This window comes from Hemitrygon akajei, chromosome 1 (assembly GCF_048418815.1).
Source record: "Hemitrygon akajei chromosome 1, sHemAka1.3, whole genome shotgun sequence".
Lineage (NCBI taxonomy): Eukaryota > Metazoa > Chordata > Chondrichthyes > Myliobatiformes > Dasyatidae > Hemitrygon > Hemitrygon akajei.
The window spans coordinates 198,956,522-199,017,469 of NC_133124.1; the positions used below are offsets into that span (position 1 = coordinate 198,956,522).

Genomic DNA, 60,948 nt, shown 5'->3' on the forward strand with positions numbered 1-60,948 from the left:
TGCGACACTATTACAGGCTGGAGCATCGGAGTTCAATCTCACCGTCCTCTGTAAGGAGTCTCTCTGCGTCCTACCTGTGGAAGGCGTGGGTCTTCTCCAGGTCCTCTGGTCTCCTCCCACAGTCCGAAGACGTACTGGGTAGGTTAACTGGTCAGTGTAAATTGTCTCATGATTAGGTTAGTGTTAAATCACGATTGCCAGGGATTGCAGGACAGTACTACTCAAAACCCCATGGAATGTGCGGGTTATCTCTGTGTTCTCTGGTTTTCTCCCACAGTCCAAAGACGTACCAAGTAAGATAATTGGTCATTGTAAATTGCCCAGTGATTAGGTTATGATTAAAACAGGGTTGTCAAGGATTGTGACTCAAGGGCCACAAGAGCCTATACCACACTGTATCTCTAAGTAATAAGAAGTAAATGAGAAACAAAAATTGCAGATGACAAAGAGCAGTTGTCACCTGCAGGAAGAGTAATAGCGATATACAGTACTGTACGAAAGTCTTAGGCACTTAAAAAATGGGTAGAGCAAAGATACCTTCAAAAATAATGAAATGGAACATTTCTAAATTTCAAAAGAATAACTATAAAGAGCAATAAACAGTAAAAAACCAAATCAAATCAGTACTTGGAGCAATGACCGTTTGCCTTTAAAACTGCATTAATTCTCTTAGATACGCTGTTGAGCAGTTTTATAAGAAAATTGGTTCTTTAGTTGTTCTAAACATCTTGGAGAACTTGCCACAGTTCTTCTGCAGACTTTGGCTGTCTTTCCAGTAATCCCAATTCTGACATGACTTCTCAAGACTGTAGGGGGTGCATTTGCTTCCTAAGCTTTCTGTGAGTTCAGAGCTGATAGCAGTGCTAGACTTCTTCTGATTTCAAAGTACCATCAGTTTGATGTATCTCTCAACTGCTGCATCCTATTTCCATGGCCAGCCACTGCGTTCTGATCCCCAACCTTGTCCATCACCTTGTGCTTCTTCAGAAGAGCTTCGACTGCACACCTTGAAACTTCTGCCTGCCACAAAATTTCTGCTTGAGAGAGACATTGCTGATGCAGGAGGAACACCTTGTGTCTTGTTGCTATGGTGTAAAAATTGATGATTTGAAGGTTAAATTGTCACATCTGCCCCACCGTCACCTTCGTTGTCCTTCACCTAGTTTGATTCCTTCCACACCCACTTCGGTTTCTGTTAATCAGTTTAATTCATTCAGTTCTTTATGCCATTGGATTATCAGCAACTGTCTGCTATCTTAGTTTAATCATGCACTGGGGCTATATACCTACAAAGTAATCAAGTTTGTATTTGAAAAGTGGCCTATTACTTAATATGTTACTTCCTTTAATGAAATACAAAAATGCTTCTGTATCATTTAATTTTTTTGGAAAATATGTGTTTGGAAATCTAAAATTTGCTTTCTTTGACTGACACACTAATGCAGAAGGCAGAAAATAAATATCTCAAACAAAATTTATATAGAAAATCTCGGGTGCCTAAGATTTTTGCACAGCGTTGTAGATTACAAGCTGAAGAGTTGAAAAAGACAAACAAATTTTAAATTGCAGAGGAAGTGGGGGTGGAATAGATAGGACATAAAGTGGATATCTCTGACAGCGTGAGGCAAGGGTTCCTGTGGGCATAAGGTGGCAAGATCACCTGGTTGATAGGTTAATGTTGACATAGAGAGAAAGAGAGAGAGAGAGAAATCCTGAACAAAAGCTGTGGGAAGAGGGCAGATGGAGAATGAGAATAAAATCAAAAGAAATAGAAGTTGTGAAATGTGTGGCTTGTAGGACATAACGTAGTGGGTCAGTTATGCCAACAGAGAAAAAGACGCTGAGCCAAAATCCAGATGGATGACATACAATCAATGGTTTTAGAACAGTTAATTGAAAGGCACTTGCAGACCAGATCACCAGAGAGAGCATGAAAGAGTGGCATGGCATCTTTTACATGGACACTTAGGGCCTCTTGTTTAACATCCAATCTAAGAGCTAAATGGGGGCTATTTGGCCTCTCTAGACTAAGGTAGTCTCGACTTACACTCAGTGGCCATTTTATTGTGTGTATCTGTACACATGCTTGTTAATGCAAATATCTAATCAACCAATCATGCGGCAGCAACTCAATGACTAACAGCATGCAGACACGGTGAAGAGGTTGTTGTTATTCAGTCCAAACCTCAGAATGGGGAAGAAATGTGATCCAAGTGTATTTGACTATGGAACGATTATTGGTGCCAGATGGGATGATTGAGTACCTCAGAAACAGCTGACCTTTTATGCACAACAGTCTCTATAGTTTACAGAGAATGGTGTGAAAAATAAAAACCATCCCATGAGTGGCAGTTCTGTGGGTGACAACAACTTGTCCATAAGAGAGCTCAGAGGAGAGAGGCCAGTCTGGTTCAAGCTGACAGGAAGGTGAAAATAACTCAAATAACTGTCTGTTACAACAGTGGTGTCTCTGAATGCACAACACATTGAACCTTGAAGTGGATGGGCCACTTCACGGCAATAGAAGGCCAAAATATACAGAAATGCACTCAGTGGACAATTTGCTAGGTATGCCTTGGAACCTGGTGTGTCTTATGCTGCTGTAGCCCATCCACTTCAATAACCAACGCGCTGTGTGGTTAGAGAAGTGGCCACTCATTATCTGGATCTTAACTTGCAGGCATCTTCAGAACTTGAGTTGACACTCTGTGACCAGTCTAGACTAAATGGGGTTGTGGGGCCGTATTTCACTTAAAGAAGGGTATCCCATCAAAACCTGTTGTCAAGATGTGCGCTGCCTTTAAGGGAGCCACGCAGTTAACTGTGGTGGCAATGTTCCTTTAAGTGGAGAAGCTGACATCATCCCACTTCATGAAACAATTGCTCTCTGATATATTACCAAGGTGCCTGTGCCAGCCTTTGAAAAATTAACTCGAGTCTGGACACATTTGAACTTTTCCATTCATTACTCCTGCAGTTGCAAATAAGGGCCATAAGCAACATCTGGTGACCATCAGTATGCCCGAGGAATTTATTTACCTGTGTGTTATGCTGCCTGCATCTGGCCAAGTCATTTTGGATGCAATTATAAAATTGCACAATGCACATCTTGCAATGAGAAAGTCCAACACCAAGAAGCAAAGTGAATTTGAGGTTCTGTCAGTGTGTGTGCGCAGTCTAGAGGTCAGTGCTGATGAAAGGGCAGGTCTCTTTCTCTACAAATCCTGAGGCACAAATTCCATTTGGCTATTTTACCATAAAAGCGCAGCATCAACAGATGCTGGGGGGGGTGGGGGGTGGGGGGAGGCTGCCTTTCAAAAAAGACTATAAAATTAGGCTACTTCTGCTCTGACAGCTGTCCACAAAGATTTCAGAACATGAGAGGAATGAGCTGAACCCATGGTTACAGATATAACCTCCACTGAATATCACTAACAGATTAAAGTTCAAAGTGAATTTATTATCATGTACATATATTCATCTACATTGTACTCTGCAAATTTTTAGAATAGTAGCTATAACAGGATCAAGGAAAGATCAACCACAGTGCAAAAGACAACAAACTGTGCAAATGCAAATATAAATAAATAGCAATAAATAATGAGAACATGAGATATTGAGATAAAAAGTCCTTAAAGTGAGATCATCGGTTGTGGGAACATTTCAATGAATGGGCAAGTGAGTGTAGTTATTTAAGTTATTCCCTTTTATTCAAGAGCCTGATGGTTGAAAGGTAGAAATTGTTCTTGAAACTGGTTGTGCGAGTCCTGAGGCTCTTGTACCTTCTACCTGATGGTATCAGTAAAAAAGAGCATGACCTGGGTGGTGGGGATCTCTAATGATGGATGCTATTTTCCTACAACAAAGTTTCATATAGATGCATTCAATGGTCAGGAGGGCTTTACCATGCTGTGCAGGGGCTGAATCCACCAACTTTTGTAGGATTTTCCATTCAAAGGCATTGGTGCTTCCATACCAGGCCATGATGCAACCAGTCAACACACTCTCCACTGCACATTTATAGGAATTTAGAAACATAGAAAACCTACAGCACAATACAGGACCTTCCGCCCACAAAGTTGTGCCTAATATGTCCCTACCTTAGAAATTACTAGGGTTACCCATAGCCCTCTATTTTTCTAAGTTGAATGTACCTATCCAAAAGGCTCTTAAAAGACCCTCTCGTATCCGCCACCACCACCATTGCCGGCAGCCCATTCCACGCACTCACCACACTCTGCGTAAAAAATTTGTCAAAGTTGTAGATGTCATGATTCCTGAGGAAGTAGAGGTGCTGCCGTTCATTCTTTGCATTTACATGCTAGTTCCAGGACGGGTCCTCAGAAATAATAACAACCAGAATTTAAAGTTGCTAATCCTTTCCTCCTCTGATGCTCCAATGAGGACTGGCTCATGGACCTCTGGTTTCCTTCTCCTGAAGTCTATAAATCAGTTCCTTGGTCTTGTTGACTTTGAGTAAAAGGTTGTTATGATACTGCTCAGCCAAATTTCATATCTCCCTCCTGTATGCTGATTCATTGGTGGTGTTGAGGTCATCTGGAAGTGAAGCCCTGCTGTCTCCCTTGTTGCCTGATTTGACTTTGTTGGAGGTGATAGCACTCAAGCCCTGCCACAACTGTCGAGCATCACTTGTTGATTCAAGTTTGGTCCGGAATTTCCATTTTGCACATGAGATGGCTTTCCGGAGATCATACCTGCATCGCTTGTAGATCTCTTGGTCTCCAGACTTTAATGCCTCCGATGTGGCGCACAGCAGGTTTCGTAACTCATGTTTCATCTGATTGGAGAAGACTCTGAATGATTTAGTGGGGACACACTCATCTACAGCTGTTTTTATAAAGCCCATTACAACCATGGTGTATACATTCAGATCTATAGCTGAGTGCTTGAACGCAGCCCAGTCTACTGACTTGAACGCAATCCCATAATCGCTCCTCTGCCTCCCGCAACCACCTCTTAGTTACGCTAATCTCTGGAGCCTTGCTCTGACTGTCTGCAGGTAGGAGGAGGTCAGCCAAGTTCCTCGTGGTCTGGGCAAGGAATAATAGGCATTACTTGACAACCTTTGCTGGTCAATATTACCTTGCTGTTGTGCAATCTTGCTGTGCTTCTTTTTGAACAAAACAGTAAATAACAGTAAATTGCAAACACTAGAGACTTTGCAGATGCTGTAAATCCAGACCAACACAGACAAGCTGCTGGAGGAACTCGGCAGGTCAAGCAGCATCAATGGGGAGAAATAAAGAGTTGACAATTCAGCCGGAACCCTTTATCAGGACTGGAAAGGAAAGGGAAGAAGCCAGAATAAGAAGGTGAGGGGGAGGGGAAGGTGTACAAGCTCGAAGGTGATAGGTGAAGCCAATTAATGGTAAAGGTAGGTGGGTGGGCGAGGGGTGAATGAAGTAGGAAGCTGGGAGGTGATAGGTTGAAAAGGCAAAGGGTTAAGAAGAAGGAATCTGATAGGAGTGGAGAGTGGACTATGAGAGGAAGGGAAAGTGCCTTTTTGCAAAGTGATTACAACGGTATGATATTCTGGAAGTGCTCAGAACCCCATAGATGGGATTCCAGTCTTTGTGTTTCTCTTGCTGTCCTTGCATTTGCCATTATCTTCCTTCAGCTACAATGGCTGCAAAACACTTTAGCTGTGACAGGTGCAACAGAAATGCAAGTCTATTTTCCTTGCCTTAGCTCCACATCCCTATCACTGGAGCCAGCTATTCCCAAGGGAACCATTTCCTTTCCACAGTATCACCGAATCATTTAATACGCCCAGGACCTTGACCATAATTCTGTCCATGTCCCCAGCTCTTCCCTCAAAGCGGACCACAACCTTGTTTTAGAGTTTTGAGGCTTGTGTGCCTCAGTGATCCAGAGGGCTATGTCAGCTGGAGTCAGGGTCTTGTGTTTTAACCATACCAAACAAGTCAAAGGGTAGAGGCCAGACTAAGAGTGGTCCACCAGGTTCAACTCAGGGCTATCAACCCAGACTGGTCAACAAAAGTTGTTATGGAAACAGTAATGAAGAATCCCTTATCTGTGTGCAACAGTATTCCTGAGTCCCTGCCCAGTACTGTCAGTTTCACTGACAGTAATGAAAACTAAGAGGAAGCCTCTGACTTGATGAAGGAAGCCCTGAACACTGCCCAAGGTCAAGACCAGAACTGGTTTTGGCCAAGCACAGAGAGAGGTGGAGGACCTTCATAGCTGTCCCAAATGCCAGTGGCGTAACAGACAATAACTACTCCCAGCCCTGCTTAAGCTGATGCTGGTGAGGCTGCCATTGCGCTGATCTTCACCTTCACACATGCAGGGTAGAACTGGTTATCACTCAGCGAGTCGGGAATGGGGGTGGAAGTGTGGGAGTGATCTCCTGAAATGCCAGTTTTGTTGCTGCTGGGAATTGCAAACAGGGCCTCAGTACTGATCAGAATCTTGTGGACGGAAAGGGAAGTCTACTAAATTATGGTGCATTTTTGTGAAGCGATTTCAATGGTGTGATAAAGCCTGTTGCTTTCTGGACGTGGTCAAATCCCTACAGGTTGCATCCACGATAACAAAACTAAACAGGAATTATTCTGCTTTTCAGTCATTACCGCACCGCCAGGAAAATAGACATAAAAAGAGGTTTCTTAACATATTTACTTCATTCTCTGTGGAGTACTTACAAAATGTAAATGATTGGAGGAAACGATGTGGAGTGTCAGAGGTGGTTCTTTTGCACAGAGAATACTGGGTATGTGGAATGTACTGCGAGCGGTGGTGCCAATCGCAGATATATTAGGGACATTTAACGACTCAGATAAGAAGACGGATGAACGAAAAATAGAGGGCTATGTGGGAGGAAAGGAATCCACCTACCTTCCCACTCACTCAGTTTCACCTATCACTTGTCTGCTTGTATTCCTTCCCCTCCCCCCACCTTATTCTGGCTTCTTCCCTCTTCATTTCCAGCCCCGATGAAAGGTCTCAGCCCAAATTGTCGACTGTAAATTCCCTCCCACAGCTGCTCACTGAGCTGCTAAATTCCTCTGGCTTTTTGTGTTTGTTACGCAGGGTTAGGCTGATCGTGGAGGAGGTTAGTAGGTTTGGCGTAACACTGTGGGCTGAAGGGCCTGTACTGTGCTATTTTCTGGTTCTATGTACGTCAAATGCAAACACAGCCGTCCTTGTCCAGGAGGCACTCCAGGCCGTGCCACATCTATCACTCCTCCAAGGTGTCCACTGAGCTGGTGTTCTCTCTCCAGGAGAACCAGAGCATGGATGTATCTTCAGCAGAGAGGGCAAACAGTCAGACTGAACCCTGACATCCCAGCAGCATGGAGCTGAGAACGATCCTTCAGTGCAGTGTACACAGTGCAAAAGCTGTTTTCCTGACCTACATGTTTCGGCCCTCCAGGGCCAGGGTCAACCATAACTGTTGTGTCCTAGCTGTCTACCTGGTACGTGAACCGGTATGCAAGCTCAGGCAGTACAAAATGGAGAGCAAGCTGTTGCCCATGTAGCAAACTCTCCCTCTCCACGCCTTGAAACGGAAAGACTGATACAGTTTGGCACCAGTGGTGTTGCAAGAATTGCCAGTCAACGTTAGACTCAATATAGGATTCCCTTAGGGACTCCAGCTCAGGGTTTAATTTTGAGTGGGCAAAGCTGCGAGGCAGTGGAAGTTTGAGATCAGAGCTTTCCTTTTCCTTAATGAGCGGCCAGTCACACCTTATGAGCTCCATCTGCCCGAAGCGACTGGTTTTAAGTTGCCAATAACTTGCCTTTACCCCTCTCCTGTCAGTAGAAATGGTTCTGTCATGCTAAGTAGCTAAGCCACACGTAAAGACTGGACTTGGTTGTCATAGGCTATTTGAGACGCACGCCATTTGGAGCATTTAATAGATTGTGGGAGTTTATCCCCACTACCCCCTCCCCCAGCTATAACAACCTTAAGGAATCTTATACCCAACATACACATGCCATATGTGCTGTGTGTGTTTTCTGACTGTGTCCAATTGTGCAGAAGATTCGTGAGACTAACACCTCTATGTCAAAATAAATACTGAGTGTGGCACTGGCAATCTGTTTTACCCAAGAGAGATCGTGCAGAGACATTCTGGAATTAATAATCCAGAGGAGGCAAGTGTTGGAATTGTAACAATTAAGTTCCATTTTAATGTACACAGACTCAGTCAAAGTAACTAGGGAAGTGGTGAAATTGACTTTATACAAATACACTGCTTTCACATTTAGGAACGGGCAATAAATGATATATCTTCATAGAAAATTGTAAAAGCAAACACCTGCATCACATCCGGCTGGCAGTTGTGTCAGTGACAGCTGGAAGCTGCTGCTTCACTCTATTTCCTAATGTAGCCTTTACTACAAAGGAGAGACCAGACCCTATTCTGTGTGTAGCTGAGTGCCTGCATATGTCCAGGACCAGAGCCACGGTGCGCACATTGTCCTATGTGCTGTGAGTATCTACGCCCTCAACCACATGCTTTCATCGAGAACTCTGGGCTTTTGAATTAGGTAATAGAATCACAAGGCACAGAAACAGGCTCTTCAGCCCATCGATCCGTGCTGACCATCAACCACACATTTGCGCTAATCCAGAGGTTCCTAACCTGGGGACCACAAACTCCTTGCTTAATGGTATTGGTCCATGGCATTAAAAAGGTTTCAAAGGGACGTTTAATGTCAGAGAAACGTGTACTATATACATCCTGAAATGCTTTTTCTTCGCAACCATCCACAAAAAATGGAGGAATGCCCCCAAAGAATGAATGACAGTTAAATGTTAGAACCCCAAAGACCCCCCCAGCTCCCCACCCTCCCGTACATAAGCAACAAATCCTCCCCCCACTAGCACGCACCACCAAGCGCTCAACATACAGCAAAAAACACAGATTTGTAGTACTCCAAAGATGACTCGTTCACCCAGTATACGACATGTCACAGGCTCTCTCTCTCTCTCCCTAATAAGGGAGAAAGAAGTACTTCCATTTCAGAGCGAGAGGGGAGACCTAACAAACCACTCAGTGGTTTATAATGTTAAAAGTCCATTGCATCGCTTTTTCCGAGCTCTGTGCCCAAAGATCTCAGGTCTCCAGGCACACAGCATTAGATCTTCTGACTTCCACTGCCCGGACACCGACCTTCGATCCCCCCATCTCCAGAGCCATGAAATCTCGGACCTCTGAAGGCGAGCGAAGCTCTTAGGCCATGCCCTTGGCGTGCCGAATAACGGACAGTCGCGAAACCCCGAGAGCAGGTCTCATTCCCACAAGGAACCATAATCAGCGTGTAACTCCAGCTCAGGGTTTTCAAAAGAACCCTGAAAGGGAAAAATAGAGATATTAAAGATAGAAATAGAGCTGTTTCCAAAGATGCAAGCAAAGGAGTTACTATTAGGTGCCATTGATTCTCCTAAGGTTGGGAACACTTGCACTAATCCCTTTCTATCCTTCCCCACATTCCCATCAGTTTCTAACCCCTACCTACAATTTACTGTAGCCACTTATCCTACCAACCCACTTGTCCGTGCGATGTGGGAGGAAATTGAGAGCTTAGAGAAAGCTCGTACAGCCAAAGGAAGAAGGTGCAACTCCACAACGACCGCACAGGAGACTAGGATTGACACCTGGATCACTGGAGTTGTGACCGCCAGCTGGTCCTCTGCCAGCAAATTCAGGCACCACTTTAGACTCATTGAGCAGGATGATCTAATGCTGATGGCCTGTGCTGCATGGTGTGGGTAGACGTTTCAAGACTAAGATATTAAACTGACATTTTCTCTCCTGCCTCAGGGAGGAGTAAGGTGGAAGTTGAGAGATCTCCTTGCTTTCCCACCTGCCTCAAGGCCTCGGCCCCTGACACTGTGCAGGGCCTCCTGGCTCTTCCACCAGTCTCATTGTTCTCACCAGCCACTTCGAGCTCACATCCCACCCCAAGCTCAAACACCACTCTCAATACTTCTCTTCCCCCTTGCTACCCTGCCCTCTCTTCCTACCATGTTACACCTCCCCCAGACCTTCTCTCCTTTCACCCTCTTCTGACCCAGTGACCTGCCTCAGCTCCAGCCTTCTGTCAGGTCATTATGATCCCCCCACGATCATCCCGCCACTGCACAGCTTGTTCTCAGCAGAAACCCTACCTTGACTTCCTACCTAGCTCTTTATCAAAGAACCCTCAGCTGATTCCCCTTTGGGCCTTACACCCTCTCTTGTCCTTTTCATTTTCAGATTGCTGATGTCAATGCCTCTGCTTCTTCATTTCCTTAGGTCACCTCCCATCTTGTAGCTTGCCACTCACTTCCCACCATAAACCTGCGGACAAGGGTGGTCCTGTTGTAGTCTGGCCGACTGACATCGACCTTGCAGTGGCTGAAACCACCAGTGAGCACCAGGCCACTGTCTCCCACATCATCGTATTAGCAGATCTCCCCTTCGCAGTCTCCAACCTGATAATGCTCCATCCCCTTGTCCAAGATTCGCATGCAGGACTGTGGTAGGCCCATCATCTCTTCCTTCTCCTGCCACACTGAACCTTTCTCTTCACACCTCATGTCTATCCTATCTCCCCTTTTCCTGTCCCTTCCCAACTACATCCTGGACACCACATACACCCTGCACCAGCTTGAGAAGTTCAATTCCCTGGCCCCGCAACCCATCTTCATCATGGGCATCCAATCTTTGAATATCTCTATCACACACCAAGGCAATCTTTAAATCTTCTTTCTGTATCGATGCACATTAGGTCTCCTATACCCTCCCCCAAATGGTTCCATCTGCCCTTCATCCTTCCATCATTTGGATCCACTTATCACCTAACTTCCTTAACATATTTTAGCATCTGCAGGCTCTTATGTTTCCCCTTATCAGCCTCCAGCCTCCCCTCCCCCTACCTGTCTCTACTTCATTCATCTCCTTCCTTATCTGTCTCTACATTCCAACCCGCCTCCCATCTCACCCTTCTCCCTGACTCACCCGACCCACTCACCTCTTTATGTTGCCTATCTGCCCTTTACACCTCTCAGCCCTGATGCAGAGTGTTGATACAAAACATTAACCAAGTCTTTGCCTCCACCAGCTGGCCTGTTGGGTTCCTCCAGCAGTTTGTGTTTTGCTTCAGGTAGGGCGAAAGTTATCCTACAGAGCCAGATTGCAAACTTCTACTCAGTATCTCTCAGATAACGTCACCAACTTTGCTCCTCTGACTGCTGCTGTCGGTATGAGCTAGAGTTTGTGCGTTCCGACAGCAGACGCACTTTACTCTTTGCAGTGTGTTTGGGACATCCTTAGGTTGTGAAAGAAATTATCCAACAGCAAGCCTTCTTCCTAGGATGGGAGCTTGCAACAGAAACTTGTCGAGAAACTGGTGGTTGCTCAGTTATTTAGAAATCAGTGGTTGCAGAATGATTACTCAACCCGTGAACACTACCTCACTATTTTTTTTTGCTCTTTTTGCACTACTTGTGTATCATATATAATATATACGAATCCTTCCAGCCCTTCGTGCCCTGCCACTCCAGCAACCTTGACAAACACTATTAACCCCAACATAATCATAGGGCAATTTACAATGACCGATTAACCTATTTGGTATGTCTTTGGACTGTGGGAGGAAACCGGAGCACTAGGAGAAAACCCACACAGTCAGAGGGAGAGTGTACAAACACCTCACAGATGATGCCAGAATTGACCTCCGAACTCCAGAACACAATGAGCTATAATAGTGTTGTGTTAACCCCTACGCGACCATGGCATGTATGGCAATGCAGTCCGGCCACGAGACAACAAATTTCTTGGCCTATGCCGGTGATATTAAATCTGATTCTGAGTCTGCTGCTGTAACTTTATTAACCCTTTCTGTACCAGTCTACAACTAAAGCAGCAGTACTTCATGAAGGGTTAATACAGCACGACCAGTGACAGCTCCTCTTTGCTGGTAGCTTCACAAATGCAAATAATTTGCAAACTGCTTAGAGAGCTGTGGATCAGTCTTCCCTCCCCACGGATTAATGTGATGCATCTGACAGTTGCAAGACTGTTCAACATCTGATGCACAAACCAGATCATCAATATCATAAGCAATGTGAAGATGGAGCTCCATCTGCTGGCCTTGCCTCTTCCACATGCCTACAGTGGAGTTGCACTCACAAATGCTGGAGGAACTCAGCAGATCAGGCAGCATCTAAGGAGAGGAACATTTCACTGAGACTATTCATAGGGACTGGAAAGGAAGCAGGAAGAAGCCAGAATATTTTCCCCCCTTCCTTTCTAGTACTGATGAAAGATCTTGGCCCAGAATTGCCACTGAATCGATGCTGCCTGACATGCTGAGTTCCTCCAGCATTTTGTACGTGTTAATCTGCATTTCCAACATCTGCAGAATTTATTCTGCTTATAAATCATGACTATGATGGATTCATTTGGATGTTTCCATTTTCTGGAATTGCTCAGAGAGCTTAAGGTAATAGAATCCTTAGGGGATATTATCATAATATGTTTGAATTCACCTTGAAATTTGAGGAGAAGCTAAATTCAGATATATCAATATTACAGTGGAGTAAAGGGAATTACAAAGGCATGAGAGAGGAAGTGATCAGAATTGATTGGTAAAGTACACTGGCAGGGATGATGACCGAGCAGCAATGGCTGGAATTTCTGGAAGCAATTCAGAAGGTACAGGATATATACATCCCAAAGAGGAAGAAGTATTCGAAAGGAAAGATGACACAACCATGGCTAGCAGAAGAAGTCAAAGCCAACATAAAAGGCAAAGAGAGGGTATATAACAGAGCAAAGATTAATGGAAAGTTAGAGGATTGGGAACTTTTAAAAACCAGATAGAGGCAACTAAAAAAGTCATTAAGAAGGTGACGATTGAATACAGAAATAAGCAAACCAATAATATTAAAGAGGATATCAAAAGCTTCTTCAGATGCATAAAGTGTAAAAGAGAGGTAAGAGTGGCTATTGGGCTGCTAGAGAATGATGCTGAAGAGGTAGAGATGGGGGACAACGAAATAGTAGACAAAGTGAATAAGTATTTTATGTCCGTCTTTGCTGCGAAAGACACGAGCAGTATGGTGGAAGAACCAGGTGTCGGGGGCATGAGTGCCAGGAAGGAAAGAGTGGGAATGAAGGGAGCCTTTTCTGATTGGCTGCAGTGACTAGTAGTCAAGAGTCACTAGTAGACCAGAGTCTGTGCTAGGACAAAATTTTTTTACGTTATGTGTCAATGATTTGGATAATGCAATTGATGGCTTTGTTGCAAAGTTTGCAGATGATATGAAGATAGGTGGAGGGACAAATAGTCTTGAGGAAGTAGAGAGACTACAGAAGGATTTAGACTAGGAGAATAGGAGATCAGCCATGCTCTTATTGAATGGCGGGGCAGGCTCGCTGGGCCGGATGGCCTACTTCTGCTCCTATTTCTTATGTTCTTATGAGAATAGGAAAAGAAGAGGCAGATTAAAAACAGTGTAAGAAGGTGTATAGTAATGCACTTTGGTAGAAGAAATAAAAGGTTACACTATTTTCTAAATAGAGAGAAAATACAAAGATCAGAGACAGAACGGAATTTGGGAGTCCTTGTGTAGATTGAATTTGTGGTGAGGAAAGCAAATACAATGTTCACTATTCATTTCACGAGGACTAGAACATAAAAGCAATGATATAGTGATGAGACTTCAAATATCACTGGTGAGGCCTCATTGTGAGCAGCTTGCGACCCTTATTTTAGAAAGGATGTGCTGAAACTGGAGAAGATTCAAAGGAGGTTCATGAATATGATCCCAGATTTGAATGGCTTGTCAGATGAAGAGTATTTGAATGCTTTGGGCCAGTATTCACTAGAATTCAGAAGAATAAGTGGAAACCTCATTGAAACCTATCAAATGGTGGATGTGGAGAGGATATTTCTCCACATGGTGGGAGAGTCTAATACCAGAGGACACAGCCTCAGAATAGAGGGGCATCTTTTTAGAACAGAGGGGAGGAGGAATTTCTATAGTCAAAGGGTGGTGAATCTATGGAATTCTTTGCCATAGGCCAAGTCTTTAGGTATATTTAAGGCAGAGGTTGATAGATTCTTGATTGGTCAGAGTACGAAGGGTTATGGGGAGAAGGCAGGAAATTGGGGCAGTGAGGAGAAATGGATCAGCCATGATGATATGGTGGAACAGACTCCATAGGCTGAATAGCCTAATTCTACTCTTATATCTTATGGTCTTATTACCTGTGCTTCAGAGAGAAGTTTCTGTAGGAATGCAAGTCCATCTAACTTTAGTCAGCACAGAATGTCCCACACATCCTGCGATGGATTCTGTGGGATGGTTCCACAAGCCATTTGGCAGAATGTCTTGTTGCCAAAACTCACTTGCTTGGCTGGCATTGAGAGGGGCCCTCTCCATCAGATCCTTCCTACATGGTTGGAGCCTCACACCCAACAGACACAGTCCTCCAAACAGCTAGGATGAGAATAAGATGATTGCCCACTTCTTTGTAGTCTGTGCGTTTGCCAAGAAGATATGGGAAATGAGGCAGGGATCCCGTTCGGGGTTTGTCCTGAGCATATGTGTAATAGTGGACTCTCTGATCTACAGGCTGTTCCCAGTGAAGTATAGTGATACCAACATATAACCATATAACAAATACAGCATGGAAACAGGCCATCTCGGCCCTTCGAGTCCGTGCTGAACGCTTATTCTCACCTAGTCCCACCGACCTGCACTCAGCCCATAACCCTCCATTCCTTTCCTGTCCATATACCTATCTAATTTTACTTTAAATGACAATATCAAACCTACCTCTACAACTTCTACTGGAAGCTCGTTCCACACAGCTACCACTCTCTGAGTAAAGAAATTCCCCCTCATGTTACCCCTAAACTTTTGCCCCCTAACTCTCAACTCATGTCCTCTTGTTTGAATCCCCCCTACTCTCAATGGAAACAGCCTATCCACGTCAACTCTATCTATACCCCTCATAATTTTAAATACCTCTATCAAGTCCCCCCCTCAACCTTCTACACTCCAAAGAATAAAGACCTAACTTGTTCAATGTTTCTCTGTAACTTAGGTGCTGAAACCCAGGTAACATTCTAGTAAATCTCCTCTGTACTCTCTCTATTTTGTTGACATCTTACCTATAATTCGGTGACCAGAACTGTACACAATACTCCAAATTTGGCCTTACCAATGCCTTGTACAATTTTAACATTACATCCCAACTCCTATACTCAATGCTCTGATTTATAAAGGCCAGCATAACAAAAGCTTTCTTCACCACCCTATCCCATGAGATTCCACCTTCTGGGATCTATGCACCATTATTCCTAGATCACTCTGTTCTACTGCATTCTTCAATGCCCTACCATTTATCCTGTATGTCCTATTTTGATTATTCCTACCAAAATGTAGCACCTCACACTTATCAGCATTAAACTCCATCTGCCATCTTTCAGCCCACTCTTCTAACTGGCCTAAATCTCTCTGCAAGATTTGAAAATCTATTTCATTATCCACAATGCCACCTTTTTTAGTATCATCTGCATACTTACTAATCCAATTTACCACCCCATCATCCAGATCATTAATGTATATGACAAACAACATTGGACCCAGTACAGATCCTTGAGGCACACCACTAGTCACCGGCCTCCAACCTGACAAATTGTTATCCACCACTGCTGTCTGGCATCTCCCACCCAGCCACTGTTGAATCCATTTTACTTCTTCAATATTAACACCTTAAGATTGAACCTTCCTAACTAACCTTCCATACGGAACCTTACTGAAGTCCATATAGACAACATCCACCGCTTTACCCTCGTCAACTTTCCTCGTAACCTCTTCAAAAACTTCAATAAGATTTGTCAAACATGACCTTCCACACACAAATCCATGCTGACTATTCCTAATCAGACCCTGTCTATCCAGATAATTATATATACCATCTCTAAGAATACTTTCCATGAACTTACCCACCACTGACGTCAAACTGACAGGGCTATAATTGCTAGGTTTATTCTTAGAACCCTTTTTAAACAATGGAACCACATGAGAAATACGCCAATCCTCTGGCACCATCCCCGTTTCTAATGACATTTGAAATATTTCTGTCAGAGACCCGGCTATTTCTACACCAACTTCCCTCAAGGTCCTGGGGTATATCCTGTCAGGACCCAGAGATTTATCCACTTTTATATTCCTTAAAAGCGCCAAACTGCTGAATGACAATCTACTTGGTGAAAGATTCTGTGTGGCTGCCTGAAGTTTGTCAGATTTCGACTACAAATGCTGCTGACCAGCACATTCCAGGATGCAGGAGTATCTGTGAAGGGACATGCTAACAAGGTTCCACAGTCGCTGGACAGTGAGAGTCTGGGTTCTGCGAAGCAAACCTGCAAACATTTACAGGATGCATTGTTCAAAGAGGCCACATGAATAGCTTTCATATATATAATGTTAGGCAGCTCGACAAATATATCAATTTGATGATGCAATTATTGTACTTTCTGTATGTATTTTTATGAATGAAGTCCATTTTCAAAATAAAAGAGTTCAACACTATCCTGAATGAAACAACCCCTTTAATGGCAACCAATCCACCCTCTTGAAATATTCATACCATTCATAATTGGTACCCAAGGGATATAGCACCTACTATCCACAAGATAGACCACGATTGCTTGCCTAGGCTTTCTGCACCTCCTGGATCTGTGACCACAAAAGAACAAGGGCAGTGAGAGCATACAAACTCTACAGAGATTCTCCAAATCACATCTCGTCCTGACTTCAATAATCAAGATTCAAGATTGCTTAATGTCATTTCCAGTACACTAGTGTAAATGAAAACAAAATAATTGTTACTCCAAATCCAATGCAGCATAAAAAACACAAAAGAGAAAGAACACAATAATAATTTTAAAAACGCAATAAACATAAATACGTAAGATAGCTTACATACATCGATTGATTGTATGTCAATGAAGCGACACTAGGCACATGAGGTGACTGACAGGAAATAACAAATTAGTGGTGGTTGGTTGTGCAGAAGGGTGGGTTAGTGGGTGGAGGTCTTGATTAGTGTTGCTTCTTGGAGTTGAGTCTAGTGGTCCTGCCATGGATACTACATAGCCTCCTCCCTAATGGGAGTGAGACAAACCTCCATGAGCAGTGTGGATGGGATCCTTCATGACTTGGGAATATATTGCCATTCCATCACTCCCACTAGATTTAAATCCTGGGATTCTCTACTCAACCATCCCTTCACCGCTTGAGCTGTAGAGCCGAGAAGAGATCAGCACCTCCTTCCCAACAGTAACTATGGATGTGTAAAAAATGCTGGCTTTGCCACTTTGTATGCCACAGGTTAGGGAGAGATGCAGGATCGTTACAGGATTTATGTTTAAACTTGAGGGATATTGCAAAGAGCATACAGAAGGAGAGCGGGTTAAAACAGATATCCAGTGGTTGAGCCACAAACAGGAGAAAATACCAAGGTTGAACCCACATCTGCAAAATGATGTGAAGCCAACCCTGTACCACATCAGTGATTAGCCATCCGAAAATGGGATCTTGCCCTGTCATGTGCCAACATCACCTCATCCGAAGCTAATTTGGACCTGGTTTGCAGGGACTCCTATGGGATTTTGATGAAAATTGCAAAAACTAATGATTAAGGAGAGAGAAAACTGTCACTAAATATAATTTATCTGATATCTCACTGATACTCTTTTATACAAGAATAATTTTAAACTCAGGTATAGGAATAGGAGCACGCCGTTCACTTCACAAACTGATCTGCCATCCTATAAGTTTACAGCTGAACCCCTCTGATCCCCTCAGAACCCAACAACAACAGCACACCCCTTTCTGATGAGCTCAACATATTCTCTGTGCAATCTGAACAGAAGAGGAATGAATTGTCACTGCTGGCCCCAACATCCTCCAATGCACCTGTACCCATGTCCGCCATTGCAGATGTCCAAAGAGTCTTCTAGAAAGCGAACTTGTGGATAGCATCTAGCCCAGATAGTATTCCTGGCCATGCCCATGGACACTGTGCAGATCTCACTGTGCAAGAGTGTTTGCAGAAATTTTACTCTCTCTCTCTCTCTACTTCAATCTGAGGTGCTTATCTGCTTTATGAAGACCACTATCATTCTGGTACCTAAGAAAGCCAAAGTAACATGCTTTAATTACTACCACCCAATGACTCTAACATCCACCATCAGGAGTGCTTCAAGGCTCACATCATCTCCAGCTTCCCAGACAACCTCAACCCACTGCAACTTGCCTACTGCCAAAACAGAAGATGCTATCTTCCTGGCCCTACACTCATCTCAGGAGCAGCTGAACAGTAAAGACATCTACATTTGACTATTGATTATACAGCTCTGCCTTCAGTATTATAATTCCTTGCAAACTCACCTCCTTACTCCTAGAGATTAGACTCAATGCCTCCCTTTGCAAAGGGAGTTTTGACTTTCAGATCAACAGAGCAGTCTGTAAGGACAGTCAACAACACTCCACTGTGATTATCCTCAATACTAGTGTCCCACAAGGCTGCATATTTAGACCCTTACAATTCTCCCTATGCACACATGACTGCATAGACAGATTGTGCTCTAACCCTGTCTACAGGTTTACAATGTAGTGAGGCAAATCACAAATAACGATGTTGGAATATATGAAGGGGATGAAGAGCCTACTGGCATGGTGTCATGACAACCATGTCAGCAAAAACAAGAGGGCTAGGCATTGACTAAAGGAAAGGAGGTGGTGCTCATGCTCCTGTTTATATTACAGTGCTGAGGTCAAGCAGGTTGAGGGTTTCAGGTTCCTCGGATTGAGCATCACCAATAGCCTGTCCTGGTCTGCCCACATTGATGCTATGGCCGAGAAAGCTCGTCGGCGCCTCTACTTCTGCAGGAAGCTAAAGAAACTGGGCATATCCCCTTTGACGCTCACCAAGTTTTATAGAAGCACTGTAGAGAACTTCTGCAGACGCATCGTGGCTTGGTACAGTAACTACTTGGTCTGAGACGACAAGAAAATGCGGAGTTGTGAACAAACTCAACACATCACAGAAAGCAGCCTCCCTCAAGGACCACAACTACATTCTTTCTGCTTCAGTAAAGCAAACCAAATGCAAAATCAAATCAAATTAAGGATAATTAAAGACTACACACACCCCAAGCATTCTCTCTTCTCCCCCACTGGGCAGAAGATACAAAAGCCTCAAAGTAAATAGCACAAGGCTCGAGTATAGCTTCTATCCTGGTGTTATAACAGTCCCCAATACAATACCTTACAGTCCCCAGAACAGACGTCACAATCTTTCTTGGTATGGACATGCATCCTACTGTCTGCCTACACTGTGCTTTCTATGTAAATGTAACACTTTATTCTGCATTGTTATTATATTCCTTTGCACTACTTCAATGTACCAATGTGATTAAACAACAGATTCATTATGACATGAAAAAACAAAGTTTTTTGATGTACTTCAATACTTGTGACAATGATAAAGAAATTTACTAATTTCTATCAGTCCCATTCTGCTCAATGATTGGGGACAGTCTACCAAACTTTCTCAATCCTCTCTGAAGAAATTTCCAAACAATGTAAACCAGCATTTTATTACAGAATGATCAAATCATTGACAGATTGAATGTCACCATTCTAGCCAGTGAGACTGCCAGGTAATTGAGGGCACATCTGCATCCACTCCCCACTCGTTCTCCTTAATCCTGCTTCCATCCCCTTCAAGTTTTGAATATCTAACCTCTTGTTGCTTGGCTGAGGACCATTGGGAACCTATATTCACTGTTGTTTAAGGTCCCAGGACATCCCAAGTTACTTTATTGTGTATTTTTTGGAGAGGTACGGTGATTCACGGGATCATGTTGTTGCTTCACTGATATAGGTACAAGGGTCTGCGTGGAATTCACATCTGACCACGTGGGTTTCCCCGACTTGCTCCCTCTCAGGATCTGAAGTGGGAGCAGAACATCAGCTCCATCCTGAAGAAGGCCCAGCAGCGGATGTATTTCCTGCGGCTCTTGAGGAAATACGGTCTGCCTCAGGAATTGCTGCTGCAGTTCTACACTGCAGTCATTGAGTCTGTCCTGTGCACCTCCATCATTGTGTGGTTTGGAGCCGCCACCAAGCAGGATAGAACCAGACTACAGCGCACAGTGAGGACTGCCGAGCGCATTATTGGAGCCTCCCTGCCCTCTATTGTGGACCTGTACTCTTCCAGGTTGAAGAAGAGGGCGGGGAACATCATAAAGGACTCCTCCCATCCTGCGTATGGACTGTTTGATCTGCTTCCGTCTGGTAGGTGCTTCAGATCCCTCCAGACTAAGACTAATAGGCACTGGAGAAGTTTTTTCCCTACTGCGGTCACTTTGCTGAACAGTTAACTGCCGGTTAACTGTCGGCTAACTATTACTTGGATTGCACTACCTGTATGTATAATCTATATTTTCATTTATATTTATCATTATTATTGTTATGAGCAGAGAGACAACATCTGCTGGAAGTAAATTCCTTCTATGTGCATAGGTATTTGGCAATTAAAGTCTGATTCTGATTTTCTCTGCCACAACCCATAGAACTTCAATTCTGAATGCTATTTGCATGATTTGTTTTTTTTGTTTGCACATTGGGAATTTGATGGTCTTTTTTAATGTTTCTTTGTAGCAGCCTGTAAGGAGACAGATCTCAAGGCTGTATAATGTATGCATATGTACTTTGAACTTTGAACATATTGGCGGGTTAATTAGCTGCTCTAAATTGGCCCTTCGTGGGTGTTGGGAGAACTGGTCATGGGGGAGAGAACAGGTCACAGGGAAACAAGTGGGATAATGGTTTTGAAGAGATTGCTCTAAGCGCCGTCATAAACTCGAAGGGCTGAATGCTGTACTTGCAAAGAGATATGAGTGTATTCGATTTTGCAATGCAAGAAGCGCAGCGGGCGCTCAGCAAGATCCCACAGCTGAACGGTCGAGTGATTTGATTCCACTGGCGTAGATAGATGTTTAACAGGAAATAATGCAATATGGTACAACATTAAAGTGTGGCAGGGCAGCTCAAACAAGACTGGGTCAGAGGGCTCAGTGACCTTCAGGAAGCACCGGACAATTAACAAACAGCGCGGCAGCAACTGCGACGAAAGGTCCTAGCGCTCATCGACTGGAAAAGTTGCCAGTCTGTCAAACGTTTGAACAGAGTTCGACTGAAATACTCGGGACGTCAGCAGGAAGAGATCGGTCAACGCCCCTAGCCCGTTCAGTCTCTCGTTGACACCCTATCCAGGAGGCCTACAGCTTTAAGAGCCACAGGGGCTACACCCTGTGGGTTGGACTTGGTATCATTCAACACACAGGAAGTTAACAATGGTGAAGTTTGGAGAGCTGAATCTGTTTTTTCTCGTCGTTTGGCTGGGCAAAGCCGGCACAGAGACCTCCAACTCAGACACACCACCTCCAGAGAGAATAGGTAAAGGCCTATCAGTTATTGCATGGGTAAAGCGCGCTGCTGAATCATTTCTCCGGTACAATCTGTTCTTTGGACTGATTACAGCGCAAAGACGTGAGCCGACTGGGACGTTGAATCTCTCTGTCTCTCATTCCTATTCACACTGGAATTGCATTGGAAACTAAAAATAGCGCTGGGATCTGTCGTCTGGTCGAGGCCCGTGTGGAGAGATGGACAAATATTTTAATTGTTCAGATTTTATTGTCTCTGACTGGACGCATATTGCAGACAGGGCAAAGATGAAGGAGCAATGAGAAAGGGCAATCAGAACCGCGGTGGTAATCACTGTACCAGGCACTGACCTCTTAACTAGAGGTTAAAGTTGGAAGGCTTTGTTAAAAGTCTATACGGCAGTTGCCCTCCAGCCGGATTATCGTTGAAAATAAATGCAAAAACATTAGATACAGGGGAAATCTACCACAAAAAAACACCAGGAGGAAGGATTTTGGACAAACCACCACTAATAAACCCCAGCAGTTTTGTCTGAAGTATTGTTGCTGGGCCCGATAATTTTTGTCTAACCACGGCAACTTTACACACGTTTGTTTAGTCGCCGGCTTGGCGCCTCTTTCTCTGGTATACAGTATCTAGTTTTGCTAACAGACTTTCCTTCCGTTCATTAAACCAGGTTCAATCCCGGCTTGATGCAAACCGCAGAGACTAACCAACTGGGCTGTGAGCTTGCCGGCTGTGACAGAAGCCGCCGTTCAGTGCGGTGGCAGAGGCAAACAGCGGGAGAGAATGTGTTCTGGGTGTGAGGAGTGTGATGATGGGGCTTTGCCCCTTCACGGATGATGTGGTGCTGGTTTTCTCCAAGGGGCATCCCTGGAGGGTGGGGAAATATACTGTCACTACAGATCCGGGGACTGTGTGTGTGTCAGTGTCAGTGCCACAGTCCAGGGAGCAAACGGAGTTCGATGAAGTGGGTGAGGGTGGCAGTTTGAAATCTAGCCTTTTATTTAGACTCAGAATCAGGTTTAAAATCACTGACATACTGTATATCTCAAAATGTGACAGCATTACAGTGCAATGCATTTTTAAAACTATACATTACAATAAAGATATGTAAAGTTTTAAATTCAACAGTAAGGTAGTGATTGAAACATATAAGATTATTAAGGGATTGGACACGCTGGAGGCAGGAAGCATGTTCCTGCTAATGGGTGAGTCTAGAACTAGAGGCCACAGTTTAAGAATAAGGGGTAGTTCCATTTAGAACAGAGATGCGGAAAAACTTTTTCACCCAGAGAGTGGTGGATATGTGGAATGCTCTGCCCCAGAAGGCAGTGGAGGCCAAGTCTCTGGATGCTTTTAAGAGAGAGATAGAGCTCTTATAGATAGCGGGGTCAAGGGATAAGGGGAGAGGGCAGGAACGGGGTACTGATTGTTTATGATCAGCCATGATCACAGTGAATGGCGGTGCTGGCTAGAAGGGGCAAATGGCCTACTCCTGCACCTACTGTCTATTGTAGTTTTCATGAGTTGGTTCATCGTTCATTTAGAAATCTGATGGTGGAGGACTAGAAGCAATTCCTCAAATGTTGAGAGTGTGTGTGTGTCAGCCCTTCCTAACGGTTGTAATAAGAAAACATGTCCTGAGATAGGTTGGGAAATAGTGCGCTCTGCCCACTATTATACTGGGATCCTTTGTGCTCCAGGCAAAGGGACTCTGCTCCCAGTGCTGAGACAGGTCCTGCTTTTCCATCATGAGTGGCCAGAGATTCCCACATGATGGAGATGTTATACTACCAGGAGGACACACAGAATACCCTTGAATGGTGTTCTCTGTCCACCTGGTAACTTCTGACAGTGTCTGCCCTAAGCATCAGTCCTGGGATGTTGACCGGTGCGATGACGCTGATATAGATTTGCCTAACTGACAAGTGGGCTTTGTGAAGATGGTGGCGGCCATATCTCTCCAGTGCTATTGAGGTGTCTGCAGTGGGTTTGTGCATCTGCTGCATGAAGCCCGTGACTCAGAAGTGTACAGGAAAACCTGGATCACTGCTGTGCAGTAGACCCTAAGCTTTGTGGGAAGGCTGAGGTATTTTCCTCAGATGGCCAATGGCTGTCTCACACACTGAAGATGAAAGTAAATTTTATCAGCGATGTCCACTTTTCTCGAGGTGAATCTAAAATATAGGTATATCCTCCTTCCACTGGTTCTCATTGTAGGCCTTTATTGTAAGGGATTGTGTGGTGTTGCTGGGATTGATAGAGGACCTTAGTTCTGGGATGTTAATTCTAATGCCTCTTCAGTCATTTGCTTCGGTGAACAAGTCAGAACTGACTTGAGACTCAGGTTTCTTAGGTAATTCATAGACAAGTGTTGTTCTGCAGCTCGATGACTAATGTAGGATTAGATTTAGTTCCGGAGTGGAGGAGATGGAGGCTGAAGCATTTTCCACTCGAACTGTCGATAGGCAGTAGGGGGCGAACTGGACATGGAGCAGAAAGACGACAAGGGGGACAAGCAAAGTACAGCAAGAAAAATTCAGAACATGGTGCTTGGTGCCGGTTGCACTGAGAGTGGAAATGTTGTATGACAATACAGTAAGGACTGTTTCATTCTCTGTGACAATCACTGGAGTGGAAGGTGGAAATCCTGTTTGCAGGATGCACCTTTTTACTTCTAGCAGGATGGCACTGGTCTGTTAAAACATGCCATTTGGATCGTTGTAGTGTATTTAATATTTCAATAATATTTCAGTAATATTGTAAATACATTGCTTAAGCATTCTTTGTTTATATAACTACAGGTTATATGTAAGAAGTATGTGAATGGCATATGTTATTATGCCACCACATCATATGTGCGCACCTCACTAAAGTAAAACTAAGTAGACCCGTATTGCTGGCCCCTGTATCTTGCATTCATTTTGTTTTTCAAGTTACTAAACACAAGTTGTTGTGCTGATTATGGACTTTGCAAGGATATGCAGAAAGAGCTGAGCCGATAAAGCTGACAGAACATGCACACCGTCGATGATCCAAAGCTACATTGCATCAAAATAAACCTGCTTGTTCCATAAAACTTTTAGTGAGAATTGAAGTCAGTTGCAAAAGGGCAAAACCAGGCTGTCCACTAATGGCTTATTGAGGAAGAAATCTGCCTTCCCTACAATATCTTGCTTGTATGTGACACCTGACCCAAAGCAATGAAAGTGGCTCTTAACCTCTGAAGTGGCTCAGTTCAATAATAATTAGGGACAGTCAGGAAACAAAGTCCAGATCCTGTGATTTCTGGAAGAAAATATCTCGGGTTTAGGATACAGTGAACAGAAATGGATTTTGTTGCCAGCACCAAATAATCTTTTTTTTTGGTGGAGTAAACAGAGACGCTATTTTCATTGGCAGGAAGGCTAACATTTGGAGGAGATCAGCATTTTTTAATGCAGCAAGTTACTGTAATGGAGAAGGGAGGTGGAGGCAGATTCAGTGGAACTTCCGAAAGAAAATAAAAATGAAAAGTTTTCCAGGCTGAAAGGAAACAGCAGGTAGAGGGAACCTGTAATTGTTCTCTGCACAGTAAAGAAGGGAAATTGTAAAGGATCTTGAAGAGGAAGTGAATAAATAGCAGAAGGGAAATAATTTTCAGGACTCTGTGGAAGTGAGATTAACAGAAGAGATTTTGTACAGACATCCTATACAAAATGAACTGAATAGACTCTCCGAAATTTTTAAGGTTCATATTTCCTTATGCTATGCAAGGTCATTTGGCCCATTGAGTTAATGCAGTCCCATTAATTCCCTTCCACATTTTCCCACAATTGATGTTCTCTCTCATATCCAACAGCCCCTTCTTCCTCCTGCCGCACACCTACACCAGTGGTAATTTACAACAGCCAATTGACCTACTAACCAACTTGTCTTTGGGATGTGGGAACAAAATGGAGCACCCTGGGAAAATGCAGGCAGTTACCGGGAGAGCGTGCAAACTCCACCGGAGGTCAGGGTTGAACCCAGAACGCTGAAGCTGTGAGGGAGCAAGGCTAATTGTTCAATAATCTTACAGCTGTACCATTTCTATCAAAGAGCTAGCTGTGTAAAATAGATTAGTTTGGTCTGTTCCTGTGATGTAAGGTCCTGCTGTTCATGCTGTTGGAGTGCACCTGTCAAACAGGTCTAGTGTGGTCTTTAATCCATTAGACATCTCTCTGCTTGAGTGACCAGACTCTCAAGTTTTCTTTCTCTTTCCTGCCTCCTTCAGCTGTGATCGGGGCTGGGATCGGCGGAGCGTCAGCTGCCCACTTCCTCAGGCAGTATTTTGGACAGAACGTACATATCGATGTTTACGAGAGCGGGACAGTGGGAGGGCGGTTGGCCAAGGCTTCTATCAGTGGCCAGGAACACGAGATAGGAGGGGCAACCATTCACCCTCTCAGCCTGCACATCAAGGAGTTCGTTCAGCTGCTGGGTAAGTTGCTGGAACTCTCACCCATAAAACAATTCTGAACTCCACAGCTTTTTAGAGTCATGCAGCACAGAAACAGGTCCGTTGGCCTTCAGATCTCTTTGCACTAAATCCATCTGACTGCATTTACTCCATTCCCTTCTATACCTTGTCTATTTAATAGTCTGTGTAGGTGCCTCTTAATAATTACTGTACATCTTATTCTACCATTATCTCCTCTGGAAGCACATTTCACATAATGACAATTCTCTGTGTAAAAATGTATCCCTCAGATCTCCTTTTAAAACTCCTTCTTTTCTACAATGGGAAACAAGATTTTGACTGCCAAACAAAATTTTGAAAACTATGGCTCCATTAACGTTAAGCACTTCTATCAAGTGATGCTGTGGCCGCCTTCACTCTAGGGTTTGCAAGTCTTACCTAATGTCCCTCCAGAATTAAAGTCCTCCAATCCAGGCAACATCCTGATGAACCTCCTCCCCCTCGAGATCGGATTTGTGTTTCCCTTATAATGTTGCTTTTTTTTTCTGCCGCATTGCTGTTCAGCTATTTTTGATCTTTACAAGACAGCCAGATCTTGTCTTGTCTGACTGAAGAAGATCTTCCTTTAATCCTGACACCTCTGCTCTTCCCTTTAGCCCTGAAAATTATTTCCACTTTTTAAAGTGGTTCTCCAAATCTAGAACATCTCTTTTAGATTTCTCCCTAGCCTTACGAAGAACAAACCTGGCCTTTAACAAATGATTTTAAACCAGTTCGGTGTACTACTTTTGATGTAGGAGGCATTTGACCTCTCGAGTCTATATCAACTTACAGACAACTTTCTACCATTCTTTCTTTCTCCAAACTGGGAAATTGCACATTTCCACATTATTGCCCACTCGCTTATCATGGCCAAACTTCAGTACAGACACCTTGGCACCCCTGTGAAGTCCCATTACCTGCCTGCCCTTCCTGACAGTTTGACTGCACGCTATCTTTACTTTTTTACTATCCGTCCTATCCTGAGCCCCATCACTCCAGTTCCCACCCCACTGCCAAATTAGTTTAAGCCCTCCCCAACAGCTCTAACAAACCTGCCCGTGAGAATATTGTTGCCCCTTGGGTTCAGTACAACCCATCACTTTTGAACAGGTCATACTTCCCCAGAAGAAATTAAGCCCTGCCCCCTGCACCAGTTTCTCAGCCACACATTTATCTGCCAGATCATCCTGTTTCTACCCTCACTGGCTTGTGGCACAGGCAGCAATCCAGAAATTACTACTCTGGAGGTCTGGCTTCTCAGCTTTCTATCCAGCTCTCTAGAATCTCTTTTCAGGACCTTTTTGCTTTTCCTTCCTATGTCATTGGTACCAATATGTACCAAGACATCTGGCTGCTCTCCCTCCCTCTCCAAAGTGTTGTGGATGCAATCTGAGACATCCCTGACCCTGGCATCTGGGAGGCAACATACCATCTGGGTGTCCCGTTCATGTCCACAGAATCTCCTGTCTGTTCCCTCATTGAGTCCCCTATCACTACCACTCCCTTCTTTCCTCTCTTCCCCTCTGCACCACATTTTTACCCTATGTTCTGACACTAATAACTCTTCACCATGAAGTCTGCATGTTGTTACCTCCATAACATCGCCTCTCCAGTTGCTGTTGAATCCTTTATTCTTAATTTTGAAGCTTCTGCACCAGACTCCAAGCTTCCATCTTCCATAAAAATGAGGCATTTATCCCAACTGTTAACATGCACTGAAACCCACAAAACTATCACCAGCTGAACTCTCTGGCTCCTGGTCTGAATTTAAAATTCTTCCTCGCATATTCAAATCTTTCTAGACACTAGATCCCAACCTGGACTCTGATCTGTTAGTTGTGTGATTGCCTGCATTTCTACTCAGTACTCTTCCAATTCTGACTGCTTGTCAAGAGATCGATTATAAAGTAGAATGTAGTAGTTGCAGGGAACAGTACAGAATGGCAACGAGAGAATAACTTTCTACCATTCTTTCTGCCAGCTGGACAATTGCTCATGCCACTTACAACTGCCCACTCACAAATCCTGCCCAAGCACTGCTTCACACGCTCTGTATACCCCTTACCTTTTCACCTCGCTTTATTATGCCAGCAAACATGGATATTGTAAGCACACACAAAATGCTAGCGGGGTTCCCGAACTTTTGTTTTAATGCCATGGAGCCTTACCATTAACCAAGGGGCCCCTGTAGTGAGAGGAACTCAGCAGGTCAGGCAACATCCATGGAGCTGAATAAACAGTCGACATTTGGTGCTGGGATACTTCATCAGGGTCCTAAGTAGCAAAGAAAGCTAGATAAACAACAGGAAGGAGAGAGGAGTAAACTTAAAGTTATAAAGAAAAACAGCATGGAAATAGGCTTTTCAACAATCTCATTAAAGGTGCCCATTAAAGCTGGACCTATTTGTCTATGTCCTGCCCATACCCTTTTAAACCTTGCCTATCCATATATTTACCCAAATTCCTTTTAAGTGTATTGTACCTGCTTTGACCAGCTCATTTTATATATGTGCCACTCTCTGGGCGAAAAAGCCTCTCCAGTCCCTTTTTAAATCTTGCCCTTCTCACCTTAAACTTATGACCTTTAGTGTTTTTCTTTCTGGCTTCCTTTCCCTGGGGAAAAAGACTTGGTGCATTCACCCTATCAAAGCCCCTCATGGTTTTGTACACCCCCTATAAGATCACCCCTCAGTCTCCTGTGCTTTGAGGAATGAAGTCCCCGTTGCCAAATCTCTCACTGAAACTCAGGCACTCAAGGCTTGGCAACATTATATAATGGAAGGATGGGGTGGGGGGGAAGAAGATAGGACAGCAGGAATGTGGGGGCCAAATGGCCTGCTTCTGCACAGTGAATTGGTTTCAGTCCCAGAATCTCAATGTTCCCTGTGTTTGCTGACACATAAGGCCTTAAGGAGCGCAAGCATCCTAACAACTTGCTGGCGGTGTACGATGGGGAGCAGTTTGTGTTCGAAGAGAGTGAGTGGTTCATCGTCAACTTCATCAAGCTGCTCTGGCGATACGGCTTTGACTTCCTGCGGGCGAAGATGTGGCTGGAAAGCTATCAACACAATTTCATGAGGTAAGGGTCATCAGTACCAAGAGCATGGAACTTTGTGTAGACAACTGCCACATTCACCCACTTCTGCTTTGGCCCCTATGCCAACACTAGATCTCTTCCCCTTCCTCCCGGTCTACGGGATTTGGAGGGGCTGCTCTTAACGCCGCCGGAACAATAGAACTGCTGAAAGGGTTAAATTCTGAAACTTGGATGCACAGAGTGGCCTTGAGCAGACTAATTAAAGACATTAATTAGAAGAGAACAGAAGGAAATGGTCTGGGGACATGTGGGGTATGGACCAAAGGCTCTAGCCCTACACTGGGCACTTGATCACTGAGAGCACACTGCACACAGAGAGTGTGGGAGCTGGAATCTATCGTCAGGGGGTCAGCGGTACATTTAAAATCTGGCATTGGGAGAGATTTGCAGGCTGGGAATAAGTGTCACGGAGCCAAAGGTAGTGTTAGGACAGACGATCCAATTCAGCCATGATCCAAGTCTGTTACGGTAAAGACCCAAAGGACCAAATAGTTTCTTCCTATTCTCATGGCTCTTGGAGCAGGGGTGGCTTGGCAATGTTTAGTTGATCACCATGCAAGAGATTGTGGTTTTAAATTCACACTGTAACCTGGCTGTTTGGAGTAAGAGTGTGAGAGGGACAAGGCATGTTCTCACAGAGAGTGGGGTTTCGCCGTAGAGTTATGGCTGAGACCTTATGGCCAGTGCCTCCGCACCCTGAAGGAGCTACGGTCTGCTAATTCATGGCAGCCCACGTGGCAAAGGCACCCCAACAGTAAGAACACCACATGGTCCCAACAACGCATAGAAGAGTAAAAGGCCAGGATTTCCTTGCCTGGTATTACCAGTTCTGAGAGGAATGTCCTTCCTCGGAAGCTACGGTGCTTGTAATTGCTGCCTCCCAGGATCATTGTAGTTGTGTGCTCCAGCCAGTCTACAGACGGCTCAAGGAGCAGGAGGACAGACAGAAGCCTACACTGGGGTCATCAGGAGCAGTATTATACCCCCATCTGGGTAAATCCAGCAGGTGGAATGGAGACACTCAGCATACCAGGCAGTGTCTGTGGGGAGAGAAACAGGGTTAGTGCTTCAGGTTAATGATCTTTCATCAGAACAGGGAATGTTTGGAGGAAGGGCATACCTGGGGCTGGGCCAGATTGAAATGTTCATTTGTGTTGGGACTGGAGGCGAGAGACGGGCCGGTTCAGCTTGCTGCATGGCTCTATGCTGAGCTAGACTAAGTTGTCTTAGTCTCTATGGACTTAGTTCAGAACACTATTTGCATGTGTTCATTGTATGCGTGATCTTTTTTCTCTGCACATCAGGTGTTTGAAGGTCTTTTTTTAAAATGGGTTCTTTTAGGATTCTTTGTTTTGTGGCTGCCTGTTGGAAGATTATTCTCAAGTATACATACTTTGATAATAAATGTACTTTGAACTTTGAAGGGCAGGAAAGTGAGAGAGATTAGTGATTACAGTCCATGATGCAAAAGGGTGATAATAGGCCAAAGGAAGTTGGGTCCAGAGGAAATGTAGCAGGAACTGGATCAATATAGGGAGTTGCTGAAATTGTGTGCTCGATAGGGTGGATAGACCTTCTCCGAAGTGAAGAAGGTTTGAAACAAGAGGCCTAAGTTTACTGAGAGAGGGGAGAAGTTCAAAGGAGATCTGAGTGTCAAGCTTTTTACACAGAGGGTGGTGAGTCTACAGATGTGGTGTAAGCAGGTAAAATTACAGCATTTAGAAGGTGTTTGGACAGGAAAGGAGTTGAGTATGGACAGATGGGATTACTAGAGATTGACATCATGATTGGCATGGATGAATTGGGCTGAAGGGTCTGTTTCTCTCTGTACAGTTTCGTGACACTGTTGTCCAGAAAGCTGCCGCATGTCTAATCTGGTGAGGCATCAATCCTCAAATTTGCGTCAGGCTTCATGGGAGGAATGCAAGAAACTGAGCACAAAGTGTTCAGAGAAGGATGAGTAATAGGTCACCTGAGCAGATGGAAGTCTTAAAATATTCACCCAAACTAGAGGGGATCACATTGATAGGTAAAGATAAGAGATTAATTTTATTTGTCACATGTGCGTCGATCAAAACATGCAGCAAAATGCATTGTTTGCGATGTTCTGGGGGCAGCTCACAAGTGTGGCCAGGCTTGAGGCATCAACATAGCATGCCCCCGCCAACTCACCCTAACTGTATGTCTTTGACATGTGGAAAGAATCTGGTCAACAGGAGGAAACCCACAGGGACACAGGGACGTTGTTCAAACCTCTTAAAGACAGAGTGGGAATCAATCCCTGATCAGTAACTGCTGGTGTTGGAAAGTAATTGCTGTAACCACTACACTACTGTGCTGCCCAGATTTAAGAGCCACAAATGAAGGAAGTGGACTGAAAGAAGCAAAAGAAAATTGCCGCTGCTTCGGCAAGAGAGATTTAACTGTCGTGATTTTGCTGTCCTCTGAAACTGAAACATCCGTATTTGTTGCCTGCAGAATCTACCAGTACCAGGCTATGGGCTACTCCTTCACCACCATGGAGAAGATGCTGCAGGTGCTCGGCGGTGACAAGTTTGTACGGCTGACCAAGCGTTCCATTGACGAAGCCTTGCAGGACGCTGGCATCAGCCAGAGGTTCATTGATGAGATGGTCAGTCCCATCATCAGGCTCACCTATGGAGAAGGTGTCCATGTCAATGCATTCATAGGTACAGAGACATTTCATGGTGTTTGTATGTTGTTCCTGAGATACAAGTAGAGATATATTGTGGATGAGGGGTTGTTGATTTGCTGCCATTTGACCACCTCCTGTAGGTTGATGCTGCGACTTGGGCAGCTGTCCCAACCATGGCTATTTAACTAATATGGTTGCCCAACCCTTACTCTCCCTCCCTGCCACAGTTCCTGAACTTCCCACTGGGGGGATTCTATCCAAAGTTAGCATGAAAATGGGGCAACAATATCACCAAGGGTTGATCATGATGCGGACTTGGAAATACTTGAAACCCCAGGTACAGGCAGTGTTGAACAGGGCATGTTTATTGACCTTCTGCAGCAATCCTGCAGAAATGGTTAATCGGGAGACATCTTCTCAAAAACCCCCTGCCCTCATGCAAAGCTGGTGCAGTGTAAGCCTTGGCTCTCCCTGTCCCCTGCCATATCAGAGCACATTGTTTTGTTACGAACCCCGTAACTGGGTCACTTACCAGCAAAGATAGAGGTCCGTTGAAGTCTGATGGTACTATTTTCCACAGTATTTATTGGTAAAAATACACAAAAATAATATCAATGCAAACATACAGATAATATACGTTGTCAATACTAACTCTAAAAGTGCGGGTATAATAATAATCAGTAAGAAATAAGCTCTATCGTTGTCTAGAGGATAATGTATTGTCCGATGGAAATATAAAAAGTCATTTAGTTCATGCAGACTGCAGCCTTTGGTTGGAGTCAAGAGAGGGATTTTTTTGAAACTTGCCAGCTTTTCCTTTTTATGATGTCGATCCTTCCAGAGTTCCGTTGGTGTTGGTTTCTCCTTTTAGCTAAAGCCGTTCTTCCGTGGTACAGCCGCCAATCCCAGGCAAGGGAAAGGACGTACGCGGGCCCCACCGGCTGTCACTCTTAAACGCTGTCACGGGATTTCTTAGCGTTTCTCCTGGTGCATCTAAAGGGGTTGTTCCCCAGACCCTCTTTTATCCTTACTCACGGGGTCTCAGATGTCAATCAGGTTGGGATGATGCAATCCCTCAACCAGCCCACTCAGGTCACCCCCTGAGGGCTTCACTGAATAGTACAGTACTCAATACACAATTCCGTCTCCAAGAGACAATGGCCGTTATCCTTGGCTTTATATCGCTGAGGGGCCAGGACACATTCCAAAAATCTTGAGGATTCTCTCTCATTTCCTGGGTCCCAGACCCGAATTAATAGCGATCTTGCGATTCTCGAAAAGAAGGGGGCTACTTTGTACCCTTCGGCCCCTCAGAGTTGTGGCACATTCGTAACACCCCCTTTCTTCAACGTGTTTTTACCATCAGTAAAAACGAAGTAATACAGAGTCTTACAGGATTTTAGAATCTAACACAATACAAAAGTTTTTTTTTCACTACAGAGTAATACAGTTATACATTCAATTCAGCATCTAAACAATTACCGATTACATTGTCACTTCGTTTAATATCTTAACATCTTGTACCTTACTAAAGTCTTGTAGCATCAGACTTCAATTTAATAACCACCTATTTTTATTTCTTTCCTTCAGCAAACAAAAACTAAAGAGTTGTGATCTTAGCTTATGTGTATACTACAAAAGTTCATGCAAATACTAATCTTTATGTTACTTACAAACTTAACAGTCAATCTTCCATGGGGGTTGTCTTTATTATTCACATGCTTTGTCGAAATCCCTTAAAACCAGATCCTGTCAGTTAAAATGGCATCCCGTCAACCCTCGCCCCTTTTCCAGTTAACTCCCACGTGGTGAGCTTGTGCACCATGGCGAAATAGGCTTTCGCCTGCGCCTTTCATAGGAGTTATTTTATCAACAATGTGTTCCAAACTTAGACCATTTTCCGAATTTCCACACAATTCTTTAAGTTTAAGCAAGTTGCTAGTTTTCTCTTCAGGACCCTTCAGGCTATTAGTTCTCAATGCAAGCGATCCCTCTTTGTTCAAACAGCATTTCGAATTCTGCTTTTTCACACCACACTCTTGAATAACAATAGCGTGTGGGGCACCTTTACATTCCAAATCAAACTGTAATTGATTCGCAGGCACCGTGTTAACAAGCCATTGTCCCTTCAGCCTGGCTACTGCTTCTGACACCAGTCCAGGCTTTAAATTTTCTTCTTTCAATTTAGGAACTACACTTTTCCCTTTTCCTTCAATAATAAGATTCACATCACCACCTTTTATCTCCTCACTAACTTTTAACACACCTTTGAACACAAACAACTGGGAATTCTCACTTCCCACTATTACCAAGGTGTTAACCCTTTCTTCACTGAACCAAGTCCATCTGACCCACAAGGACTGCATTCCTTTTCAACTGAATCAAATACCTCAGACTTTTTCTGAGCTCCATTACTAGGTTCAGTACCACGTGCATCCACATCTTGGACACACTCAAACGGGACATTTGCCTCTTCCAGGCTTTCAATACCCGTACCCTTTTCAAATTCTAAATTCCCCTGATCCTCCCAACTACTCTCTGGGCAACTCCCTTCCGGAGTAAACTCAGCCCTGCGGGCTGAAACAACCTCATCTGCCAACCCAGCAGACTTCTTCAAGGTAAGGGCATCCTTTTCATCTAGGACTGCCCTCACTTCATTATCGGGAACACCTTTAGAATTTTCAACTTCTTCAAACAGTTCTGCCAAACCAGACAAATCATCCATGTCCAACCCTGGACTTTTTAACAGCTTTATCTGTTTCTCATCTTTATTTCGTGCCTCTATAAATTTTCTCCTCGCTAAGGGCAGGTCTACTTCCCCTCCCTTACTCTCTTTCGCTTTACTACTCTTCGTTTTACCACCCTCTAAACCCTCGTGGTACAGGGTCGGTAAAAACGTCTCGGCCAAATTGATACTGGCCGGATTTAAACTGCTCTCGTTCTCAGCTGCCTTTCTCGACATGCTGCGAGTGATTGTGCATGCGGGATAGATCTTGGAATCTAGGAGCGGGACCTCAACACTCACAGGCTGGCTCGTCAGCTTCATTGCTGACCAAACCTTACCACCGGCTAAATCGTTACCAAGAAGGACGTCCACGTCAGTTCTCGGGAATTCTGATCGCACCCCTATTTCAACTGGTCCAGATACCAGCTCACAATTCAGAATGATCCTATGCAACGGCACCACTTCGGTCCCTTTTCCTATTCCTTTCAAAGCTACCATTCCCGTCTTGCGACCAAAATCCAGTACCTTACTGCTAATCAATGACAGTTCAGCTCCCGTGTCTGTCCAGATCCGCAATGGAACTGGTGAGTCTCCCTTTCTCACAGACACGGTTCCGTTTGACATACATGTCTCAGACCCTTCTCGTACTCTGTCTACCTGGGGCTCTCTTGTCGATTTACTGATCACCATGGTACATTCTATAGGGACTGCTGCTCTCCATTTTCCTGTCTCCTTCCTCGGAGCAAGGCATCTAGATGCAATATGTCCCCCCTTTCCACAATTAAAACAGGTCAAGCCAGGAACTCTCCTGCCGTCTTGCCTCTCCTCCTCAATCTTACCACTAGCTCCCGGCGGGACCTCTGCCTCAGCCAGCGGGCTTTCTCTACCGCTCCCACGGTCTCTCTGGTAACTTTTATTCGAGGAAAACTTTGTCTTGTGGGTTAGGGCATATTCATCTGCGAACCTAGCAAATTCGGAGATGGACTTATTCAGCTTCTCATTCAAATACATCTGGACATCCTCTGAAACACAACCTTTAAATTCCTCAATCAGAATTAACTCCCTGAGACGCCAAAAATCCTCTTCCACTATTTCTACTGTACACCAGCGATCCAAGAGCACACCCTTCTCATAGGCAAACTTGGTATATGTCTGATTCCACCCTTTCTTTAAATTTCTGAACTTATGTCTATACGCTTCAGGTACCAATTCGTAGGTCCGGAGAATGGCCTCCTTTACTTTGGCATAATTCTCCGCTTCCCCCTCCTCCATGGACAACGCCGCATATGCCCGTTGTGCCTTCCCTTTTATCACACTTTGTAACAACGCCACCCACTGCTCTTTGGGCCACTTCTGATTCACTGCCACCTTTTCAAAAAGCAAGAAATAACTATCAACATCCGTCTCCTCGAACGGAGGTACTACCCTCAACTCCCGACTAACATCAAACCGCTCCTCTCGGTCTGACCCTTGAACTCTTCGCTCTTGCCTTAACTTCTCCATATCCAAGTCATGTTGCCTCTGTTTCTCTGCCCCCCTCTCCTTCTCGGCTCTCTCCCTCTCTTTCTCAGCTGCTTCCAGCTGTTTTAACTGAATTTCATGCTCTCTTTGTTTCTCAGCTCTGTCCTGCTCTTTTTCAGCTCTTTCCTGCTCCCTTTTCACCTCTAACTCCTTTAGCTGGAGCTCATGCTCCCTCTTCCTCTGTTCCGCGTCCAGCCTCAATCTCTCCAACTCTAACTGAGCCGTCCCACTAGCTGGTACCTTTTCAGGGATATTTTCCAATACCTCAGCTGAAAACACATTCTTCACAATATAATACTGAGTTATGGCCCTCCGCACCTCCCGCTTTTTCATCGGCAACCTCACCTCTGCGAGGTTTAGTCCTTTTGCAATATTTATTAATTCTGACTTTGTGGCCACCTCTAATGCCCCCAGAATCGGGTTTTCTATAAATTCACCCACGTCCATCTTTGCTGGTTTCCCGTCTGGCTACCCGCGTAACCAGATCCAAGTTTGGACTTACAAGCCCGATTCACTGGCCCCCCAATTTGGTATCAAATCCCGAGACGAGAACCCCAAGTTGTTACGAAACCCGTAACTGGGTCACTTACCAGCAAAGATAGAGAGGTCTGTTGAAGTCTGATGGTACTATTTTCCACAGTATTTATTGGTAAAAATACACAAAAATAATATCAATGCAAACATACAGATAATATATGTTGTCAATACTAACTCTAAAAGTGCGGGTATAATAATAATCAATAAGAAATAAGCTCTATCGTTGTCTAGGGGATAATGTATTGTCCGATGGAAATATAAAAAGTCATTTCGTTCATGCAGGCTGCAGCCTTTGGTTGGAGTCAAGAGAGGGATTTTTTTGAAACTTGCCAGCTTTTCCTTTTTATGATGTCGATCCTTCCAGAGTTCCGTTGGTGTTAGTTTCTCCTTTTAGCTAAAGCCGTTCTTCCATGGTACGGCCGCCAATCCCAGGCAAGGAAAAGGACGCACACGGGCCCCACCGGCTGTCACTCTTAAACGCTGTCACGGGATTTCTAGCGTTTCTCCTGGTGCATCTAAAGGGGTTGTTCCCTAGACCTTCTTTTATCCTTACTCACGGGGTCTCAGATGTCAATCAGGTTGGGATGATGCAATCCCTCAACCAGCTCACTCAGGTCACCCCCTGAGGGCTTCAATGAATAGTACAGTACTCAATACACAATTCCGTCTCCAAGAGACAATGGCCGTTATCCGTGGCTTTGTATCGCTGAGGGGCCAGGACACATTCCAAAAACCTTGAGGATTCTCTCTCATTTCCTGGGTCCCAGACCCGAATTAATAGCGATCTTGCGATTCTCGAAAAGGAGGGGGCTACTTTGTACCCTTTGGCCCCTCAGAGTTGTGGCACATTCGTAACAGTTTGTAATGGACCATGAAGGTTAGAGCCAGAGTGACCTGCAGCCCACTCAACCAATCCTGAATTAAAACCGGAAGATGCGGGAGAAGCACTCGGATGGTAACTGTGGAAAGGGGAGCAGAGTTTGTGTATTGGGTTGAAGGCCTCACAGATTATGTCAAGGGACCTCTCACCTGAAAAATTAACTGTTTCTCCCCATCCAACCTCTTTGCTTTGAAGAACAGGGAAGTTCTCCCTAACTGGAGGATTGATTGTAGAGTCGTAGAGTAGATTTATATGGGACAGCACAACTTTGTGAGCCAAAGAATCCATGCTGTGCTGATTTTTTTTTTCCCTACATTCTTCAGTATCCTAGCCAATATTAACTGCAGGAGTAGCTAGATTACACATAGATTATCGACTCAAGCTGTGTTGTGGGATCCGCTAAGTCCAAACTGCTTGCTAAGTTACACTTCTAATTGACAGTAAAGCTTTCTGGGGTTTCAGTCAGTGATGCAAACTGTTTTTGGAGTACAAAACTTTTCTTTCTGTATAGGTAGCATGGTGGAGCATGGCAACAGCTCCAGTGACCCTCAGTTTGAGGGCTGTCTATGTGTACATTTACCAAGGGGCTCCTGTCAGATCCCAAAGATGTGTAGATTTTTATGTTAATTGGCCACTGTTAATTTTGTGGGTGCGTAGATGGGTGGTAGAATCTATGGGGTGTAAAAGGGATGGTGGAGAGTAGATTAAAGGAAAAATTACTTAGGGAATAGGATAGCCCTATAAACGGGTGAAGACCTAATGCATTGAATCAGCCTCTGTCTACCTTATAAGGAAAGTCTGAAAATATAATCTTCCTGAATTGTGTACAGTTCTGGTCACCGAATTATAGGAAAGATGTTAACAAAATAGAGTACAGAGGAGATTTACTAGAATGTTACCTGGGTTTCAGCACCTAAGTTACAGAGAAAGGTTGAACAAGTTAGGTCTTTATTCTTTGGAGCGTAGAAGGTTGAGGGGGGACTTGATAGAGGTATTTATAATTATGAGGGGGATAAATAGAGTTGATGTGGAGAGGCTTTTTCCATTGAGAGCTTTTTCCATCAAGAGGACATGAGCTGAGAGTTAAGGGGCAAAAGTTTAGGGGTAACACGAGGGGAACTTCTTTACTCAGAGAGTGGTAGCTGTGTGGAATGAGCTTCCAGTAGAAGTGGTAGAAGCAGGTTCGATTTTGTCATTTAAAAAAAAAAAATGGATAGGTATATGGAAAGGAGGGTTATGGGCTGTGTGCAGGTAGGTGAGACTAGGTGAGAGTAAGCGTTCGGCACGGACTAGAAGGGCCGAGATAGCCTGTTTCCATGCTGTAATTGTTATATGGTTATATGTTATATGAATATTAAATAGAATAAGGTGTGGAAAGACAGAAACAGCTCTATATTAGGTAGCATATAACTAACCAGCATTACAGGATCTTTCTCTCCCTTTTAAGCAACAAGGAAAGGGAAGTTTAATATAGCAGAATGCCTTGCACACCTTGGGATTTCCTGAAACACATTGCAGTCAATACCTGATTACACAATATTGTGTTGGAGGAAACAGACAGGTTGTCTGTGCACAGTATGGTACTGGTGATGACCAGATAACCTGTTCATTAATAGCTTTGATTGAGAGGAAAAGATTGGCCCAAACATCAGTGGAATCTTTACGATCTTTTCTCATCCACTGAAGAGAGCAGGCAGGGATTTGGTTAGCTGTTTGTTCGTTAGGTGCTTAGTCGTGGACTTTTAGATGACCATGATTGTTCTTGGAAACTTTTTCTGCTGAAGTGATTTGCCATTGCCGCTTTCTGGTCAGTGTATTTACAGGACAGGCAACCCCAGCCATTATCAATACTCTTTGGAGATTGTCTGCCAGTAATTGTGATATGCACCAGCTGCTCATGTGACCATCCACCAGTTGTTCCTATGGACTTCACGTGGCCCTGGTTGGCATCTAACCAGGTGCTATACCTTGACCAAGGGTGAGCTGCAGGCTAGCGGAGGGAAGGAGTGCCTTACACCTCCTTTGGTAGAGATGGATCTCCACCCCATCTCTCGAGTTGTAAAAGTTAATTGTTCAAGCGAAGAATGCTTTAAGTAGTCAACAGGTCAGGCAGCACTTGTGAAAAGAGAAAGAAAATTCATGCTTCAGGTTGATGACCTTTTGTGGACTCTACTTGACCCACTAAATGTTTTCAACATTTTAGTTTTTATTTCAGTTTTCTTTAAAATTTTTCTTTCCTTGCTTAACATCCTGTCTGACAGTGCACCATGAATTCAGTGCTGTACCCACAATATTAGGGTAAATATGTACGCTCACATCTCAGTAGTGAGGCTTGAATCCTCAGCCTGCATATTGGAGGTATAAAGATGATAAATGGTGTTGAATTAAAAACCACTGCCTTTGTCCCACCTGCAGGCATGACCTCGCTGTCAGAGACAGAGTCCGATCTGTGGTCTGTGGAAGACGGGAACCAGCTCATCTGCTCGGGCCTGCTTTACTCTGCTAAAGTCAACCTCATCAAAGGCAAGGTCACCTCCGTAGAAGCGAAGAAGAGGCCTCGTCGCAATGGTGAGTCCTCTTGTTCCAGCAGCTGGTCAGTGATGTGTGTGGCTGAGGAAAGTTATTGGGAGCTAAGCAAGGCGTTGTCCTTGGGCAGTTGCCATTCAGAGGATAGATTGTCATTAATTGCCTCTTTATCGTTATGTTGTCAAAACTCCTTGTCGCCTCAAATCCAGGTTTGTGTTTGCCGATATGCAACCATAGAATTGTCAAGGCTTTTGAGCTCCCAGAGATCGTGCAGTATCCAATTAGAACAACTTTATCACTTCCTTTCCCTTCTTTCTTTCCCCGCAGTTAACCTCTATCAAACCTGTTTGGGGAGGCAAGGTTCCCATTAGGAACCATTAGGTTCCTTCAACAAATAATTTCTAATGCAGATCATTCTGGAAGAGTCTGGGAGGGGATGCGTGGAAGAGATGAAAGGCCAGAGAAGAAGGAATCAAACAGGAGGTGATAGTGGGCCATGAGATGAAGGGGAGGAGGAGGGGAACCAGAGGGAGGTGATAAGCAGAACACGAGAGCAAGGAAGGAGAAGAGAAGGAGTGAGAAGGGAAGCAGAGTGGGGAATGAAAAAAGAGAAAAAGGACGGTAGTGGACAATAAAGTGTGTTCTATTGTGATTTAGTGATTTCTCCTTAAATTTCAGGTGATGAGATTACTATTTATGAAGTGAACTACCTGGATGGCCCCAGCACTGGCTATGGGACGTACGATATCGTCATTGTTGCAGTCCCCTTGCACAGCTCCGATCCAGAAATCCATTTCCGGGCTTTCTCCCAGCCGATCGATGTAGCTCGGGGTCGCTACCAAGAGAAGTTTGTCACGCTGGTGGAGGGCCACTTAAACGCTTCTTTCTTCAGTTACCATGGGGCTGGGCCTTTCCGTCCCACCACCATCGGCACCACCGTGTACTCGGGCAACTTCATCCTGGGTGCCAGTGTCTCAACACCCATCACAGGGGGGGTATCCCCTGCCCGGGTCTGGAAGGTGCTGTCGCCCGAGCCCCTGGGCGAGAAGCGGCTAAGGCACCTCTTCCCATCCTGGGCTGCTGTGCGCGAGGCCCAGTGGCTTGCCCACCCACGCTACAGCCCTGACGATCGGATGCCGCCCTTCATCCTCCACGACCAGATTTACCACCTCAATGCCATTGAATGGGCAGCCAGCACCCTCGAGATGATGGCCATTGCTGCCAAGAATGGCGCCCTACTCGCCCACCACCGCTGGTTCAGGCAGCTGGACAAGATTGACCAAGAGGTGTCACGAGAAGTTAAGGTCGAACTCTGACCAGAGCTGACCTGAAAAGCTCTGAGGCGTTTTCTGTACTGGATGTTTGCTTTCACCTAAAGAAATGGGTTACGTTTGCACTGAATTACACTGAAAGTCACAGCACTGGAAAAGACTGTACTGCCCTTTGTCCTGTGCAGGTGTTGGCACTCTGAACAAACCTCTTGCCCTCATTAATGCTGCTCAGTCCCTGTGGAGACCTTAAGACATAGGAGCAGAGTTAGGCAATACAGTCCATCGAGTCCATTCTGCCATTTGATCATACCTGATTTATTTTTCCACCCAACTCCATTCCCCTTCCTTTGCCCCATAAATGTCTTTACTAATCAAGAGCCTATCAATCTCCACTTTAAATATACCCAATGACTTGGTCTCCACATCTGCCTATGGCATTGAATCCCACAGATTAACTACCATCTGGCTAAAGAAATTCCTAATCTTTTCTAAAGCGTCCTTTTTTTTCTGAGGCTGTGCCCTCTAGTGCTAGACACACCTGTGGGAGGAACTTCTGCTTTATCAACCCTATGTAGACAAAGTTTCACGAGAAATCCCTACTGGATAGACTATTGATTTCCTGTCTAGTCTCAAACTTCCCTCATGAAAGAAATATCCTTCTCCTCGTCAATTCTTCTTAATCCCAAGACTCTAAAATTTTTCCTGTAAACCTCCCTGTCCAAAAAGACTTTCAGCCTGTCCAGAATTTCCTGCTGCTTAGAACTTCTGTCGTCATCCTTGGTGTCATCCCTGGAGTCCTGTGCCTCTAGATCCCCTCTGTAATATCGAGTGTGGAACTGGGTTTGTTGTTCTTGGAGCAGGAGTGGGACCTGACTGAGATGGACAAACTTAGGAGAGCATAAACGTGGATAGTGAGAAATATCTCCCCATAACAGAGACTTTTATAGCTGGAGGACATGGGTGTAAAGTGTGGAATAAGATGGGTAGAGGTGATCTGAGGGAGAATTTCTTTCAGCCAGATGTTGGTTGCAATCTATAATCTGGTGGTACAGGCAGGTACTCACAACATTTTAAAAAGTACCTTGTTGAACGCCTGAATTGTCAAGGGCTAGAAGGTCACAGGCCGAGTACTGGCATATAGGATTAGTTTGGATGGGTGCTTGTTAGTTTGGACATGATGGGCTAAAGGGCTGTATGACTCTGACTCTGTAATTGATCCAAGTGTTTATGTCAGTAATGGAGTCTCTGCTGGTCCACATTAATTCTTTTTTGCTCTTTTCAATGGTATTTTGACTATTTTTGAAATATTGGAAGAAATATTCACTCTGTTAATGTATTTAGATGCCTGTGCTTGTTTCTTCTCCACAACTTTAGCCTACCCTACAGTACGACTTGTTCAGAGGAAAGCACATTATACTCAGAGCTGGGTGCATGGGTTTTGCTAACGGAGGAAATTAAGATAATTTGCAACAGCGTATCATCAGCATGTGGGCACTCCTGCATGCAATGTACCAGATTAAATAGAAAACCTCTTTCCCCACACAGGCCACAACCACGGTTTGATCTTGTTGCTTCATGTAAAGAATATAATGAGGGGACTGCTGACAGTTCACTGGAATGAAGTCATGGGAGTCAGTCAAGGAGGATCTTGAAGAGACAGATAGCAGGGCAGGAAATTTAGGAAGAGCTTGTAGGGGACTATAGTGTTAAGAGACAACAATGTTGGAGTTTGTGTTTTTGTTTGACTTAGCAAGTAAAGAGAAGATTAGTTTTATTTGACAAAACATCAAAACCTACAGTGAAATGGGTCGATGGGCCAAATGGCCTAATTCTGCACCTGTGTCTTATGGATTCCATCAAATCCAATCAGCAAGGATTGTGCCCACAAGTGTCACCGTGCTTCCGGCACCAACGTAGCATGCCCACAACTCTCTAACCCTGACCTGTCCAGTACATCTTTGGAACGTGGGAGGAAATGAGAGCTTCCAGAGGAAACCTGCACAGTCACGGGGAGAATGTACAAGCTCCTTATGGGCAACAGCAGGAATTGAACCCTGATCAGTGTTTGCTGGTGCTGTTAATCGTTACACTGACAACTATGCTGCCATACTACCGGCTACATTACCGTGTGGGTAAAGCAACTGGTGTGCAGCTGGATTCCAGAAGGTGAGAAGGGCGAAGAGCACCAATACGAGAGACGTTTCGTCCATAGTGCTCGTCCATCTTACTAGTTTGTCCTTTGTAGATGGCTGGGTTGAATTGTTTTACACCTTTCAGTATCTGGATCTTGTCAGCATAATGAATTTGAACTTTTTGCCTGCACTGAGACTGAGTCATTCTTGGGTGTGATATAAAACTGAGAAGAACTCTGTTTGGAGGGGGATTAATTCTGTTTTTTTAAAAAAAAACTCAAAAAAGGAGTGTCTTCCCATAGTCAATATTCAACATCAATGAAACAGATTTGCATAAATTGGCTGCTGCTGTTTCATTGTGACAAAAGGCAATAATCACTTCATTAATGATGAATGTTTGGAGTTTGTGAATGGGTCTATAGGGATCAGGACGATAGTTATTTCTTTCTACCGTCTCCAACTCCTTGGGATTTTAGCAGCTACAGGTGCCTTTGTATAGAAACAGGTACTGGAAATACTCAGCAGTTCAGGCAGCATCTGGTGTGAGAAACAGAAGATAACATTTCAAGGAGATGGCTTTTCCACACTATCTTGAGGAAAGCTATCAAAATAAACCATTAACTTTTTTTTCACTCCATAGCTGCTGCCTGAACTGCAGAGTATTTCCAGCATTTTAGTTGTTTTTTTAAATTGTTTTCATGACTTTGGTGCCATTTTATTTGTCTTGGTGCTTTTTTTTAAATAACAAAAATATGTGTCCATTCTTTAAGCTCCTGATGTTTACATGCAAGCCTGCCTTCAGGATTATTTTGTTACTAAAATAGTCATAATTGCTTAATTATCCCTGTTGGCAAACTTTTTAATCATCCAAGGGAGAATCTCTCACTTGTGTCATGTAATTTGTTGATTTGCAGCAGCAGTATAGTGCAAAGACATAAAAATTACTATTAATGACAAAATAAATATATTGTGCAAAGTAAAGGAGGGCCATTCAGAAATCTGACTGGGGGAAGAAGCTGTTCCTAAATTTAGTTATTTATTGAGATACAGCACGGAATTCGAGCCATGCCACGGAGTAGTCCCCCGATTTAATCCTAGCCTAATCACGGGACAATTTACAATGACCAATTAACCTGTCAACAGGTATGTCTTTGGACCGTGGGAGGAAACCGGAGCACCCGGAGCAAACCCACGGGGAGAGTATACAAACTCTTTACCGGCAGTGGCGGGAATTGAACCCTGGTCACTGGTACTGTAAAGTGTTGCGTTAACTACTACACTACCATGCCACTCTACTCCTTGTGTAGGTCTTCAGGATCCTGTACCTCCTCCCCAACTGCAGTAATTAGAAGCCAATTAACAGAAAGACAAAATGCTGAGAGCAGTCAACAGGTCAAACGATTTTTGCAGGTAGTGATAAATGGATTAAAGTTACAGGCTGATGAATCTCAGCAACGGGAAGATCAGGGTTCAATTCCCATCGCTGTCTGCAAAGAGTTTGCAACACCTCAGATACAGTATGGGTAGTCTCCAGCCCTTTGGCATAAACATAGAATTCTCCAACTTCCGGTAATTCCCTCCCCCTCCCTTCCTCCATCCCAGTTTCACTCTGCCTCCTCCTCCAGCTGCCTATCACCTCCCTCATGGTTCTGCCTCCTTCTACTACCCATACTGCTTTCCCCTTACATTCCTTCTTCACCTCTGCTCCCTATCCCCTCCCTGCTTCACCTCCCCTCCCGCCCCCAATCTTTCCCCTTCCTGGTTTTTCACCTGGCACCTTCTCCTTCCCACCCTCCCCCCACCTTCTTTAAAGGGCCCCTGCCCCCTCCCTCTTCAGTCCTGACGAAGGGTCTCGGCCCGAAATGTTGACTATTCGTTTCCACGGATGCTGCCCGACCTGCTGAGTTGCTCCAGCGTGTTGCTTTGACCCCAGCATCTGCAGAGTATTTTGTGCTCGTATGCTCTTGCTGTGACCATTTGGGTTTCCTTTGGGTGCTTCAGTTTCCTCCCACTGTCCAAGAGCCGTACTAGTTAGGGGTAGTCAGTCGTTAGCATGCTACATTGGTGCTAGAAATATGGCAACACTTGCAGGCTGCTCCAGCACCTGCTTGAACTGTGTTGGCTGTTGATGCAAATGATGCATTTCACTGTAAGTTCTGATGTTTCAATATACTTGTGACAAATAGAGCTAATATTTACCCTTTAAAGATTTCAGTGTCTTTTGCTTGCCTTATGTAAAGGCTATATTAAGTAAGATGAGTGGTTGGATGCACTTAAAGTGGCAGCTGAATGCAGCTGACTTCTGATTATATTAGGCAATAGTAGGGAGTGTATCCATGATTAATGCAGGACGCATCAGGAGCATTACTTTTAATTCTTGTTGTTAGTTTATTAAAACACATATCGACCACTGTTGCACCACCATCGAAAGAGCAAGTAGCAAGCTCGCCCATGCTTGCATCTAGATGAAATATTCCCCCAGCATATTAATATGGGGAAGCACGGTACCTGGGTTCAATTCCCACCACTGCTTGCGAGGAGTTTGTACGTACTCCCTGTGACCGCGTGAGTTTCCTCTGGGTGCTCTGGTTTCTTCCCACAGTCCAAAGACCTACAGGTCTGTGGGTTAATTGGTCATTGAAAATTGTCCCATGATTAGGCTAGGATTAATTCAGGTCACACACAAAATGCTGGTGGAACTCAGCAGGCCAGGCAGCATCTATAGGGAGAAGCACTGTCGATATTTCAGGCCGAGACCCTTCGTCAGGACTAACTGAAAGAAAAGATAGTCAGAGATTTGAAAGTAGGAGGGGGAGGGGAAACCAAGAGCTGGAAAGGTGATTGGCAAAAGGGATACAGAGCTGGAGAAGGGAAAGACTCATGGGATGGGAAGCCTAGGGAGGAAGAATGGGGGAGGGGAGCACCAGAGAGAAATGGAGAACGGGCAAAGAGTGATGGGCAGAGAGAGGAAAAAAAGGGGGGGGGGAACAAATAAATCAGGATGGGGTAAGAAGGGGAGGAGGGGCATTAACGGAAGTTAGAGAAATCAATGTTCATGCCGTCAGGTTGGAGGCTACCGAAACGGTATATAAGGTGTTGTTCCTCCAACCTGAGTGTGGCTTCATCATGACAGTAGAGGAGGCCATGGATAGACATATCAGAATGGGAATGGGACATGGAATTAAAATGTGTGGCCACTGGGAGATCCTGCTTTCTCTGGTGGACAGAGCGTAGGTGTTCAGCAAAACGGTCTCCCAGTCTGCGTCGGGTCTCAAATCAGGACTGCTGGATGGTCTGGCTTGAAGGACTGTATCTCAGTAAAAAGAAATTAAATAATACTTTCAGTTCCTTTAACCAAGCACTTTGCCACTTGCACAGTGTTTGAGTTCTTGAGAATCATTTGCACTTGTATCCTCCTCCCTTTTGCCAAGTCATTTGGCCTGGATTGCGAAAGTCCTTGTCAGTAAACATTTCAAGTTTCATGCACATTGTAAATCTGCTCTGGTTCCAATTCTTTTGCAATAAATTTCTTTCAGAAGCTGTCAGTAGCCGTAACCCTCATCATTTCTCCTGGAAACACTTTGCATCACTTTGCTTTTGATAAATTGAGTCAGCTGTCGAGATGAACCATACTTCCTAATGTTCCCAAAATAAATTCTTGGCTTGTTCAGGGTGAGTAACTGCAAACACTGATGTAGCTTCATCCCTTTGAATACAGAGCTATTTCAGACTCTGATAAAGAAGGTGGAAAAAAAATAACACTCAGACTCTGTCACAGACGATGGATAAGTTCTGATGTAGCAGATAAACTGAGTAGCCTGAGTTGTGGAGTTTGACACTGGGTTCAGAAGTTTGTCCAGGAAGAAGATGAGGTGCCGTTCCTTTAGCTTTCGTTGGGCCTTTATCTAACAGTGCAGTAAGCTGCAGACATGTACTCAGTGGCTGTTTTGTTAGGTACAGATGTGAAACCCAGTGTGGTCTTCTGCTGGTTCGACGTGTTGTGCATTCAGAAATGTTCTTCTGCACACTACTGTTATAGTACATGGTCATTTGAGTTACTGCCACCTTCCTGTCAGCTTCAACCAATCTGGCCATTCTCCATCGGCATCGCTCATTAACAAGGCGCTTTTGCCCAGAACTGCTGCTCACTGGATGGTTTTTGTTTTTGCCCCATTATCTGTAAACTCTGTTGTCCATGAAATTCCCAGATCGGCAACTTTGTGATACTCAAACCACCCAATAAGACACCATCAATCATTAGAATCAGGTTTAATATCACCAGCCTATGCCATGAAATTTATTAATTTAGAGGCACAGTACCATGCAATACATAATAATATTGAAAAAAATGTAAATTACAGTAAGTATATGTGTATATTAAATAGTTAAATTAAAAATAGTGCAAAAACAGAAATATAAAAAAGTGAGGTAGTGTTCATGGATTCAATGTCCATTTAGGAATGAGATGGCAGAGGGAAAGAAGCTGTTCCTGAATTGCTGAGTGTGTACCTTCAGGCTTCTGTACCTCCTATCTGATGGTGACAGTGAGAAAAGGGCATTCCTTATGGTAACAATAACAAGACGGCATGTCCTGAGTGATGGGGGAATCCTTTCTGAGACACCGCTCCTTGAAGATGTCTTGGATACTACGGAGGCCAGTACCCAAGACGGAGCTAACTAATTTTACAGCTTTCTGTAGCTTCTTTTGATCCCGTGCAGCAGCACCCCCTACCCCACATACCAGTGATGCAGCCTGTCAGAATGCTCCACAGTACATATATAGAAATTTGTGTGTTTTAGGTGACGAGCCGAATCTCCTCAAACATCTAATAAAATATAGCCACCGTCTTGCCTTTTTTTATAGCTGCATCGATATATTGGGACAAGATTAGATCCTCAGAAATATTGATACCCAGGAGCTTCGAATTGCTCACTCTCTCCACTTTTGACCCCTCTGAGGATTGGTTCATGTTCCCTCGTCTTACTTCAATGAAGTCCGCAATCAGCTTTGTTCTTCTGGATGATAAGTGCAAGGTTGTTGCTGTGATACCGCTCATCTAGCTGTTATATCTCACTCCTGTACGCCCTCTTGTCTCCGTCTGAGATTCTGCTAAAAATGGTTGTATCATCAGCAAACTTTATACCTGGCATTTGAGCTATACCTAGCCATACAATCGTGGGTATAGAGAGAGTAGAGTGGTGGGTTAAGCACACTTCCCTGCGGTAGGCCAGTATTGATCATAAGTGAGTAGGAGATAGTACCAATCCACACAGATTGTGGTCTTCTGGTGAGGAAGTCGAAGATCCAATTGCAGAGGGAGGTACAGAGGCCCAGGTTCTATAGCTTGTTGATTGGGACTGTGGGAATGATGGTGTTAAACACTGAGCTACAGTCAACGAACTGCATCCTAACATAGTATTTAATTTGTCCAGGTGATCTATGGCTGTATGAAGAGCCATTGAGGTTGTGTCCACCGCACACCTATAGTGGTGATAGGCAAATTGCAGTGCGACCAGGTCCTTGCTGAGCGATGACCAACTTTCAAAGCATTCACCGTCGATATGAGTGCAAATGGACTATAAAGAGAGTTACTCTTCTTGGGCACTAGTATAATTGTTGCCCTTTAGAAGCAAATGGGAATTTCTGACCGTATCAGTGAGAGGTAACTCTTTCAACATCTGTGGAGGATCGACCATCCCAAATACTCCACAAAGCCTGTCTGACCCCTGAGTTCCTCCAACTGTTTGGATTTTGTACAGATCCTAACATCCATAGAGTACAGCATCTCCCCGGCAATGGTGGCAGCTAATTGCTAGGTGCAGCCGATGCTTACAGTTGATTGGAAGGACGGGCACAAATCCTGTGAGGTGATTGGACACACTGGGGGAGCGCATCGAACTGATTGGTTGGAAATGTTGGCTCTGAAATGTTGAAATGAAAAGCAATCTGTTGGACGAATTAAAATAAAACCTATAGATTATAGAAAACTGAAATACAACGACAAACAGGAGAAAATATTCAATATGTCAGATAGCATTTGTAGGAGTTAATATTTTGTGGTGGAATGCCCTTCATTTCATTGGATGACCGGTGGTTCTGCACTGAAATTCTATTGGTTGGGCGGTGAGTAATGCTGCCAACCGATTGGACAGGGTTGCCGGGCTCCGGCTGTTAGTCACTGACGGAGAGAATCTGCGCCGAGTTTATGACGTGAGTTGGAGCGCGACCGTCAGTGAAGGATCGAAGCGCGAATAACGAGGGGAAAATGAGTAAAGCGCACCCGCCCGAGTTGAAGAAGTGAGTCTGGGGGAGCGGGATTGAGAGGATACGGAGGGGAGGGAGGAAGGAAGTAATAGCTGGGGCCTCAATTGAGTCTCTGCTCAGCTCTAGCGTTCACTGGAGGCGCGGCATCCGACTGTGGGGCACGGAGGCGGTTTAGGCTTGTAGGCCCATACATGTGGGGGCCCGCGGGTTGAGGGGAGGGGGTTACTCAGGGGCTCTCCATGTGAACTGGACGGATGGGAGGTGGGGAGGAAGGGAATTCCCTCAGGGTGGCCGGCATCCGAATGGCTGTACCGTAGGCCTTTGAGTCCGCGGCTGGCAGCTTCCTAATCTTCACTTGTGCTTCTGATCCACGTCCGACTCTAGCAACAACTGGTCCCTCCACCGGCTGGCTTCTTCCTGAGCCCCCGGGGAGTTGAGGAAATAACCTGCAAAGCAGCTTAACCCGTGCATTTGGGGAAAATTCTCCAAGCTCTCCGGTTTTGGAAGTGGCATGCACTTTGTAAGCACAGGCGTGAAATGGATCAGTCACCATTGTACCGAGAAAAGCAAATTATTATCACAAACAGAAGATGACTCTATTTGCTGGAAATCTTGTGCAAAACACACTAGTGCTGGAGGAACTTAGCAGGTCAGGCAGCATCTATGGAGGGAAATAGTTGACGTCTCAGCTAAGACTTCATTAGGATAGATGAAGCAGATATTTGTTAATTATAGGTGCTATTAGACCTATCAATTTACATTTGGTTTCAGATTTTATTTTTACCTCGTAGCCTTGGACATCATTTTAACTTCTAATCAAACCAAGTACATACATGTTTCCATATACAACCCTGCAATTCATTTTCTGGTGGGCATACTCAACAGATCTAGTAACCATAATAGAATTAATGGAAGTCTGGACAAACAGTCTACAAGAGACAACAAACTGTAAAAATACAAAAAGAGAGATAATAATAAATTAACAATAAATATCAAGAATGAACAAGAGAAAATCTGGAGATGCTGGAAATCCAAGCAACACACACAAAATGCTGGAGGAACTCAGCAGGCCAAGCAGTGTCTATGGAAAAGAGTAAAAATTCGATGTTTTGGGCTGAGAACCTTCATCAGAACAATGTAATTGAAATTCTGATGAAAGGTCTCATTCTGAAACATGGTCTGTTTACAGTAAGTTATCCCCACTGGATCAAGAGCCTGATAGTCGTAACTGTTTCTAAACCTGGTAGAGTGAGTCCTAAGGTTCCTGTACCAACTTCCTGGTGGCAGCAGTGAAAGAGTGCATGACCTAAGTGGTGGGGGCCCCTGTTGATGGATGCTGCTTTCCTGCAACAACACTGTGTGTAGATGTGATCAGTGGTGGATTGGGCCATGTCCATCCACTACTTTAAATCTGTTAAATGGTATGTTGACAATCAAAGTTAAATTTGTTATAGGCACAAAGTCCATGTATACAAAGTTGCTGTAAATACTGACCTGCAGTAGCAGCACAGCATAAAGCTGCATTCACAAGAGATTCACAAGTTAAACAATATTTACAAGAATGAGCGCAAGTAGAATAAATAAAGAGTCCATTTTAATTCAGAAGGTCATGGTGTTGCTGAACTCTGGTAATTTGGGATTTTGCCAGTTGAAGAACTACATAGTTGAAGGGAAGTAGCTGTCCTTGGACTTGGTGGTGTGGGACTAAAGATGTCTGTAGCTTCAGCCTGATGGTGGCTGTGAGAAAAATGCACAGTGTGTGTAGTGGGGATCTTTGGATGTTGCCTTCTTGAGGCAATACAAGTAGATAGGCAATTAAGCTTCCTCTGTGAATATTTACATTAGAAGTGAACAGCATACATTTAAAAAAAATTATGTACCCATTTTGCACTTTTCCTTCCAATAGGTGTGTGTTACTGGAGATTCTTGGGTTTTAGAGTCGACATTGATTTAAGAAGTCTTGAATTAATGCTTTATTTAATTTGAGCATATTTTTAACCTCAACGTCTCTGCTTTTCTAGGTTCATGGACAAGAAGCTATCACGTGAGTTTTGCACTACATTTGCATGCAAGGAACTGTGAAGTGCTTCATGGAGGAGGATTATCATATACAAAACCAGAACTCTGTGTAGAGCAATGCAGAACTGTCAAAACTGGGAAAACACACAGTAAAGTCTGTTTTGAATAACCCATGCTAGATGAATTAATGTTGCCATTTTTTGTGGTAGATCAGGATTGAATGTTGACCTACTGCAGGCTCAAATTGGATGCATTTGGAGTGGTGACGTTTTTCAGAATCGGTATTTTGCATCCCACAAAATATTTTAGATGACTGAGCCTCTAGTAAAATTTTCTGCCTACCAAGTTGTCAGTTAATTTGAATTTAATGGATATGACAATTAAGTAATCCTTTTAAATTAAAAATCCTGCAAACCTGTAAAGATATAACAACAAGAATTTGCAAACATAATTCATGTCACCCACCGTTGCATTGTGTTAACACTAAACTTGCATCATTGTGTGCTCTGCAGCATGGTAACGAGTTAGATTGTTCTGTTTTGGAGGGAAGGCTTGGATATCTGGACTTCTGTGAAGTCAGGAAGACAGTGATACTTTTTTTGTCCATCTGTAAATGTTACTCTTGGTCCCTTTATTCTTTTTGAAAATCTGCAAATTACTGTTCAGAAAGTGCTTTGCCTCATACTTGATAAATTGAAATCGTGAGAAATGTGATCTGATCTTAGGATTGTTGGCTATTTGTTTCTTGTGGTGGGGTCCTGCATTAAAAGCCCACCTTCTATCAGTGATTCATCCCACATCAGTTGAAGCTTACTACAAAAGTAAGAGATTTTGATGCAGGTTTCTAAGAGCTTTTGTTCTGTTATTCAGTAAAGCTGAATGGTGGAAGGCACGTGCAAGGAATTCTACGTGGTTTTGACCCCTTCATGAATCTTGTGGTGGATGAATCTGTGGAGATGGCACCCGGTGGCCAGCAGAATAACATTGGCATGGTGGTAAGTTACTTCGAGTCATTGAAAAGTGCAACATGGAAGCAAGCCCTTCAGGCCATAACCCATCATACCCCTCCCATCCACGTACCTATCCAAACTTCTCTTAAACATTGACATCACTTGTGCTGCCATCTCGTTCCACACTCAAGTAACACTGAGTGAAGAAATTACCTCTCATGTTCCCCTGAAACATTTCACCTTTCACCCATAACCTTTAGTTGTAGTTCCACCCAACCTCAGTGGAAAATGCATGCTATCATTTACCCTATCGATACTCTTCATAATTTTGTACATCACTATCAAATCTCCCCTCAATTTTCTATGTTCCAGGGAATAAACCTATTCAATCTTTCCTTATAACTCGGGTCCTCCAGTCCCAGTAACATCCTTGTAAATTATCTCTGTACTCTTTCAACCTCTGTACATCTTTCCAGTAGGTGGGTGACCAAAACTGCACACAGTACTCAAATTAGGCCTCACCAACATCTTATACAACTTACACATAACATTCCATCTCCTGTACTCAATACCTTAATTTAAGAAGGTCAGAAGATTTCTTTACAACCCTATATACCTGTGTCTCCACTTTCAATGAATTATAAACCTGTATTCCCAGAGCCCTTTGTTCTACCATGTTCCTCAGTGCCCTACCGTTCACTGTGTGAGATCTACCCTGTTTGGTCCTAACTAGGTGTTACACCTTTACTTGTCAGCCTTAAATTCCATCAGCCGTTTTTCCAGCTGGTCCAGATCCTGCTGCAAGCCCTGATAGTCTTCCTCAAAGTCTAATACACTCCCAATCTTGGTCTCATCGACAAATTTGCTGGTCCAGTTAACCACATTATTATCCAGACCATTGATATAGATGACAAACAACAATGGACCTTGCACTGTTCCCTGCGTCACTCCACGAGTTACGGGCCTTTTGTCAGAAGCGACCACCTACTACCACTCTCTGGCTTCTCGCATAGAGCTAATGTCTAATCCAATTTACTACCGTCTTGAATGTCGAGTGTCTGAACCTTCTTGACCAACCTCCCATGTGGGACCTCGTCAAATGTCTTGCTAAAGCCTGTGTAGGCGACATCCGCAGCCTTGTTGTCATCAACTTTCCTGGTAATTTCCATGCCAAACTATAGGATTGGTTAGGCACAACCTAGCACACACAAAGCCACACTGACTATCTCTAATCAGTCCCTGTCTGTCCAAATACTCATGTATCTGGTCCCTTAGACTACCTTCCAATGACTTTCCCACTACTGATGGCAGCTTCAGCAGCCTGTAATTTCCTGGTTTATTCTTCGAGCCTTTCATAAACAGTGGGGCAACATTAGCTATCTTTCAATCCTCTGGTACCTCACCTGTCGCTAAGGATGATTTAAATGTCTCTGACAAAGCCCCTGTAATTACTACACTTGCCTCCCACAGGGTCTGAGGGAGCCCCTTGTCAGGTCTTGGGAATTTATCTACCCTAATTTGCCTCAAGATAGCAAACAATTCTTCCTCAGTAATCTGTACAGGATCCATGACTCTGCTGCTGCTTTGCCTCACTTTTATCGACTCTGCGTCGGTTTTCCGAGTAAATACAGGCGCAAGAAGTCCATTTTAGGTCTCTCCCATCTCTTGGCTCCATACATGGATTAACATTCTGATCTTCTGGAGGATCAATCTTGTCCTTGCAATCCTTTTGCTCTTAACATATCTGTAGATTCCCTTAGGATTCTCCTTCACCTTTTCGGCTAGATCAACCTCAAGCCTTTTTTTGGCCCTCCTGATTTCTTTCTTAAGTGTTGTCTTACATTTCTTGTACTCCATAAGTACCTCATTTGTTCCTCCCTGCCTATACTTGAGAACATATTACTGAGAATTAGTTTACCTCATCAGGAACTTCGTCTTCAGCTAATTAGTCATTGAGACAGTTTCTGTTTGCTGTTCTGGCCATCCCTTTTTCTGGATTGCTTGCAAGTTGAAGTTGTAGAGAAGGTTTTAAACAACTGGGAATGAAAGCCAATATCACTTTAAATGAAAATCTGGGCTTTAACTGAAATGAGTGAATATGTTGTAATGCTCTTATCTCAATAAGGGTGGGGTTTAAACTAAATTTGCAGGGGGGAGGGATCCAGAATGCGAGAGAGGATAGCGAGATGAAGAATAAAAGACAGGTGGGGATTACATGGTTCCGGAATATTAAGTGTGTAGTAGAGAAAGGTGAGGTGGAACAAGTGATAAGGAGGACACATGTACAGAAGGATGGTCTGACGGAACATGGAGTTAAATGTGCAGAAAGAATAAGTAAATTTAGGAAGGACAGCAAAATTCAAGGGGCGTATAGTCCGATGGGAGTTCGGGAAGCTGGGTTAAGCACAATAGGCAGCGATTTAAACAGAGAGAGGAGAAATGGGCTAAAAATTCTATATCTGAATGCACGAAGTGTCAGAAATAAGGCAGATGAGCTTGAAGCTCAGGTGCGAATGGGTAACTATGATGTTGTTGGGATAACGGAGACATGGCTGCAGGGAGATCAGACCTGGGAAATGAATGTACAAGGGTATACGTGCTATCGTAGGGTCAGAAATGTGGGCAGAGGGGGTGGGGTGGCCCTGTTGGTGAGGAATGAGATTCAGTCCTTTGCAAGGGGGGACATAGGATCAGGAGAAGTGGAGTCTGTGTGGATAGAACTGAGGAACAGTAAGGGCAAAAGGACCCTAATGGGTGTTGTCTACAGGCCACCAAACAGTAGCATGGATATTGGGTGCAAGTTGAATAGGAAGTTAACATTGGCATGTGGCAAAGGTAATGTCGTAGTAGTTATGGGGGATTTCAACATGCAGGTGAACTGGGAGAATCAGGTTGGTGCTGGACTCCAGGATAGGGAGTTTGTAGAGTGCCTACGGGATGCATTCTTGGAACAGCTTGTACGAGAGCCAACCAGGGACAAGGCTATTCTAGATTTAGTGTTGTGTAGTGTTTGATAAGCGATCTTGAAGTAAAGGAGCCATTAGGAGGTAGTGACCAAAATGTGATAAGTTTTTATCTGCAATTTGAGAAGGATAAGGGCAGATCGGAGGTGTCAGTGTTGCAGTTGAACAAAGGAGACTATGGAGCCATGAGGGAAGAGCTGGCCAAAGTTAACTGATGGATATCCTAGCAGAAAAGACAGTGGAACAGCAATGGCAGGTATTCTTGGGAATAATGCACAAGGTGCAAAATCAGTTCATCCCCTGGAGAAGGAAGGATTCAAAGGGGGAAAGGGGCCACAGTGGTTGACAAAGGAAGTCAGTGATTGCATAGCATTATAAAAAAAAAAGGAAGTATGACAGAGCTAAGGTGAGTGGGAGGACAGATGATTGGGAAATTTTTAAGGAACAACAGAACTTAACTAAAAAGGCAACACGGGGAGAAAAAATGAGGTACGAACGCAAGCTAGCCAGGAATATAAAGGAGGATAGCAAAAGCTTTTTTAGGTATGTGAAGAGAAAGAAGATAGTTAAGAACAATGTTGGGCCCTTGAAGGATGAATTGGGTGAAATTGTTATGGGAAACAGAGAAATGGCAAAAGAATTTAATAAGTACTTTAGATCTGTCTTCACTAGGGAAGACACAAGCAATTTCTGGATGGGCCAAGGACATAGGGTAACAGAGGAAATGAAACAGATTGACATTAGGAAGGAAATGGTGATGAGTAGACTGATGGGACTGAAGGCTAACAAATCCCCAGGTCCAGATGGTCTGCATCCTAGGGTACTAAAGGAGGTGGCCCTGGAAATTGTGGATGCATTGTAATCATTTTCCAATGTTCCTTAGATTCAGGATCAGTTCCTGAGGATTGGAGAATGGCTAATGTTATCCCACTTTTTAAGAAAGGAGGGAGGGAGAAAACAGAGAACTATCGACCTGTCAGCCTGACATCGGTGGTGGGGAAGATGCTAGAGTCCATTATTAAAGATGAAATAGTGGCATATCTAGATAGCAGTGATAGGACTGGGCTGAGCCAGCATGGATTTACCAAGGGCAAATCATGCTTGACTAATCTATTGGAGTTTTTCCGAGGATGTAACCAGGAAGTTAGACAAGGGAGATCCAGTGGATGTAGTGTACCTCGATTTTCAGAAGGCATTTGATAAGGTCTCACATAGGAGATTGGTGGGTAAAATCAGAGCTCATGGCATTGGGGGAAGATATTGACATGGATAGAAAACTGGTTGGCAGATAGAAAGCAAAGGGTAACGGTGAATGGGTATTTCTCGGAATGGCAGGTGGTGACTAGTGGGGTGCCACAGGGCTTGGTATTGGGACCACAGCTGTTTACGATTTACATCAACGATTTAGATGAAGGCATTGAGAATAACATCAGCAAGTTTGCTGATGATACTAAGCTGGGTGGCAGTGTGACTTGTGATGAGGATGTTAGGAGAATTCGGGGTGACTTGGATAGGCTGAGTGAGTGGGCAGATACTTGGCAGATGATGTTTAATGTGAATAAGTATGAGGTTATCCACTTTGAGAGTAAGAACAGGAAGGCAGATTATTATCTGAACGGTGTAGAGTTAGGTAAGGGAGAAATACAAAGAGATCTAGGAGTCCTTGTTCATCAGTCACTGAAGGTGAATGAGCAAGTGCAGCAGGCAGTGAAGAAGGCGAATGGAATGTTGGCCTTTATTACAAAGGGATTTGAGTGCAAGAGCAAGGAAATTCTTTTGCATTTGTACAGGGCCCTGGTGAGACCACACCTGAAGTATTGTGTACAGCTTTGGTCTCCAGGGTTAAGGAAGGACATCCTGGCTGTAGAGGAAGTGCAGCGTAGATTCACAAGGTTAATTCCTGGGATGTCCGGACTGTCTTACGTAGAGAGGTTAGAGAGACTGGGCTTGTACACGCTGGAATTAAGGAGATTGAGAGGGGATCTGATTGCAACATATAAGATTATTAAGGGATTGAACAAGATAGAGGCAGAAAATATGTTCCAGATGCTGGGAGAGTCCAGTACCAGAGGGCATGGTTTAAGAATAAGGGGTAGGTCATTGAGGACAGAGTTAAGGAAAAACTTCTCCCAGAGAGTTGTGGGGGTCTGGAATGCACTGCCTCGGAAGGCAGTGGAGGCCATTTCTCTGGATGCTTTCAGGAAGGAGCTAGATAGGTATCTTATGGATAGGGGAATCAGGGGATGGGGACAAGGCAGGAACCGGGTATTGATAGTAGATGATCAGCCATGATCTCAGAATGGCAGTGCAGACTCGAAAGGCCAAATGGTCTTCTTCTGCACCTATTGTCTATTGTCTATAACATTTTGTAATTCTAATGACCAAAAACCGTGCATTTAGAACATTTGTGATACTTATATCAGCAGTTCTTGGTAGTTCCAGGATCAGCGGGAACAACCTCAGTAAAAGGACATCCATTTAGAACAGAGATGAGAAGGAATTTCTTTAGCCAGAGGGTGGTAAATCTGTGGAATTTATTACCATGGACTATGGAGTCAAAGGCATTGAGTATATTTAAAGCAGAGGTTGATAGGTTCTTGGTTGGTCAGGGTGTCAAAGGTTATGGAACAAAAGCAGAAGGATAGGTTTGAGAGGAATAATTAATCAGCCATGATGGAATGACCTAATTCTGCTCCAATGGCTTATGGTCTTATGATATGAGGTAGATTTTTAACCCACAATCAATTGAGACTCCACTTGGCACTAGTGTTTCTGGTGAAGTTTCTTCTGGGAAGTGATAGTATTGATTGCCACTTTACTAGATGGTTTGCTATCTGCTAATTGGGAGTTCCCCTCAGACAGAGAGAAACCTTTGGCTGTACCTGTTGGAAATTCATAAAATTATGAGTTGTAGAGCAAGCAGCCAGTATCTTTTCCTGGGTCAAAATGTTTAATACTAGATGGCATCCTTTTAAGTTGGGGGGGGGGGGGGGGATTCTAGAGGAGATGTGCAGGACCAGTTATTGCATAATGTTCTTATGGTTGCCTAAAATGCATGCCATGGATGGTGGGGGAGCTAAAAACAATGAGTTTCTCAGATAGGTGCATGAATGCTGGGATATGGGTCATGTGCAAGCAGAAGGAATTGGTTTAATTAAGCATCTTTAGCTAAATTAGTTTGGCACTAAATTAGTTCTAGGTTGTATACCATATCTGCTATAATGGAATGTGTATGCTGGGGCTGTTCCTTTTTTATTTTATTTTAGATTTTTCTAACTCACGTTAACGTGAACTAAAATTACTTTGTAAAAAAAAGATATCAAATGGCAGCTCTTCTGTTTTCAAATAACTTGTGATACCAAAACCATATTTCTCCCCTTTCTCATTTAATACAGGTATGTCTGTGGTCAGAGTAATGAAATTGTCTTTCAATGTTCCCATATATCTGTGAAGAAGTGTCTTTTTTTATGCTCGATGCATTTCCAGTCTGAGGCTCTCTGTAACATGATTAGCAAATCTGGCCCAAAATATTTTGATCACAAGTCCAGCATCTTCCACAGTGCACATTCCAGCAGTAACTTGGGTCTATCTTTTCAGTGAGTTTTAATATTTGTCTTTGAATTCTCTTCACTAGGTGATTAGAGGAAACAGCATTATCATGCTCGAAGCATTAGAAAGGGTATAGTGAAGACATCACCATTTCTGAATTAGCGGAGATGACCCTACAAAGATGACGCGAACTTGCAGCATTGAATCTTCCTGTAATGCAGTGGAAAAGCATTTGCAGCTAACTTTATAAAGCCCACTGGTCACATTTGTGAATAGCTTGGAATTTGTACTTGAACAACTAACTAAAGAATATTAAATAAGTGTTTTTGTATGAAAAGGATTGGATCAGTTGCTTTCTTCTCCATGTTTTTGTGTATATTGATCTCAGATGAATCCCAAATATCTGCCAATTGCTGGTGACTTAGTTTCATTGTCCTCTGGTGAATAATCCTTGTGTGACAACAAGTGGAACTACATACTTTCAGAACCCAAGGATAAAACTGTTGACATTGGGGCCTAATGCAAAGAAACAGTATTTGCTATGTTGTTGCCCTAATCGTAACTACAGAACCAGAATGGAAGCGAAGATCTGCCCAAAAAAGTGTAATGCCATGAGCTTACCAACATCTCCAGTGAATAGCACGAGGTTGGATTCTCAATGAGCAGCTGCATGGAATCTAAAATTCTGTACTCTTGAGTGCAGGGCACAGTAGCATAGCAGTTGGCACGACAGCTTTGCAGTCCAGGTGACCCAAGTTCAATTCCCTTTACTGCCTATAAGGAGTTTGTCAGTTCTCCTGGTGACCACGTGGGATTCCTCTGGGTGCCCTGCTTTCCTCCCATTGTCCAAAGATGTACCGGTTGGCAGGTTAATTGATCATTGTAAATTGTTGCGTGGTTTGGCTGCGGTTAAATTGGGGGGATTGCTGGGCGGTGTGGCTTGAAGGGCCAAAAGGGCCTATTCCACTCTTTATGATAATAAGTAAAACAAATTTAGACCATTGGAGCAAAATTTGGCATTTGGTCCATCAAGTTTGCTCCACCATTCCATCGTGGCTGATTGATTATCCTTCTCAAACCCATTATTCTGTCTTCTCCCCATAATCTTTAACAACCTTACTAATCAATAACCTGTTAACCTCCGCTTTAAATATACCCTCTTATGTCCTCTACTTATTCATCACCCTTGGGCTAAAGAGATTACTCTTCAACTCCTTTCTAAAGGGAAATCCTTGTATTCTGAATCTGTTTCATTTAGTTCTGCCCCACCCCCCATGGCACTTCCATTACTGGGATCACTCCTGTGAACCTCCAATGCTAACACATCCTTTCTTAGATAAGGGGCCCAATGCATTTCTGACTGTAAACTGTTGCTGTTGAATCCAGTACTGGGGACAGAAACTCAAGAGGCTCTGTACACTAGCAAGCCATGATTGTCCGATTAGTAATCTGATGTGCATTTTTCCCCATATTTGCTACTATGTTTGTTACCAAATCTTCAGATATAAAGGCAGTTCATTCAGCATCATCTGTATCTGGAGAAATTTCCAAGCTTTTACCAGCCTTGATGGGCAGAAATGTTTGCTGGCTTTGCTTCAGAAAGGCCTGGCTCGTGTTCTAAATAATGTTCCCTGGTTCTAACCTTCCCAGACTGCAGAAAGTAATCGAGTTTACATTTGAAGTGATCAACCTCGGAATTGGTGTATACATGCATGATTGTTAAATTGCAAAGTGACCAAATAATTCCTTCAGCATTGATGGAGACATTTGTGTTATTGGGTCTGTATGTTTCTGCTCTTTGTGTAATATGGGGGGAAAAAAAGTTCAACTTTTCTTTTCAATCTACTATCGCCATTG

General features: G+C 44.0%; 2 protein-coding genes across 2 annotated transcripts; both read left to right on the plus strand.

Moving 5' to 3' along the window:
• The first annotated feature begins 21,194 nt into the window (after window positions 1–21,194).
• Window positions 21,195–46,886, plus strand: LOC140734383 (prenylcysteine oxidase 1-like). The gene is made up of 6 exons (XM_073058263.1): window positions 21,195–21,523; window positions 25,773–25,979; window positions 28,905–29,079; window positions 31,576–31,787; window positions 39,832–39,984; window positions 40,621–46,886. The coding sequence occupies exons 1-6, from the start codon at window positions 21,421–21,423 to the stop codon at window positions 41,256–41,258; spliced, it is 1,488 nt and encodes a 495-aa protein (XP_072914364.1). The 5' UTR covers window positions 21,195–21,420; the 3' UTR covers window positions 41,259–46,886.
• Window positions 46,887–49,511: 2,625 nt separating this feature from the next.
• On the plus strand, window positions 49,512–59,428 carry snrpg (small nuclear ribonucleoprotein polypeptide G). The gene is made up of 4 exons (XM_073058277.1): window positions 49,512–49,643; window positions 51,632–51,654; window positions 52,500–52,624; window positions 59,177–59,428. Exons 1-4 carry the CDS (start codon window positions 49,612–49,614, stop codon window positions 59,225–59,227), a joined length of 231 nt encoding a protein of 76 aa, XP_072914378.1. The 5' UTR covers window positions 49,512–49,611; the 3' UTR covers window positions 59,228–59,428.
• Window positions 59,429–60,948: the final 1,520 nt, after the last annotated feature.

Bases quoted from the DNA above. Each gene is read 5' to 3' on its own strand.
- LOC140734383 (XM_073058263.1), top strand. From the start codon at position 21,421: ATGGTGAAGTTTGGAGAGCTGAATCTGTTTTTTCTCGTCGTTTGGCTG. The intron at 29,080-31,575 runs GTAAGGGTCATC...TGTTGCCTGCAG, and splicing joins TATCAACACAATTTCATGAG to AATCTACCAGTACCAGGCTA. The intron at 39,985-40,620 runs GTGAGTCCTCTT...CTTAAATTTCAG, and splicing joins GAAGAGGCCTCGTCGCAATG to GTGATGAGATTACTATTTAT.
- snrpg (XM_073058277.1), top strand. From the start codon at position 49,612: ATGAGTAAAGCGCACCCGCCCGAGTTGAAGAA. The intron at 49,644-51,631 runs GTGAGTCTGGGG...CTGCTTTTCTAG, and splicing joins CACCCGCCCGAGTTGAAGAA to GTTCATGGACAAGAAGCTAT. The intron at 51,655-52,499 runs GTGAGTTTTGCA...TCTGTTATTCAG, and splicing joins CATGGACAAGAAGCTATCAC to TAAAGCTGAATGGTGGAAGG.